The 72,089-nt window shown below is 44.3% G+C and overlaps 1 protein-coding gene and 2 pseudogenes across 1 annotated transcript; all 3 read left to right on the top strand.

The window, feature by feature from the left end:
- The first annotated feature begins 23,980 nt into the window (after nt 1–23,980).
- LOC137834481 (shikimate O-hydroxycinnamoyltransferase-like) lies at nt 23,981–25,372 on the top strand (annotated as a pseudogene).
- Nucleotides 25,373–38,888: 13,516 nt separating this feature from the next.
- Nucleotides 38,889–39,398, top strand: LOC137834303 (uncharacterized). Its single transcript, XM_068642362.1, has one exon. It carries the CDS (start codon nt 38,889–38,891, stop codon nt 39,396–39,398), a length of 510 nt encoding a protein of 169 aa, XP_068498463.1.
- A 3,703-nt stretch (nt 39,399–43,101) lies between these two features.
- Nucleotides 43,102–45,582, top strand: LOC137834302 (shikimate O-hydroxycinnamoyltransferase-like; annotated as a pseudogene).
- The last annotated feature ends 26,507 nt before the right edge of the window (nt 45,583–72,089 follow it).

Raw genomic sequence — 72,089 nt, 5'->3', positions numbered from 1 at the left:
TTCACGACGAGGTACCGGATGCTCTCGGTACGGGAGGCCTCTCCGTCTGTGAACGTAGTCCTCAACTCCAGGTACCCCCGGACTTCTACCTGGTTATCCCCGAACCCATACAAACATCCCGTATAGGGACTCAGCAGATCGGGGGACAACCGTAACTTATTAAAGGTCGATAGAAACATGACGTCTGCCGAGCTTCCTTGATCAACAAGCACTCTGTGGACCTTCCTTCCAGTTGTGACGACTGAGATGACAACGGGGTCGTTGTCGTGGGGTACCACATCTCGGAGGTCTCTTCTTGTGAACACAATATTTGACTCCCAAGGCTCCCCCGAGAGCCTCTCTTCGATTGAATTCACCCCCCTCGCGTATTTCTTCCGCTGGGAGGCGGTGGGTCCTCCGCCGGAAAAACCTCCAGCAATGGTGTGGACCTCGCCAAGCACAGGCATCTCGTGTGCTGGCTCATCTGCCGGCGGCGGCGAGGTGGCGGTCGTTGTGGAATCTGCGACATAATCTTTCAAAAACCCAGTCCTCACCAGCTCATCTAGCTGGTAGCCCAACGACAGGCAATTATCAATTTGGTGCTCGAAAGCCTCGTGGAATTCGCACCAAGAGTCTTTACGGGGCCCTAACACCTTGTCGGTCTTCGCCGGTCGCCTCAGCCTCTCAGCTATGTTGGGCACGACGATCAAATCCTTCAACTCAACCACGAAGTTGTACCTCGCCGGTCTTGCTCTTTCTCTGGCGGGGCGTTCGCCTCCTGCTGGGCCCCGGGGCTGGGGCTTTCTGGCCTCGTAGGGGCGTCTCGCCTCTGGCTTCTTTCTCCCCGTCGTGGTCTCATTGACTCTGACGGGTTGAACTCGCGCCGGTCCCCTCGGGCGTGAGGGCACGACGCTGGTGCGCTTCACACATACCTCCCCTTCCGAAACAATATGCTCTACCGCCCTGCGCCGTAATTCAGCGAAAGTCCTAGGGCGATTGCGGATAATGGATTCTCCGAAGGGGCCGGGGCACACGCCTTTCACAAATGCGTACACGATCATAGGCTCCTCTGTTGTGCCAACCTTCACGACCTGAGCCCCGAAGCGATTGATATACTCCTTCAGGGTCTCCCCCTGATACTGCTTCACATCGAACAGGTCGTAGGAGACCGGCGGTGGGGCCTTGTTGGCTAAGTACTGTTCTCGGAACAATCGCGACAATTGGCGGAAAGATGTGATATGACCTTCTGGGAGGCTAATGAACCAGTCCATAGCCATCCCGGTCAGGGTGCTCATGAAGAGCTTGCACTTGGCAGCATCAGAACCGCCTATTAGGACCATCTGCGTGTGAAATGCAGCCAGGTGCGTCTCTGGGTCCTCCATCCCGGTGAAGATCACCTTGGGTCCCGCGAACGTGTTCGGGATCGCTGCGTCTAGGATCTCCTGTGAGAAAGGAGTGGAAAACTCCCTTGGTGGGGAATGGTTCTCCATCTCGTCATGCCCAATCGTTTCTCAGGCCCTGGCGCAACTCCTCATTCACACGGTGGAGCTCTTCGTTCCGCTCATGCGAGGCGTCAAGGTCTGCCTGCATGCGTTCCTGCTCCATTTTCGAATCCTCCATGTCCTGCTGCAGCCCCCTCATTATTTCCAGGACCTGCTGCATGGATAGGTCTGCTGGGGCTGCGCGTGCTGCTCTTCGTCTGGTGGGGGCCATTGTCACTCCAACCTCCTTCAGCGCTACTGTAACCTAGTAGATTTTCTCGAACTTGTGATGGGACTGATGTTTTATATCGGCCCCACGGTGGGCGCCAAATGTTCTGTCCGGTTGACCGGGACGTCTTCGTGCGCGACCTCAACCGTCAGCTAGGGACTCCTTCCCACTGGTTGCCTGTGGATTCCTACAAAAAAGAGGACAAAAAGGCGCCCTAGCGGCCGTGTGCACTCCGACGCTCAAGTCAGCCAGCAAGAAACACCAAAAACTGTCCACCTACGTGTCTGAGCACCGCGTATGGCACTCTGAAGGTGGTAAAAGAACTGTGTATATATGTGTGTTGTCTCTTTCAGGCAAAAATATTCCCTAGTCACTTGTACGTAACCTTGAAGCGGGAGCAAGCAACTAGAGAGTTCTCTGGTAAATTTGCCGAAAGTTCCAACCCTTTTTCCAACATTCTCTGCGCTATTTAAACTACCCAAGCATTTAAAGCGCCTTAAAGCGCTTTTAATCACAAACGTAACGCACTCATTAAAGCGCTTAATTAGAAAACGTAGCGCATTTAAGACGTTGAAACGCTCGGGAGCCATTATAGTACCTGAATGCTCGAAAGGGAAACTGTATTGAATAACTTTTAATTACCTGGCACCTGACTAAAGGGTGTTTCCATTCTGGCATGGCTATCGTACATGTGGAGAGCCTCACGACGCCATGACCCCATCCGGGGACGCTTCTGCCCATCTGGGGACGTTTCTACGTGTGAGTCCTCCTGCTGGGAGTGCTACTGCGCTAGGGGTGACTTTTTGGGTGCCAACTCATGCCCCCAAGTATATAGTCACTTACTTTGAGAGCGTATCTGCCTTCCTTTTGTACTCTGCACCCGGTTGCCCTGGGCGTGACTTTCCTCTTGAGTCGTATCTGCCCCACGGGCGTCTCTGGGGCGACAGGAGCACTTCACGAGTCAGGCTGCCCTTCACTGGTACTATTACTATGGCCTTGAAGCCACCTTTTCCTTCTCTTTATCGCTGCCCCGTGCTATTGGGACCTGAGGCCTTCCCACGGCGTCGCTCCCTCCATGGTCTTTCCTACCCATGGGTATCGGGGAACCACACCGTGATTGCCTTACTTTAGCACTGTTTGATCTGGCGACGCCCTGGTTGGGCGACGCCTTCACCTAGGCGACGCCTTGCCTTGGCGACGCTTCCTCTTGGCGTCTCTCCACCCAGGCGACGCCTTGCGTTGACTTTGACTCTCCAGCCGTTGACTTTGACCTTGACTTAGTCAACGCCCGGATACGGGACGGTACAGAATTGGATCAATGTTCTTAACATTCAAGAACTCACCAAAACACAAAAACCAAGCCAAACTCACATAGAAACCCATTTTGAACAACAAACCCATGGATAGAAACTCAAGAACACAACATATAGCATTTATACCCATGGAGGACGTGACCAAAACAACAAGAACACCCAATTTGCACCGATTAAAATTGAATATAAGTGCAGCAAATGAAAGAGGACATCATAAGGAAGAGATTGCACCGATTGAAAGTGAAAACAAACAAGTAGAACAAAAATTGGTAATTTGGAATGAAGGGAAAATGGACTTATGTGGATGAAGCTCTTGGAATGTGCACACCACTTGAAGGATGGTTGGCTTCAAGATGAGTGTTGTTGGCACCACTTGAGAGCCCAAGAATTCAATCAAGATAAGACTAGAAGAGAAGAAGACACAAGTCTCTCTCAATAACTCACCAATTTGGTAGAGGTTCAATACTCACGAAATCAATCTTATTATTTCAAAGACCTAAGCCTCCCTTTTATAATAGAAAGGGCTGGTCACAAAGTACAAGGGAAGCTTACAAGAGAAGATTTGAAAGGTTACCTCCTAACTCTTCCTATTCTAGCGCCTAAAGGAGTGGGAAGAGGCACCTTTCTAGATCTTTCCTAAAAACTAGCACCTAAAGGTGCTATACAATGGAGGTGTCTTAGGTTTCCCTCTTTAGCACATCCTAAAGCTATTCTATATTATTTACAAATTTATACAAAAGAAACTACAAAGGGAGATATTAATTGGAACCCACTCTTGAATGCTTGTAGTCTTCTTTATTTTTGAGAAGACTAGAAGGAAGAACTTTAAATGCTTGGGTGGATAGCCTATTCCTTCATTAGTGAAATCCTCTCCTACTTGATCTCCATCATGCTCCCCGAGTTGGAGAGAATTCGTCCACGAATTCGGAATCCCTGCATATAACAAAGTCAGTTTACTATCAAAATTAACATTTGAATAAGAGAAAGACAAACATGACTTAGAATTTGAAAGTAGTGGGAGTTCAGGAAAAGAAGTCCTATAGACAGACCAAGTTGGATATATTTGTTTGGGAATGATGATATTTTTTGGAAAAATGCCTCTTAAATGGTGAAAACCATTAGGAGGTATGAAAAAATCATTCCTAACATTCTTTAGCCAACCTTGGGTAATGAAAAAGATAAAGAAGAAGAATACCTTTGAGGTTCAATTTGAGGCGTAGCACGAGTCAACATGATTGATTTAGTGGATAAAGTGGTGCGACTCGGTTTAGGACTTACTTCTTTTGCTTTCTCATTTTCTCTTTTAGTTTTCATTTTTATTTGGTCCTCATGAACCTCTTTGGGAGAGAGGGGTTTTAAGGTAACTTTGCGCCCTTGGAAGGAAAAAGACATTGTATTGGATAGGCCATTATGTAAAACATGTCTATCATATTGCCAAGGCCTTCCTAAAAGAAAATGAGTTGCTTCCATGGGTGCAACATCACATAAAACCTCATCTTTATACTTTCCTATTGCAAAGTTAATGAGGACTTGTTTGTTAACCATGATTTCACCTTCGGTACTAAGCCATTGTAATTTATAAGGCTTGGTATGAGAGATAGTGGGTAAGTATAACTTCTCTACAACTCTTGTACTAGCCACATTAGTGCAACTACCCCCATCAATAATCAAGGAACATAACTTGTTGGTGATAAGACAGTAGGTGTGAAAAATATTTTCTCTTTGGGTATCATCCAAAGGTTTTGGAATTGTTCCCATCATTCGCCTTATCATCAATAAGTCACCTTCACAAGGACTTTCGCTCTCAATCTCACTTGGGGATCTAGAAGGTGAACAATGCCTAGATGATTCGAAATCATGTTCACTAACTACTACCCCATTATGCAAAAACATATTCCTTTTAGAAGGGCAATTAGAAGCTATGTGACCATATCCCAAACATTTAAAACATTTCTTACTAGACGATTTGATTGGTGATTTATGAGTAGAAGTAGAAAGCTTAGACTCCTTAGTTTTAAAAGATGATTCTTGAGGAGGAGACTTTGAAAAATATTTGTTTTTATTTTTCCAAGAGTTGTTGTAGTAGCCATCATTGGGAGAGTTTTTGAAAGCATTTTTCTTTGCAAGTTGGGATTCAACCTTCATTGCAAGGTGAACCAAAGATCCCAAAGATGAATACTCTTGAAGTTCAACAACATCTTGAATATCCTTTCTTAGACCACTCACAAACCTAGCTATCACAGCTTCCTCACTATCATGCATTTCTACTTTGAGTAAAAGCATTTCTAACTCTTTAAAGTAAGCATCCACACTTAGCGTGCCTTGTTGAAGCCTTTGGAGCTTCAACAATAGGTCTTTCCTAAAGTTGGGTGGCACAAATCTAAGGCGCATACACTGATGGATATCCACTAGGAGAGGATTTTATTAATGAAGGAAGAGGATTTTCACCTACACATTTGAAGTTCTTCCTTCTAGTCTTCTCACAAATTAAAAGAAGTCAAAGAGAAGATCAAGCCTAAAGATAAAGAAGTCTACAAACTCTCAAATAATAGGCTTCATATTAAATATCTCTCTTTATAGTTTCTTTTAAATTGTAAATAATATAGAATAATGTTTAGAAAGGTGCTTAGAGGGAAACATGAGACACCTCTTTTGTAAAAGCATCTTTAGGCTTTAGCTTAGCAAATTCTAGAAGCTTGGGGAGTGAGCTTAGTAAGGGGGTGTGATCTTAGGAGTTTTTTGGGTAGCTTAGGGAATAAGCTATGTAAATGACCAGCCCTTACTCCTATAAAAGGAGGGCTTAGGTCCTTCACAATTCAGATTGGAATTTTATAGTAGAGAGACTATACTCAATTTTGGAGAGAATTTGTGAGTTTTGAGTCTTCCTCTTCTTTGCCTTATCTTGTGAGCTATGGTGAGCTTCAAGTGGTGGCACTCCATCACTTATCTTGGTTCAAGGTTCCAAGTGGCGTGAATGGCTTCTTCCAATTCTCAAAATCCAGCAAGCATCTTCTTCTATAAGTGTTCTTCTTCCCTTTTCTTCAATTTTCCATTCGGTAGTTTTGATTCCTAGAGTTTACTCCTTTTTCTACCGTTTAATTTTGTGTTTCCAGCATTGTGTTCTTAATTCTGTTTTGGTTCAGTAGCTAGCTTTTAAATTCTGTCCAGTTTTAATTCTTGTTCTTCTTTCCTTTTGTTTTGATTCAATTTGACAATACATGGACTTCCATATGAGTCTTGGTTGGTGCTTAGTTTTGGTGAGTTCTTGAATTTAGAACATTGATCCAATTCTAAAGTAAAGTGCCTTTCAAATCCAGCTCAAGTTGTTCCTAAGAATGTCAAGAATCATGTGTTCTTGTAGTTACATTCACATCATGTGGTATCTAGAGTCTAGGCTTGTTTTTGCTTAATTCTTGAGTTGTATTGCACTTCACTTTCAAGAGCTCTTTAATTCAAGTTGTTTACCATTCTGTTTTAGGATTTATTTTGAGTTTTCTTGCTGTTTTCTTTTGTTACACCATGTGTTTGTGAAAAGGACTTTAGCACTCATTGTTCATATGAGTATGGCTGCTCTTTTGGAATGGCATTCTCCTTCCTAGAGCTGACCTTAAGCTTCCTTTCACTTGTGGTTATATCTTGTTATATGTCTTTTAATTTTGTAATCATGTCAAGTTTTGTCTTAGTCATGTTATTCCATAATTGTCATTACTTCTAGTAGTACTTTTATTGCTTTAATTGTTTCTTGCTTTGGTTTACTTTCTGTTTTTTGAGTTTATTGCTTGATCCTTTGTGCATTTTCCTTTTTAGATTTGAGTTCATGCTTGTATTTTCATTCTATACAAGTTCCTTTACACAATTTCCATTATGTCTTTGCTAGTTCATCATACTGTTTTTCATTCCTAAATAGGCTCCTCTGTTTTCTTACAAACGTGCTACTGTTTTCAATTTACTGCAATTAATTGACTCATAGGAAATTTCTGAAAATTTGGATTTACATACTTCAAAGTGTTACAAAAGCATAGAAAAAAGAATCACTCAAAAATTCCAAGTACACAAAAAATGATAAATAAAATACGAAAAGTGTACAATACTGCCGAAAAGAATACGGTAATTGGGCAGCAATTTTGAAAAATTTATTTCTCTCAATTGGCTTACTGTTTTTACCTCATTCCAGTGCCATTTTTGAGTTAAGACATTGAAGTTTCTGTGGTTAATTTTTCACATTCCAGTTCGCTTTCAATCGGTACAGTTAAATCTGTAAACATAGCACAGTTTGCTTTTAAAAAAAAAAAAATTCCAGTAGCTGTTTTCTGTTTTCTTTAATCTACTCTAGCACTTTTCTTTAGGACTCTTTTTGTGTGCCTTCTTTATTCATTGAGTTCCTTATTTTTCTTGATTGTCTTTCATTCATATTCTTTCTAGTTTGTCATACATTACTCTCTGTTTTTGGTTTAGCTTTTATTGTTTACACCTTTTTCTTGCTTGTCTTTTTGTTCTTCTTAAAGTTGTGTGGAGACTTGTTCTTAAGTAAGTTGGTTTGCTGTAACATATTTCACTTGAAGCTACTCCATTTCACAAGCAAGGCTTGGTTGAGGACAAAATATTTTCTTGGAGTGGTTTGAGTGCTTTCTTGGGCATTTTCCAGCAACCTATATCTCACTGTTTTTAATTGTTTAACAAGTTTCTTTCACTGTTTTTGTTTGCTGTTTTTGTGTATTTTCTGCTCATGGCTCATTTCTCTAGTGGAGAGTCCTCCAAACCGTGCTCACCACAAAAGGCAGCCCTTTATGAAGACTTAAAGAATGCCAAGCAATCCAATGCTCACTATCTTGAGGTGATAAGGAAGATGGAAGCACGTCTCCAAAGTTTGGAGTTAAACCGAGAAGAAATGCATCAAAACCGTGAGAGAAGAACTCCTCCTCCTAGTCGGCATTCTTCAAGGCACTCCCATGGTTATTATGAAGATAATCCAAGGCCAAGACATCATCACCATGAAGAGAGGCGCCAACATGTGGCTGGCCCTTGTTCTCCAAATGTAAAACTTCCTAGTTTTAGTGGTGATAGTGATCCCAATGTATACTTAGGATGGGAGGCTAAGGTTGACCAAATTTTTGATGTAAATGGGGTTAGGGATGAGCATAGGGTTAAGTTAGCTTCTTTAGAATTTTTGGACTATGCCATGCAATGGTGGCATCAATACCTCATGGACATTGACCTACACAAGAGGCCGCCCGTGGTCTCTTGGAACGATTTGAAAGCATGTTTACGCGCTAGATTCGTACCCCCACACTTTAGGAAAGACCTAATGTTGAAACTCCAACGGTTTCATCAAGGCACGCTAAGTGTGGATGATTACTTTAAACAACTAGACACGCTTTTAATTCGACTTAATATGGATGAGAGTGAGGAAGCTAAGATAGCTAGGTTTGTGAGTGGCCTTCGAAGGGACATTCAAGACGTGGTAGAGTTACAAGAATATTCTTCTTTGGAAAATGTGGTGCACCTTGCTAGCAAAATTGAAAATCAACTTGCAAGGAAAAATGCTTTCAAAAATTCTTCTAAGGATAACTACTACCACTCTTCTTGGAAAAATAAAAATAACTCTTTTTCAAATATCCCTTCTAAGGACTCTACTTTCAAACCTAGAGAGTCTAAGCCTTCCACTTCCAATTCTAGGCCTAAATCACCACCTAAATCGTCTAGTAAGAAGTGTTTTAAATGCTTAAGCTATGGACATATTGCTTCTAATTGCCCTTCTAAACGAGCTATGTATATGCATGATGGGGTAGATAGTAGTGAGCATGGGTCCGAATCTTCTAGACATTCCTCACCTTCTAGATCCCCAAGTGAGAGTGAAAGTGAAAGCCCACATGAGGGTGACCTATTAGTAATAAGACGCATGCTTGGACAAGTTTTAAAACCTTTTGATGAAACTCAAAGAGAAAATATTTTTCATTCAAGGTGTCTTATTAGTGATAGAGTATGCTCTTTGATTGTGGATGGGGGGAGTTGTGCGAATGTGGCAAGCACAAGAGTGGTAGACAAACTTGGATTGCCTACCATCTCTCATGCCAAGCCCTACAAGTTACAATGGTTGAGTGAGGTGGGTGAGATAGTTGTTAACAAGCAAGTCCTCATTACATTTTCTATTGGTAAATATAAAGATGAGGTCTTGTGTGATGTTGTCCCAATGGAAGCCACACATATTCTTTTAGGTAGGCCATGGCAATTTGATAGAAAAGTTTTTCATGATGGCTTTACCAACAAAATGTCTTTTCACTTCCATGGACACAAAGTCACTCTTAAGTCTCTCTCTCCAAAGGAAGTACATGAGGACCAAGTTAAAATGAGAGAAAAAAGAGAGAAAGAAAATGATATAAAAAATTCCAAGAGAAGCCTTCTCATGTCCACACAACAAGTTAAAAGGGTAATAGTTACTCAAAAGCCTATTTTTTTAGCTATTCCTAGGACTATTGACTGTGAGTCGGCTAAGGATAGTCCCACATGTTTGGACAATTTGGTAAAGGACTGTGAAGATGTGATTCAAGATCCTCCTAAAGGCTTACCACCTTTAAGAGGGATTGAACACCAAATAGACTTAATGCCCAGGGTTTCTTTACCACATCGTTTAGCATATAGGACCAATCCCAAAGAAACTCAAAAAGAAAATGAAAAGGAAATTGAAGTACATGATAAACCGAGTCTTAATACCTTCTCAACTCAATCACTTTTGTTGACTCGTGCTACGCCTACAAGGTCTTCTTCTTCTTTGTCATTTTCATTGCCTAAGGTTCCTACTTCCACACCATATTGGATAAAGAATGTTAAGGATGATTTTTTCATATTTCCTATTTTACCAAATAATATCATTCCTAAACAATCTTTTCCAACATGGTCTGTGTATAGACCATCTTTTTCTGAACTCCCAACATTTCAAAGTGATAAGTCATGTTTGCCCATTTCTTCTTGTCTTCTCTTATATAATAGCAAACTGACTTTGTTTTATGCAGGAGTACTGAATTCGTGGACGAATTCTCTCCAACTCGGGGAGTATGATGGATATCCACTAGGAGAGGATTTTATTAATGAAGGAAGAGGATTTTCACCTACACATTTGAAGTTCTTCCTTCTAGTCTTCTCACAAATTAAAAGAAGTCAAAGAGAAGATCAAGCCTAAAGATAAAGAAGTCTACAAACTCTCAAATAATAGGCTTCATATTAAATATCTCTCTTTATAGTTTCTTTTAAATTGTAAATAATATAGAATAATGTTTAGAAAGGTGCTTAGAGGGAAACATGAGACACCTCTTTTGTAAAAGCATCTTTAGGCTTTAGCTTAGCAAATTCTAGAAGCTTGGGGAGTGAGCTTAGTAAGGGGGTGTGATCTTAGGAGTTTTTTGGGTAGCTTAGGGAATAAGCTATGTAAATGACCAGCCCTTACTCCTATAAAAGGAGGGCTTAGGTCCTTCACAATTCAGATTGGAATTTTATAGTAGAGAGACTATACTCAATTTTGGAGAGAATTTGTGAGTTTTGAGTCTTCCTCTTCTTTGCCTTATCTTGTGAGCTATGGTGAGCTTCAAGTGGTGGCACTCCATCACTTATCTTGGTTCAAGGTTCCAAGTGGCGTGAATGGCTTCTTCCAATTCTCAAAATCCAGCAAGCATCTTCTTCTATAAGTGTTCTTCTTCCCTTTTCTTCAATTTTCCATTCGGTAGTTTTGATTCCTAGAGTTTACTCCTTTTTCTACCGTTTAATTTTGTGTTTCCAGCATTGTGTTCTTAATTCTGTTTTGGTTCAGTAGCTAGCTTTTAAATTCTGTCCAGTTTTAATTCTTGTTCTTCTTTCCTTTTGTTTTGATTCAATTTGACAATACATGGACTTCCATATGAGTCTTGGTTGGTGCTTAGTTTTGGTGAGTTCTTGAATTTAGAACATTGATCCAATTCTAAAGTAAAGTGCCTTTCAAATCCAGCTCAAGTTGTTCCTAAGAATGTCAAGAATCATGTGTTCTTGTAGTTACATTCACATCATACACTCTTTCAAATCGTTCCAAGAGACCACGGGAGGTCTCTTGCTATATATAATGTCCATTACAATGCTATGCCACCATTTCATGGCATAATCTAAGAATTCTAAAGAAGCTATTTTCACCTTTTGGTCATCATTGACCTCATAGGCTTGAAAAATTTGTTCACACTTAGCCTCCCAACCTAAATACACATTAGGATCACTATCACCATTAAAGCTAGGGACTTTTACAAAAGGAAATTGAGGCTTGGCTTCATGGTGATGTCTTTGTTCAGGGTGATGGCTATCTCCATGAGAATGATGGTGATGTCTCCTTCTTCTATGTTCTTCTCCATGGCCGTGAGCATTGGAAGAACCTTTGGAAGAATGTCTAGGAGAATGGTGGCTCCATGGATGGAATGGGAGGACTTTTCTTGCTTCAATTCAACTTTTTGTAATCTTTCTTCCAACTTTTTCATAGCTTCATCTTTTAGAGCAAGGGTGCGTTTTGCCTCTTTTAATTCATTAAGAACATAAGCTCTATGAGTAGAATGTGGTTTGGAAGATTCAGCACTTGAATATGTATCCATTTGAAAAAGAAAACAGCAAACACAAAAACAAACAATTTCAAGAAAAACAAGGTTAGAAAATGGAACAAATATAGTGCTGGAATGAAAATTAAAAGACACTCAAATCACTCCAAGAAAGTATACTTCCCTCAACTAATCTACTCAAGAGGTCTTGGTAACTCTCAAATGAAATATGTCAAAGCAAACCACTCTTTCTCAAAGCCAAAACACCACAAAACTTTAAAGAACAATAAAAGACAAGCAAAAAAAGGTGTAAACAAGAAAGACTATAGCAAAAGGAATACAAGATATATAACAAACTCAAAGAATAATGAAGAAAAGACAATCAAGAAAAATAAGGTACTCAATGAAAAGAAGGCACACAAAGGAAACCTAGAGAAAAGCACTAGAGTAGATGAAGAAAACAAAAACAGAACTACTGGAATTGTAAAAACTGGAATCTGTGCGTAACTTCAAAAATTTATCTGGAACGTTATAATGCAAACTGGAATCTTAAATTTAAACCACTGAAACTTCAAGATGTTATCTTACTTTGGGCACTGGAAACACAAAAAAAACAGTATACCAATTAATTGTGATAAATTTCCGAAAATCACTTCCGCATCACCGTTTTTCCAGAGTCAGAATTTTACACTCTGTTCGTATTTCATTTACCATTTTTTTTGTATTTGGAATTTTGATACACTTGTAACACTTCAATCTACATAAATCCAGAGTTTCAGAATTTTTCTCCAACAATTGTAATTCGCATAAACGAAAACAGTCAACACAGTTTCATGAAAAATGGAGGAAACCTAATCTGGAATGAAAAAACAGAATTGAGAAACTTCAAAAGACACAATAGAATTGATGTTTCAAGAACTTGTATAGATCTAAAATACAAGTAAGAACTCAAATCTAAAAAGAAAAGGCACCAAAGGATCAATAAAACAAACACATAAAACTGTACTCAATTAAAAATCAAGAAACAAAAATTATCAACAAAAGGACTGCATAGAATTGATAACATTTTTGGAGAAACATGAATTTGACAAAACTAATAGAGATTCAAAAATGAAAATTACACAAACACAATGTATTAAGAACAAGAAAACAGCAAGAAATACCCAAAAATAAACCTAAAACAGAATGGTAAAGACAAGAATGTAAAGTTCTTGAATTAAAAGGGCCAAAACAACTCAAACACACACAAGAACAAACCTAAGACTCATGATACCTCATGATATGATTCCAATAACATGATGGAGATATGATATGAACATGTTATGGATTCAACAAGAGTTGGAATATGATTAGGCACTTTTAAGAATTGGATCAATGTTCTTAACATTCAAGAACTCACCAAAACAAAAAAACCAAGCCAAACTTACATAGAAACCCATTTTGAACAACAAACCCATGGATAGAAACTCAAGAACACAACATATAGCATTTATACCCATGGAGGACGTGACCAAAACAGCAAGAACACCTAATTTGCACCGATTAAAATTGAATATAAGTGCAGCAAATGAAAGAGGACATCATAAGGAAGAGATTGCACCGATTGAAAGTGAAAACAAACAAGTAGAACAAAAATAGGTAATTTGGAATGAATGGAAAATGGACTTATGAGTTGTTGCCGCCACTTGAAAGGTTACCTCCTAACTCTTCCTATTCTAGCACCTAAAGGAGTGGGAAGAGGCACCTTTCTAGATCTTTCCCAAAAACTAGCGCCTAAAGGTGCGATACAATGGAGGTGTCTTAGGTTTCCCTCTTTAGCACATCCTAAAGCTATTTTATATTATTTACAAATTTATACAAAAGAAACTACAAAGAGAGATATTAATTGCAGCCCACTCTTGAATGCTTGTAGTCTTCTTTATTTTTGAGAAGACTAGAAGGAAGAACTTTAAATGCTTGGGTGGATGGCCTTTTCCTTCATTAGTGAAATCCTCTCCTACTTGATCTCCATCACCTCCCCCTCGAGTGAGAACGCCAAGGTTGAGCAACATAGTTTACAGTTAAATCCTCCCCTGATTCTGAACAAGGGTGAGCTCAGTTCAGGTTAGTGTGCAAACCCCCGCTACCTAATGAAGAGTATACAGTAGAGTGGGGCAGGGAAGCGTGCTACCTAAGGTTCAAATGTTAGTCGATAACGTTGAAGCTTCAATGCGAGGTACACCAGTTAACAATCGAAGATGAAGAACGCGAGGTAAAGCAAGTTATGCACAACGTTCAAATAGAACAAGATCAAGAAAGTTAAAACGGTTGAAGATTTAAGGGAGGTAAACAACTCAGATAGTTAAAAAGAACAAGACACTTATAAATGTAAATGAGGATTGTTTGTTTGGAAACCAAGTACAAGCTAAGATGGTGGAGCCCTTGGCATGATATTCCTATCCACGACGTCGTTCGACGTCGCGAAGGGTGAAGCGTCCATCTCAGGATGCGCACAAGCAACCTGAGCAAGGGCGTCCCCAAATCCCGCGGCGTACGCGTCGGCAACGTCCTCAATCAGTTCAGCCTCAACTTTCTTGAAGTTTTTAGCCCGTTGAGTGAGCTCAGCCTCTGCACGACCAAGCTGCACTTCCTGATTGGTGGCTCTTTCTTCAAGCCTCGCCATCTTGGCCTTGGTTGCCTCAGCTTCCTCTTCCAGCTCGATTGCCCTGGTTCGCAAGGGAAAGATTTTGGCCTCCAGCTGGACAGCCTCCTGACTCTTGTCATGAAGCCGTTTGGAGAGGTCATTTTCAGTTTGGCGGAGGCTGGAAAACTCCTGTTTTAGGGCAGTCTCGCGGGTGCTGAACGCACGAGCCAGCAGGGCCATTTCCTCTCTCTTCTTTTCCTCTGCCAGGGTCAGTTCCTCCTTAGCTTTGGTCTCTACCAATGCCACCTACTCCTTGACCCTCACCTCAGTCCTGCTTAAGAGGGCGTTGGATTGAGCAAGGAGAGCACCAAAGTTGAGGCCCAACCTTTCCCTCGCAGTGGCCTCGTCCGGGTCCTCTGCCACCCGTGTTTGGAAGCCTTTGAGAGCATGTTGGAGGACAACGGGCAGTTCAGGGGCAGATGGGGTTGCAGGGGCGTTCTCACTGCCACCTTCAAGCGCAAGGAGGCCAGGGGGCGAGGAAGTGCTTGGCGGGTGGTCTCGGAGAGATGAAGGGCGGCCCACAGTGGAAGAGTGGGAGGTCGCCGCCACCATAGCCCTACCCTCTTTGAAGACGGGCCCCTCCGCAGAGTCCTCATCAGACTCAATCTCCACCACCCCCTTGTCTTTCTCAAGGGGAGTTGGAGCAGGTGATGCTTGGACGACAACAAGAGGGACCGCGACGATGGGAGCGGAAGGGGCGGGGGAAGGCGTGGCGGCGACAGAGATGGGGGCGGGAGGAGCAGAGGCACCCGCGGCCCCAGATGCCCCTTGGCGTCAGCAAGCCTCGCCCGCTTTTCCTCGTTCTGCACCATATCTGTGCCAAGGTTAGAATTCAAAAGGTCAGCAAAGTAATACATAATAAAAGGGTAAGCATATAAGCATGAAGGGGCAAAATATGCAAGTATAGTAGTATGCTAATAGGCATGCTAAGAATGCAAAAATGAAGCTTAAGATGTGCAAGCTAACCAAAGACACGCAAGTTGGGGTGAGAAAGGTGTAGAGAGAAGTACCGATATAGTCCTTGAGATCAGCAGGGCTGAACTCGTGCTTGATTAGTTGGGCAGTGTTGAACACCACCCCTAGGCTTGCGAGGACTTGGCAGAGCTCTCGATCATGAGGAGTAAGCTCCTCAAGAGTCCTCAGCTTCTTGAACTCTAGCTTCTTCACCCAATAGAGTGGGAAGTCAGCCAGCAGGGTGCGATCGTAGTCAGTACAACACACTCTGAAGAACATCCTTTGAAGCCCTTATACGATTGTTAAAACAGGGTGAGGAGAACTCTCCCTACCACCCCGTTAAAGCTCACCCAAAGCTTTTTCCCTGGACTCTTGGCCTTGAAGAAATAGAGGAAGACGTCCACCGAGGGGGTGTACCCGAAGTGGTTGCAGAGGATACCAAACACCCTCACAAAGGCCCAGCTGTTGGGATGTAGCTATGCAGGGGCCACGTTGATCTCCGTCAGTAGAGCCCGCTCGCACCCCGTGAGTGGAAAACGAAGTTTAATCCATTTGAAGATGGTGGCGTAGAGAAAGATGAAGGGTTCCCCGTCGTTTGCGCGTTCATCAGCGCACACGGGTTCACCCACAGTGCAAGGTTGGACAGACACGTATGCATCACACTCCCACCCAAAAACACGAAGCATATGAGCGGCCTCATCCTCCCTATGTTTCATCACATCCTTACTGGAGGTGAGAGCGGAGGTCTCAACGAGGAGGTCCTCAGAGGCCTAGGGGTAGAGGGCTTTGTAATCTACTTGGGGAGGAGAGTTGGACGTTGTTTTTGTTCGAGCCATCTCAAAGAAAGCTAAAAAGCAAGAAAAAGAAAGGAGAAAACAAAGGTTTAGCAGAGGGTTATTGCGTAACCCAGCAAAAACCCGATAAAACCCCACACTCGAAAGAAACCCAGAAAAACAGAGGAACGGAGAAAAAGCAGAGAAAGCTTAAATGCATGAAATTTAAACAATCCCAGGAAGTTATCAAGCATTGGTAGAAGGAAATGCGAGAGCGCTCGAGGAAGAAGATGAAGCGATCAAAGATGTTTCTGAGAATAATGGAATAGTGATTGGAAGCGCGCATTTTCGAAAACTTAACGTAAACTAAGAAGCGCAAGCGACATTAAGTCCTGGCCGTTGATCAAGACACGTGTGCGCAGATTAGAATGGGCACAGAGAAGCGTCACTTCGGAGCACTGTTCACGTCCTATCACACAGAGCCACGTAGGTCGCCAGGGCGAGGACTTAGTGATGGAGATCAAGCTCAAGAGGACATGGAGGCCAATCAACAAGATCAAGAAGAGGTAGAGGCACAAATGGAGGACGCCCATGGAGGTCAAAGCCCACCTCAAAGGATTACAAGAAGCATGTTCAAAGCTTTAGGAGCTAGGGGACATTTATTTTCTCTTTTTGTAATTTCTTTAGTTGAAGGTGCTTAGAGGGAAACATTAGAAACCTCTTTTGTTATAGCATCTTTTAGGCTTTAGTTAGGAGCTTTAGGAGGGGGGATGTATTAGTAGATAGGTGTAGGAGTAGAATAGGAGGTGCCAAAGTGAAGGAAGAGGTCACACCTTCCTCATGCATGGTTTAGGCGCCGGTTTTGAAATAGGTTTAGGGGGGAATTTTGAATTCTCTTAGCTTTGTTTTTCAGCACCTTAGGCTATAAATAGAGGTGCTCTCTTTGTATTTTTCAGATTTGAATTGATCTAAAGAAACTATACTCAAAATTGGAGTGAGCATTGGAGAGCTTTTGAGCCTTCTTCTCTAGTCTTATCTTGAAGGATCATGGTTTCCTCAAGTGGCGGCTTGCACACTCATCTAGGAGCATCCATACTTCTAGTGGTGTGATCATCCAACCTTTCTTCCATCTTCATGAGCATTCTCTTCTCCTTCCTTTCTTCTCTTGTTAATGTCCTTGTCTTAGCTTGCTTTCTAGTTGTTTTGGTTCGGCAATTTCAGCTTGTTATTGTGTAGCTATGATTCATTTGTGTTCTTGGCTGTTCTTCATCTTTTCTTCTTCAATTCCAGCATTTTGATTCGGTACCTTGCTGTTTTGTGTTGTTAATTAGTGTTTTTGCCTTTCCTCCATTTCTTTTGGTTCAATTTGACAATATGTGGAACATCCAAATGAGTTTGGGATTTGGTACTAGTTTTTGGTGAGTTCTTATCTTAGAACATTGATCCAACTCTAAGAAAAGTGCCTCAATAATGTCCAGCTCAAGGTGATTCCTAAGAATGTCAAGAATCATTCTCTATATGGCTAGTGGAATCACATCATGTGGTATCATGAGTCTTAGGTTCTTCTTGTTTAATTGTTGAGTTGTGTGCACTTTAATTTCAAGAGCTCTTTAATTTTTCTTGCAATTTAAGTTTCTGTTTTAGGTATTAATTGAGTTTTCTTGCTGTTTTTCTTTTGTTACACCAAATGCTTGTGAAAAGGTTTATGGCACTCATTATTCATATGAGTATGGTGGCTCTTTTGGAATGACATTCTCCTTCCTAGAGTTTACCTTAAGCTTCCTTTCACTTGTTGTTATTTTTGTTATATGTCTTTTAATTTTGTAATCATGTCAAGTTTTGTCTTAGTCATGTTATTCCATAATTGTCATTACTTCTAGTAGTACTTTTATTGTTTTTTATTGTTTCTTGCTTTAGTGTCATATAATTTTCTGATTTGATATTGATCCTTTGTGCATTTTCTTTTTAGAATTGAGTTCATACTTGTATTCTAGACCTATACAAGTTCCAATACATCATTTTCCATTATGTCTTTGCTAGTTCATAATTCTGTTTTTTTATTCCTATTAGGATTCCTCTGTTTCTGAAAAAAAGTGCTTACTGTTTTTCCTTATTGCAATTGATTTACTCACTGGAAAATTCTGAAATTCTGGATTTGTGATATTCAAAGTGTTAGAAAAGAATAGAAAAAAGAATCATTCAAAAATTCAAAGTACACAAAAAATGATAAATAAAATGAAAAAAGTGTACAATTCTGCCGAAAAGAATACGGTAATCTGGCAGCGATTTTAAAACATTTATCTCAATTAATTGGCTTACTATTTTTAATTGATTCCAGTGCCATTATTGAGTTAACATCTTGAAGTTTCTGTGGTTTAAATTTCATAATCCAGTTCGCTCTACATCATTCCAGTTAAATCAGTGAATATCAAGCACAGTTTGCATTTAAAAAGAAAATAATAATAATTTTCCAGTAGCTAAATTTTTGTTTTCTTCATCTACTCTAGTGCTTTTCCTTAAGTATTCTTTTGTGTGCCTACTTTCTCATTGAGTTCTTTATTTTCTTGATTGTCTTTCATTCTTACTCTTTGAGTTTGTCTTACATATAGTTTTCCTTTTGCAATTACCTTTCCTTGCTTATACCTTTTCTTGTTTGTCTTTATTGTTTCATTGGTTTTGTGGTGGTTGCTTTTGAGATTGGTGTGCTTGCTTTGACATCTTTCATTTGAGGATTCCAAGGCCTCAAGATCAGATTGGTGCAAGGACATTATTTCTTTGAGAGTGACCTATTTTTTCTGCCTCATTTCACTTCGGCATTTTGGCTTAAAACACTCACTGTTTTTGCTAATTTTTGTTTCTTAACTTGTTTGCTGGTTTTGTGTGTTTGCTGTTTTTTATTTCCAAAATGGCTGGATTTTCAAGTGATGCATCATACAAGCAGAATTCTCCTTCCAAAGCTTCAATCCTTGGTGAATTACATGAAGCTCAAAGAACCATTAGACGGTTGGAGGAGAAATTGCAAAAGATGGAGGTGCAACAAGCTAAACCATCTCCTTCAATTCATGATGAGCATCATAGACCTTCAACAAGAGTTTCTTCCAATGATTTTGGCCGTGAAGATGAGCATAGGAGAAGGAGAACTCCACCCCAAGTCCATGGACAAAGACATCATCACCAAGGGGAAAGAACTCACTACGGCAATGTCTTCTATCATGATGCAAAGTCTAGGCTTCCTTCGGTCAAGCTACCTTGTTTTAATGGCTCTAGTGATCCTAATGTATATTTAGATTGGGAGGCTAAGTGTGAACAAATATTTGAGATCCATGAGATCCAAGATGAGCATAAGCTTAAGCTAGCCACCCTAGAGTTTAGTGATTATGCCATGAAATGGTGGCATGGAATTGTAAAGGACATTATCTATCACAAGGGTCCTCCCGTGGACTCTTGGAACTCTTTAAAGGATCATATGCGCGCTAGGTTTGTGCCCCCACATTTTAGGAAAGACCTCATGTTGAGACTCCAACGGTTTCAACAAGGCACGCTAAATGTGGATGAATATTATAAGGAGCTTGAGACGCTTGTGCTTAAAATTGAATTAGAAGAAAGTGAGGAAGCTATGATTGCTAGGTTTGTGAGTGGTCTTAGGAAGGATATTCAAGACATTGTTGAGTTACAAGAGTATTCATCATTGGGCTCTTTAGTTCATCTTGCAATGAAGGTGGAAGCCCAACTTGCTAAGAAAAACTCTTTCAAAAATGCTTCCAATGATGGATACTACTCCAAGTCTTGGAGAAACAAAACTTCTTTTTCAAAACATCCTTCCAAAGATTCTTCTTTCAAACCCAAGGAAACTAAGCCATCTACTTCTAGACCTAAGTCTCCCACTAGAACATCCAATACTAAATGCTTTAAATGTATGGGTTATGGTCATATAGCTGCAAATTGTCCTTCCAAACGAAGTATGTACATGCATGAGGGCATTATAGTTAGTGAGCATGATTCGGATTCTCCTAAGCATTCATTGCATTCTCATGCATCTAGTGAGGAAGAGAGCGAATGTCCACTTGAAGGGGACTTGTTAGTTGTGAGAAGACTTCTTGGACAAGTTTCACAACCTTTTGATGAAAGTCAAAGGGAAAATATTTTCCATACAAGATGTCTTATTCAAAACAACATTTGTTCCTTGATAGTGGATGGGGGTAGTTGTGCAAATGTGGCTAGTACAAGAGTAGTAGATAAGCTTGGATTGCCTACTATCTCTCATACAAAGCCCTACAAATTACAATGGCTTAGTGAAGTAGGAGAAATAATTGTTAATAAACAAGTCCTCATCCATTTCTCCATTGGAAAATACAAAGATGAGGTATTATGTGATGTTGTGCCCATGGAAGCCACTCATGTTCTTTTGGGAAGGCCTTGGCAATTTGATAGAAAAGTTTTACATGATGGCTTTACCAACAAACTATCTTTTGAATTCCATGGTCACAAGGTTACTTTAAAATCTCTCTCTCCAAGAGAAGTCCATGAGGAAAAGTTATCATGAAGAAAAAGAGGGAGAGTGAAAAAGATAAAAAAGATAAGAGTTCTAAGCCTACACTCCTTGTGTCTAGGCGTGACATTGAAAGGGAAATAGTGGCTCATCATCCTCTTTTCTTAGCCATCCCTAGAACTCTTAAAGTAGAATCACTTGTTGATAGTCCTTATTGCTTGGAAAATTTGGTAGAAGAGTTCCAAGATGTGTTTCAAGATCCTCCAAATGGACTTCCACCTTTGAGAGGGATTGAACACCAAATTGATTTGATACCGGGCTCTTCTTTACCAAACCGTCCAGCATATAGGACCAATCCAAGTGAAACCAAGGAAATTCGCCAACAAGTTGAGGCTTTGATTGAAAAAGGGTGGGTGCAAGATAGCATGAGTCCTTGTGCTATGCCTATCATCTTAGTGCCAAAAAAGGATGGCACATGGCGAATGTGTTCGGATTGTAGGGCCATCAATAACATAACAATTAAGTATAGGCATTCCATACCTAGACTAGATGATTTGTTGGATGAATTACATGGTTCAAAAATCTTTTCCAAGATTGATCTTAAAAGCGGCTACAATCAAATCCGTATCAAACCGGGTGATGAATGGAAGACGGCTTTTAAGACCAACTTTGGTTTATATGAGTGGTTAGTCATGCCTTTTGGCCTAACTAATGCACCAAGTACTTTCATGCGCCTCATGCATCATGTTCTTAGACCTTTCAAGTTTGTTGTTGTTTACTTTGATGACATTCTCATTTATAGCTTATCTTTGAATGACCATAGGTTGCATGTTAGGCAAGTTTTAGAAACCCTTAGGAAGGAACATTTGTATGCTAACCTTGCTAAATGTATGTTTGCTCTTGATCATATAGAATTCCTAGGGTTTGTTGTGAGTTGTAAAGGGGTCCATGTGGACAAAACAAAGGTGGTGGCCATTCAAAATTGGCCTACACTGAAATCTTTGAATGAGGTCCGAAGTTTTCATGGACTTGCTTCTTTCTATAGAAGATTTGTCCCAAACTTTGGTACCATTGCCGCACCACTCAATGACATAGTGAAAAAGGATGTGGTCTTTCATTGGGGAGAAGCACAACAAAATGCTTTTGACACTTTGAAAGAAAAATTGACTAATGCTCCCATCTTGGCCCTTCCTAATTTCACTAAGACATTTGAGATTGAGTGTGATGCTTCAAGCATAGGTATTGGGGCTGTTCTCCTTCAAGAGGGCCACCCCATAGCCTATTTTAGTGAGAAATTGAAGCGAAGTCATCTCAATTATTCCACCTATGATAAGGAATTATATGCACTTGTTAGGGCTTTGTTTACTTGGCAACACTATCTTTTTCCCAAAGAGTTTGTGATACATAGTGATCATGAATCTCTTAAATATTTGAAAAGCCAAAACAAACTTAACAAGAGGCATGCTAAGTGGGTGGAATTCATTGAGCAATTTCCTTATGTGATCAAACACAAGCAAGGCAAAGTAAATATTGTGGCGGATGCTCTTTCTAGAAGATACACTTTGCTAAATCTTTTAACCTCTCAATATCTTGGTTTTGATCACATTAAGGAACTTTATCATGATGACCTTGATTTTTCTCTCATCTATCAAGAGTGTCTTAAGGGAGGACACAAAGACTTTTTTATTCAAGATGGCTTTCTTTTTAAAGGAAAATGTCTTTGTGTTCCTCAATGCTCTATTAGATTATCTCTTGTTAGAGAAGCTCATGAAGGGGGTTTAATGGGACATTTTGGGGTTGCTAAAACTTTGGACGTGTTGTATGAACATTTCTTTTGGCCTCATATGCATAAACATGTTCATAGTTTGTGTGATAAATGCATAACTTGCCGCAAAGCTAAGTCTAAAATGCACCCCCATGGTCTATATACTCCTCTTCCTATCCCTTCAATGCCTTGGGTAGATATATCTATGGATTTCATCTTAGGCTTACCCAAGACATCAAAGGGAAAGGACTCCATTTTTGTGGTAGTGGATCGTTTTTCAAAGATGGCTCACTTTATTCCTTGCCACAAAGTGGATGATGCATGCCACATTGCAAACCTCTTCTTCCAAGAAGTGGTTCGCTTACATGGGATTCCTAGGTCTATAGTGTCCGATAGAGATCCTAAATTCTTGAGTCACTTTTGGAAGACCTTGTGGGGCAAGCTTGGGACTAAGCTTTTATTTTCTACCACTTGCCACCCACAAACTGATGGTCAAACCGAGGTGGTGAATAGAACTTTGGGACAACTATTGAGATGTTTTATTTCGGGGAATCCTAGAGTGTGGGAGAATTTACTACCCCATGTTGACTTTGCATATAATCGTGTAGTAAATTCTACCACCTCACATTCTCCTTTTAAGGTGGTCTATGGGTTTAATCCCCTAACACCTCTTGATCTTCTTCCTATTCCCCTTCTTGGAGATGTCTTGTGCAAAGATGGGGATGAAAAGGCTTCTTTTGTGAAAACTTTGCATAAAGACATCAAAAAGAGAATTGAGAAGAAGGTTGGCAAGTATGCTGAACTTGCCAATAAAAGGAGAAAAGCATTGTTGTTTCATGAGGGCGATTGGGTTTGGCTTCACTTGAACAAGTTACAGCTCGAGACTGGGGGGCTTGTGTACCGACCAGTCCTCGGGTGTCATTGACCACTGGTAATGATGGGACCGCATAAGTTGGGTCCCACGAGCGTCGTGGGCCTGTGTCTCGCTAGGCACGTGAGCCAAGTTACCGAAGAGTGGTCAGAGGCCGATCACCAGGATGTGCTGATGTGTCCTCGGCAGGGCGGTGAAGGCGATGAGAGATCGGACTTTGGTGACTCAAACAGTAGAGCTGGACCACGAGAGGTGGATCCCATACCACACACCAGTTATCAGTTAGGGAGAAGCCTAGATCACGAGGGGTCCATGTGTGTGGTGTGGATGACGCATTTAAGCGTAACACGAGTAAAGAGCCACTAGAGGAGAGACGACCTGTGAGGGTCACGTTCCAGGGGTGAGCTGCATGCATGACACGTGAACATCTAGGGTACTCCCAGGACAGATGGCCCTAGAGATTAGGTGCACAAGTTGGTACCCAGGTGGTCATCCCTTCAGAGCTTGCACTATAGTAAGGGAGTCTTACGCGCTAGATTGCCCTAAGAGTGGGTGATAGCGGCGCTGAGGCACACCATCAGTAAACCTAATTATGGTTAGCGGAATCAGTGGAAACCTTAGAGTATATAAAGGGTAGTATAAAACCTAATAATGTACGCAATTCATTCGTAACAGTTTTTACATAGAACACACAAATACACATGGAGCTTTTTACAGCTTACATTGGTGTTTCCTAGCCCTACACTGACTGGAGCGTTAGAGTTAAAACGACCTCTAGGGCGCCCTTTGTCTTTGCATTTTCAGGTGTTTGATCGAAAGAAGGCATGAACGAAGGCAGAGGCAATTGGGTGTGTGATCTTCGTAGGCGCACGAAGATAATCGAGCCAACCGACACGAACAATGACGATTAGTGTGAAGGAGTCGATAATGCTGCAACCCGTGGAAGGTGTTGTGGAACTCAAACCTAGATTTGCTGGCGGAGAATTACCACATTCCCACCATCTATTCTACAACCCAAACAAGACATCCAATTTCTTCTATCCCAACATTCTGAAAGAAGCCCTAAGTAAGAACCTCGTCCTCTTCTACGCAATGGCCGACCGCCTCCGCCACGAAGACGACCACCGCGTGGGGATTTATTGTGACGGTCAGGGTGTACTTTTCATTGAGGCTCATGCCATCGTTGCCATGGACCACTTCACTCACAACCTTAACCATAACAACCTTATTCCCGCGGTGGATTATTCTGCCGGGATTGAAACATATCCGTTAGTGGTGTTACAGGTGCGTTCCTTTTCTTTCTCTTTGTAAGGATAAAATGAAACTAACTATTTGCTGCACTGCATGCATTCAGGTAACATATTTCAGATGTGGAGGGGTCTCAATAGGCGTTGATTATGAGCACCATGTAGAAGATGGAGAATCAGGTGTTCACTTCATCAACTCATGGTCCAATGTGGCTCATGGCATCCCCATTTATGTTCCCCCATTTATTGATAGGAACTTACTTCGTGCCAGGGATCCACCTCAACCAGCTTTCCTCACCACGAATACCAACTCTCACCACCCATCATCACCACCACCACCACCACCACCACCACAACTGTGGTTGCCTCTATTTTAAAATTGAGTCGTGACCAACTCAACATCCTCAAGGACAAGTCGAAAGAAGATGGCAACACAATAAACTATAGCACTTATGAAATGTTGGCAGCTCATATATGGAGAAGTGCGTGCAAAGCAAGAGGCCTTCCTGAAGACCAAGAAACCAGACTATATATTCCAATTAATGGAAGGTCAAGGTTGAAACCTCCCCTCCCTCCTGGTTACCTTGGCAATGTTATCTTCTCCACCATTCCCACAGGATTCGCAGGAGATCTCGTGTCAAAACCTACATGGTATGTTGAAATCAAATCCACAACACAATAATGAGAATGGACAACGGATATTTGAGATCAGCTCTTGACTATCTGCAACTACAGCCTGATCTAAATGCTCTTGTTCCTGGACGACATACTTATGCGTGTCCAGATGTGGGTATCAATAGCTGGGCTAAGTTTCCAATCTATGATGCTGACTTTGGTTGGGGCAGACTGATCTTCATGAGACTTGGCTGGATTATATACGAGGGGCTAGCAATCATACTTCCAAGCTCAACAAATGATGGCAGCTTGTATTTGAGAATAGCTCTACCACCTCATCATATGAAGCTGTTTCAAGAATCCCTTTATGGCATTTGAGGGGTTGGATATTAACTTCACACCCTTTTCCCACCATCATCGCTTGCCATCTTTTCCCATTCTAGAAATTAGTTCTAGCACTATCATTGATCACATAACGTCTTTCTAGTGTTTCAATTCAATAATTATGTAATGCTTATGAGTCACCATCTCATACAACATTCATCATGATGATAAGTGTTCTTCGAGATTCTTTTCTTTATTTACTAATAAAGGGAATTTAATAAAGGAAAAGTGATGATAATTAACTCTATATCTCGTGATTTACAAACAAATCTCAATAAGACGATATGATGAAATAACGTAAAAGATATTTTACTAGAGTTTAATTTTTTTTAAAAATTTCTGTCACCTTTTATGTAGAAACCATTATATAAGACATTGTGTTCTTGCTGGCTGACTTGCTCGCCAGTTGACTCTGATGACAAGCTCTAACTCCGTCTGTCTCTGCTGGAATATGCTATTCCCTTTGTTGCGTTGGAATGCGGCTCCGTTGAAACAGAGGGGGCCCTATTGCACTCCGACGATCAAGTCAGTACAGGCTTATAAGAAGCAAGAAGTATTAAGTTTCAGTCTTAGAAACAACATACCTTAACCTGGGATATCACGTCCCTTTTATAGTTTACCTCTTGTAACAACTTTCTATCACGAGAATATAATCTCAACTGAAAGCATACTCAACAAGAAAATGTTCCGCTCAAAGGCACACCCTCTCAGTGTCGCAACAGAACGAAATCTTCATCTCATGGAGTGCAAAAAATCATAACAGAATAACCACCAAGGCATCAACTTATGTACCAGCATCAAAGGTCCAATCTGTTTACGTAGCCACCCTCAACGTGGTGGTACGTAGTTCAAGTTGTAAGCAGAGATTAATGACGATTATTGTGAAGCATATTGAGTTTTGGGCCTTTCTAATTTTGTTCCTTAGGCTGAAGCCCAACCTATTGTATTTTGTATTTCATATATATTGTACATAATAAAAACGTAATGAAATAAGACAACTATTTTTCCTTTTCCAGAAGCAATTTCATCTCCCCTTTTTTCCTTCCTTCATCTCTCTCATTCCAAGCGGTGGCTATCACCTCCTATCTTCCTTTGCACATCATGCAGAAATTCAAGATTGTATCAGAGCGGGTTTAAACACGCTCTGCTCCGCTGCCATTACTATTCTTCCTTTCCTCTGTTTTCTTGATCCTCGCCGTTTCTACAACTCATGGCTGAAGAAAAACCTTCACAGCAAAATGATCAACAAAACCCAACCAGTGCGTATTGATCCTGCCTGTTGACCAGAACGCTGGAAACTGCCTCGTCAAAGGATCGACGTGTGCACCGCTTCAAACCTCCGTCCTTCCTCGAGATCCACCTCAAGAACCTGCAAAAGAACAGAGCGGCGCCGCTGCGGCCGATCGCACTCCAACGCCCAAGTCAGTGACCGAACCACCAAATACTAAGAGCAAGAACACTCAAGAAATCTCAAGGAACCGTGCAATGTTCTCTCTCACAGTAAGCTCTAGAACTCGCAAGCGTAAAGAGTGTAATCTGAACGTGCGTACCTCAGAAAGTTCGTTGAGAACTCTTATATACCTGGTTACTTTCTCTCTCCTGGCAGTTACAGACTTGGACACGTGGCTCGCATCCAGTCGTACACGTGCCATCATCTGGAGCCTCCTTGACTTGGGCGCTGCTTCTGACTCTCTTTTTGGCTAAGTTATTTATGCATGGTACTGCCCAGTGCATAGCTAACTTGGGAGTGCGATCTCTACTGGAACTGGCGAGTTAGGGTGCCTTCGTACACCTTCCCTGTGGTCTCGCCGGCCGCCTTCATAATCTGCTTCACCTTCATCTCCGGCGATGTGCTTGCTTTGGCGATCTCAAATCGCTTGGTCGCCTGAGTTTACATCTGGCGACTTCACCTTCTACTGGGCAATCGCCTGGTATGCTGAAGATCGGAACACGCCAACTTAACAACTGGCGACTTCACGAGCCCCCGACTTCCTCCCCTTCTGTCAACCTGGCGCCTTGTCAACACGCCTACACTGTAGCTGGGTGCCACGTCATCACTTCCGACTACCAGGACGGTACACAAGCCCCCAGTCTTAAGCGAAGACTTGTCCAGCGAAAAGACTGAAAAGTTCACGTCAACACCGACCTATGTGGCACTGACGCAGAATTCCAAGCGGTTGTACTTTCTGCTTCTCTGACGCTCCACCAAACCCCTCATCCATTGCTCGACACGTGGCTTCATCAACGGTTACCTTCAGTTACCGTTTGCGCTTCCCAAACCCATTTCGAAAAACCCTTAAACCCATTTTTCACTCCACTGTTCCATCACTTTTCTTCGTATTCGCAAACGCTCTGACTTCCTTCTGCAAAAAAGCTCTCTACGTTCTTCAACTCTCTGAATCACCAACATTCTTCATCGCCTTTCTGATCATAAAAAGGTACTTCCTTTCCTTCTTCTGCTGGTTTTTCCTGCATTTTAACCGATTCGCATCATCCTGTAACTGTCTGGTGCATACGTTGTGGGTTGCTTTTTCCATTTCTCCTTCTACGTAACTTAGGGCTTCGTCAATCGTCGCAACGAACCTACGTTCGTTCGTTTTTCACCTTTCTTCCATGATCGAGTCAGCCTCTGTGACCCCTGACCATTTTTCCTTTTCTTCTTCCTTTGCAGCTGCAACAATGGCTCGCACAAAGATCACCCCGAATCCTCCTCCTTCATCACGAAACCCCTCTTCACAAGCACACGACCCACCACGAGTTCGTGGCGCTTCATCTTCCCAGGCTGAGAGGCCTGCGTCTTCCCGCCCTAACCTGGCCCAAGCGACTCCACCTATCACCGGAGGAGCCCCCGTCCCCCCACCAGACTTCAAGAAACTATATCCCTGGGCCAACTCGACCTTGTTGGGGGAAACATCTTCCGTGAACACTGCTGGGGCAGTTTTGCGATTGACTAAGGGGGATGTACCTCACCAATCATTCCACAAGGAGCACAACGAGAGGATGACAGTGCTACCTTGCCCCCCTGGTCTGCCAGTCTGCGCCGACGACAAGGCAAACAACGGCGGGGCCTTCTGTTTCGTCTACACAACCCTATTCAAGAAGGTGAAACTCAGGTTTCCCTTTACACGTTTCGAGAGGGAGCTCCTCACCGAGCTCCACATTGCCGTCGCCCAGCTCCACCCCAACAGTTGGGCGTTTGTGCGAGCATTCCAAGTGATGTGCGATCATCTGGGGTTGCCCGCATCCGTAGATGTATTTTTGTTTCTCTTTGAAGCCAAGCACCCAGGAGACCGCCTGTGGGTTAGCTTAAATGGGATTGCTGGGAGATCAATCCTCTCCATCTTCCAGCAGTCCTATAAAGATTGGAAGGGAAAGTTTGTCCAAGTGCGCCCCAACGACAAGGACACTTCCCTACTCGACGGCTTCCCCTTGTACTGGGTAAACAAGGGGAGCAAAGAGTCCAAGAGCTGCTTCAGGAGACCCAGAAGTCCTGATAGCATGGGTGCATTGGACAGGGATCTCTGCTTCTTTTGGAAGAGTGTGGCGGATGCCAACATCACCTTCCTCACCACCACCCTGATCTGCTTCGAATTCTTCGAGGACCAACTCGAAATTCGAATAGGTTAGAACATTCAAGCTTCTTCTTTTAATACTTGCTTCCGTTAACTGTTTCTGGGCGTCTTGTGCGTTGTGCGCAAGACTTTGGTTTTATTTTTCTGCACCCTTCGTCTGTTTTGCTGTTGTATACTGCCTCATGCATTTATCTTCTCTCTGAACTAATCCATGCATTTTTGCTTTATGCAGATAACATGTTGGGCCAGGGCAAGCTTGCTGAGTTAAGGACGCTCGCCCGACTCCACGGGTTGGCAACGGGTTCTCAAACAGTACCGAATTCGGTGGTGGAGATCGCCGCCACACAGGGCCGATCGCCACCCAAGGACCCAGCTCCTTCCGATGTCCAACCCGCCACTCAACGAAAGAAACTTGTCCTCAAAAGGCCCAAGAGGAAAACTCCCCAGGTAGTCCACGAGGAGGAGGAGGAAGACGACGAGGCCACTGAAGATGGCCTTGTCACGAAGAGGAAGAGGGTGGCACCTTCTTCACCACCTGCACCACCCCCTCTTCCCACCTCAACGCCGCCATCCATGCCTGCTCCACCTCCAACAATGCCATCTCCACCAGCTCCTGCTTCCCCAGTCCAAGCCATTCCATTGGCAACTGCACCACCCGCGGTTGAGGCCGCCGAAGACAATTTCTTGGAGGACCCCCCAAGCGCCTCCACGCCATATGTATCAGCTGGAGGGGGACCTCCTTCTAACGCCTCAGCCGCAGATGTTGCTCCAATCGGGGACGAGGTTGCCCACACCTCTCTGATTCTGATCACCGAGTCCCCGACGTCGCCACCACGAGCAGAAGCACCTACTGAAGAACCAACTAAAGAAGGTGGCGACGAAAACCAACAACAGGCCCAACCAGCGCCTCTCCAAGCAGCAAACCTCCCTCTTGAGGTTACGAGAATGTGGGAGCCTTTGTCTGCTAAGCTGAAGACGATAGCAGAAGACATCCCCGCCATCATAACTAGAGCTGTGCAGAGCTCCACCAGGAAGCTGCAGGACGACCTCTTCAACCTTAAAACTGAGAACAGCACCATGAAGGTTGAGGTGGAGAAGTTGTCCTTCAATCTGACGCTCGCGGAGATTGAACACTCCCGAGTAGAAGATGCGATGAGCACCGAGCTCCGATTGGCGCGCAAGGAGGCCACTGAACTCCGCCATAAGGTACAGCAACTGGCTCAAGAAAAGATCGAACTGGAGAGCAAGATTGTGCCTTATCGCGTTAAGGTGGCTGACCTGGAAGCTTCGATAAAAACTGACGCCGCCAAGGTAAAAAAACTGGAGCAGAGGTCTGCTGATCGGGAGATCTTCCTTGGTAAGGTGGAGAAGGCGAGAGACGACGTCATTGCTGAGCTTGCCGAGGCCAACAAAGAGAAAGGGAAGATCACTGCTGAACTGGGCCAAGTGCAAGCGGAATCCAAGAAGGTTGCTGAAGACCTTCTCCAGGCTCAAGAGATCAACGAGAAACTCAAGAAGCAAGTCGAAGAGCTGAAGCAGCAGAATAAGGGGCTGAAAGAACAAACTAAAGGACTCCAGAAGCAGATTGAAGATCTTAACATGAGTTCTGCCCAAATTCTGGCTGCTGGATTCACTGCTGCACGGGAACAGTTTGCATGCTTGTTCCCCAATCTGGATCTCAGCATGGTGTCTTTAAACAACGAGGTGGTGGATGGGAAGGTGGTTCCCGTCGAAGACTAATCAATTTCCCCTCATCCATCACCTTTATGCTTTTTTTCTTTGTATGCAGTTGTAATGAACTTTCTTCTTTTTCTTTGCATGTGCTTTGAACTGATATTTACTTTTAATGAAATTGCCCTTGTATTTCTTCCTGTAATTTCTTTGCCTGCTTCAACTTTCCTTGCACAATTTTACTTCAGAAAAAATAACTTAGCAATTTTGTAGGCCCGATCTTGCACTTAACTGTTTCGAACTATTTCAACTTTAAACAATAATAATCACTTTCACAGCTCGTAATCTTAAGGCAATTAACCTTAACGTAAATCACTCTTCGAGCAACGAACTTCAACTCAACTACTGGCTTAAAACATTTCTTCACCCGATCTGCTCCATCAGCACGGGTCTTTAACTTTCTCGCCGCTGCTTGAACTTTTCCTGGTCGCCGAAGACTCTTGGCGATATCAGCTTCTTTCTGGCTTCATGCCTTGGCCATTGTTCTTTTATCTGGGGGTAGAGGCGCCTTTCGGATCCTTCTCTACCTTCCTGAACTTCAGAATAAAAGACTGGGTGGCTAGGCGTTCTCTTTGAACCTACCTTAGCCACCTTCCAAACTTCGTCTACCCTTAACACCATACCTGAACTCATTCGAGACGAGAAGGATTTTATCTTGCCTGAACTCGCTCATAGGCGAGAAGGTCTTTTACTTGCCTAAACTCGCTCATAGGCGAGAAGGTCTTTTACTTGCCTCTACATTGCCCCGGGGGTTACATCTTCTCGCCCCCAGAAACACTGAGGACTTTTCACTGGTGCCTCTACATTGCCCCAGCGGTTACATCTCCTCGCCCCCAGAAACACTGAGGACTTTTCGCTGGTGCCTCTACATTGCCCCAGGGGTTACATCTCCTCGCCCCCAGAAACACTGAGGACTTTTCGCTGGTGCCTCTACATTGTCCCAGGGGTTACATCTCCTCGCCCCCAGAAACACTGAGGACTTTTCGCTGGTACCTCTACATTGCCCCAGGGGTTACATCTCCTCGCCCCCAGAAACACTGAGGACTTTTCGCTCTTCCTCGCCTGCACTCGCTCGACGGCGAGGAGGTCTTTAACTCGCCTCAGAACGCGCGAGGGCGTTGAGGTCTTTTAGCTGGTGCCTCCGATCGCCGCAAGACGATGAGGACTTTAACTTTAACTTGTGCCTCCAATCGCCGAAAGACGATGAGGACTTAAAACTTTTAACTGGTGCCTCCGATCGCCGAAAGACGATGAGGACTTAAAACCTTTTAGAAAGCATGCAACATATCTTTAACTTGCCTTAAGCCACATACAAGTGACAAGGTCTTTCCTCAAAACTTTCTGAAAACAACAGGCACGCAATCTAAAACAACTTGTACTTTGAAAACTTCTCTTTATTGGGTGGCCTCATTAAAAACCCTCCTTAGGGAAAAAAGAGTGCCCCCTTCAAACTGTTTTAACAGAGACATTGTAATATAACTTCGCGTTTGTCTTTACTTACAAGGCTTCTTAACTGTAATACAACTTCAGGTGCGTGGCGTTCCAAGTGCGAGGAATCGCCCCTCCCTCCAATGTCTCTAAGCGGTAGGCGCCGTTCCCGAGCGCCTCGGTTATTCTGAACGGCCCTATCCACTTGGGCGACAGTTTATTCTCCATCTCGTACTGGTGGGCTTTCCTCATCACCAGGTCGCCTTCTCTAAACTGTCTTGGCATCACCTTCGAGTTGTATCTTCGTTCAACCCTTCTCTTCACTGCTTCGGCCTTCAACCTCGCCTCTTCCCTGACTTCATCCAGTAGATCCAGGTTCAACCTTCTCTCTTCATTCGAGTCTTCCTTTACAAAGTTCTGGAATCTCGGCGAGCTCTCCTGGATTTCTACTGGAATCATCACATCACACCCATAGACCAAGCTGAACGGGGTCTCATGGGTTCCTGACTGCTCAGTGGTGTGGTACGCCCAGACTATACGGGGTACCTCCTCAGCCCAGCTTCCTTTGGCTTTCTCTAATCTTCTCTTCAAACCTCTCAGCAACACCCGATTAGCTGACTCCACCTGGCCATTCGTCTGAGGGTGCTCGACGGATGCAAACACTTGTTGAATTCCCACCCCTTCGCACAGCTTCTTCAACAAGTGGCTTGCAAACTGAGTCCCATTGTCTGACACCAGGCGCTTGGGCACTCCAAACCAGCACACAATATTCTTCCACACGAAACCTTCAATCTTGTGTGCGGTGATCTGGGCCACTGGCTCTGCTTCGATCCACTTGGTGAAATACTCAATCGCCACCACCAAGTACTTCATCTGCCTGATCGCCAGCGGGAAAGGTCCCAGGATGTCGATTCCCCAAGTATGAAACGGCCAAGGGCTGTAGATCGACTTCAACTCTTCGGGAGGCGCCTTGTGCCAATCGGCGTGCTGTTGGCATTGTTTGCAACATTGGGCATACTTCTTGCAGTCTTCTCTCATCGATGGCCAATAATACCCTGCACGGAGAGTCCTTGCGGCCAGAGCTCGACCCCCTACGTGGCTTCCGCATATACCTTCGTGGAGCTCTGCCATGATTCTCGTGCACTTCTCGCCATGTACGCATTCCAGAAGTGGGTGAGTGAACCCAAACCTGTACAGATTGCCATCAATCAATGTGTACTTGCTAGAATTCTTCTTTACCTTCCTAGCCTCTATCGGATCCAGTGGGAGGAGGCCATCTGCCAGGCATCGCTTGTACTGTGTTATCCAGGTGTCTGGCTCATGGATCGCGTAGACCTGTGTCATGTTCACCTTCTCTCCTCGACATGCTCTAATTCTCGGCGATCTCAACGTTTCCTGCGTCAAGGACTTATGACTTCTCGCTGCTTTCTCCGTCGACTTGCTTACCTGAAGAACCAGATGATCTGCCACAAATGCTCTCGGCGTCTTCAGAGTTTCTTGAATCACCGTCCTCTGCCTACCCCCCTTGCCTGAGCTGGCGAGCTTAGCTAGCAAGTCAGCTCGGGCATTCTGCTCTCCGGGCACATGCACTACTTCAAAGGAGGCAAAGGAACTCTTCAATTCCTGCACATACTCCAAGTAAGCCGCCATTTGTGGATCTTTAGCCTGGAACTCACCTGTTACTTGCCCTGTGACTAACAGCGAGTCACTCTTAGCCATTAACACCCTGGCTCCCATCTCCTTGGCCAGCAAAATCCCGGCGATCAGCGCCTCATATTCTGCTTGATTGTTGCTGGCTTTGAAAGCAAATCTCAAAGATTGTTCAATCAGCACGCCGTTGGGTCCTTCCAAAATGACTCCAGCACCGCTACCCTGCTGGTTTGAGGATCCATCCACCGAGAGTACCCAACGGAAGTCGTCCCCTTCAACTCGCGTCGCCTCAGATGAGAGCTCGACCACGAAATCCGCGAAGATTTGCCCCTTGATCGGGCCTCGAGGCTCATACTTAATATCAAACTCTGACAATTCTACTGCCCACTTCACCATCCTTCCTGCAACGTCAGGCTTCTTCAAGACCTTCTGGATGGGCAGGTCAGTCATCACCAGGATGGTGAAGCTATGGAAATAGTGGCGCAACCTCCTTGCCGAAAATACCACAGCCAGCGCAGCCTTTTCCAGGGCCTGATATCTCGTCTCGGGGCCCTGCAACACCTTACTCACAAAAGAAATAGGCTTCTGAGCCTGATCTTGATCCTGGGCGAGCACCGCACTCACCGCCCTCTCAGTTACAGCAAAATACAACCTGAGAGGGGTTCCCACCAGCGGTTTGCACAAAACCGGCGGGCTCGCCAGATACTCCTTCAGCTTGACGAAGGCTTCCTCGTACTCCTTCGTCCAAACAAACTTATTATTGCGCCTCAGGCACTGAAAATAGGGATGGCCCTTTTCTCCGCTAGCTGACACAAAGCGAGACAGGGCTGCCATCCGACCTGTTAGCTGTTGAACCTCATTCACCGTAGCTGGGCTCCTCATCGCCAGGATGGCGGCACACTTATCAGGGTTGGCCTCTATGCCTCTTTCAGTCAGGAGGAAACCCAAAAACTTTCCAGCCTCCACGCCGAAAATGCATTTCTCTGGATTAAGCTTTAATCTGAACTTGGCGATCGTCGTGAACAATTCCTCCAAGTCTGCAACGTGCTTGCTCTTTTCCGGCAAGGTCACGACCATGTCATCGACGTACGCTTGCACGTTCCTTCCCAGCATCGGTGCAAGTACTCGATTCGTCAGCCTCTGGTACGTGGCCCCCGCGTTCTTCAGCCCAAACGGCATCACCTTATAGCAATAGCACGATCTCTCCGTCATGAAGGCTGTCTTCTCTTCATCCATGGGATGCATCTTGATCTGATTATACCCCGAGAAGGCATCCAGGAAGCTTAGCAACTTACACCCTGCAGCGCTATCTACCAGGGCGTCTATGCTCGGTAAAGGATACGAATCCTTTGGGCAAGCTTTGTTCAGGTCAGTGAAATCGACGCACATGCGCCATTTCCCGTTACTCTTCTTCACCAGCACGACATTTGCCAACCATTCAGGGTACTGAACTTCCCTGATGTGGCCTGCAGCGAGGAGTTTCTGTGTTTCGTCCCTGATCGCCCGCCTCCTCTCTTCGTTGAACTTTCTTCTTCTTTGTCGCACTGGTCTCACCAAGTTGTCCATCGCCAGATGATGGCACAAGAAGTCGGGGTCGATCCCGGGCATGTCCGAAGCGAACCATGCGAACGCGTCCAGATGCCGCTCAATCACCTTGGCGATCTGGTCCTGGAGCTCAACCTCCAGGGATCTTCCCAGCTTGAAGATCTTTCCCCCGATTTCTCTCTCGAGCCACTGCTCGACAGGTTTTGATCTGGTTTCCCTGGCAATCACCGCCCTGGCGATTCCCAGCTCTCTCGCTTCCTCAGGGCGATTCCTTGCCTCTTCCTCCTCCAGACCCGCGTTCCCCTCCCCCAACTCAGCGTCCACCATCTCCACGTCCCTTCCGGCGATCTCTTCTGCTACTGTCGATCTGGGTTTCACACCTGGAGGCGGGGTGGTTGTTACGTAACTCACCGATCTCTTGTTTTTCAGGCTATTCTCATAGCACTTCTTTGCTTCCTTCTGATCGGATTTGATGGTGATGACCACCCCTCCATGGACGGCAACTTCACCTTCATGTGCCGGGTCGATGGTATGGCACCTATCCTGTTGAGCGTGGGTCTTCCCAACAGGATGTTGTACGCTGAAGGAGCGTTTACAACCAGATATTTAATTTTCTCCGTTCTTGAACCCGCCACGTCTGTAAACGTTGTCCTCAATTCTATGTACCCCCTGACCTCCACCTGGTCACCTTCGAAACCATACAAACACCCTCCATAGGGCCTCAGCTGGTCAAGGGGCAGTTCCAACTGCGTGAAAGTCGGCCAGAACATCACGTATGCCGAGCTTCCTTGGTCCACCAGCACCCTTTGGACCTTTCTTCCTGCTGTTATCAACGAAATTACTATGGGATCGTTGTCATGAGGCACAACATCCCGGAGATCTTGCTTGGTGAATGTAATATCCACTTCTGGCGAGTGGTCTTCAAACATATCCACCGTCATCACAGACCTTGCGTACTTCTTCCTCTGTGATGCGGTGCATCCACCTCCTGAGAAACCCCCGGCGATGGTGTGGATTTCTCCGTGCGTAGGCATCTCGTGCTGCTGAGCCTCAGCACCTGCTGGTTGGGAGCTCGACGCGCCCCCCGTCCTCCTATCCAACAAATAGTCGTTTAGGAACCCGCTCTTAACCAGATCGTCGAGCTGGTATCCTAATGCTAAGCACGAGTCCACTGTATGGCCAAAGCCCTGGTGAAACTCACACCAGGCGTCTGGCTTTGGTCCCAGCACTTTGTCGCCCACCTTTTCTGGCGCCTTCAACCTATCGGATATGTTGGGAATGGCGATCAGATCCGCCAATCCCATGACAAACTTGTGCTTAGGCGGGCGATTGTATTCCCGGCGTGCTGGTTGCTGGCGTCCTTGGCCCCTACCCTTGTTCTTCCTTGGATCATAAGGATGGCGAGTCCTCTGATCCCTCCTGGCCGCCGCTGTCTCCAGCACCCTCTGTGGCTGGATCCTGGTCTGGGCGCGTGGCCTAGCGGGAGCCACGCTTCCTCTCTTCTCGGCGACCTCGCTCTCGTCGGCGATGTGGGCCACCGCAAGTCGCCTAACCTCAGCAAACGTGGCGGGGTGCGCCCTGATCAACGCCTCGCAGAATGGTCCCGGCAACACGCCCTTCTTGAATGCATAGACCAGCATTTCTTCATCTTTGGCCGGCGATCTGACCATCTGCGCCCCAAAGCGATTCAGGTAGTCTCTGAGGGACTCTCCCTGATATTGCCTTATATCAAACAAATCATAAGACACCCTGGGCGGTGCCTTATTCACAATGTACTGCTCGACGAAAATCTTCGAGAACTGTTGGAAACTGGTTATGTGACCGTTAGGCAGGCTCACAAACCATTCCAGCGCCGTTCCCTGGAGCGTGCTCACGAACATCTTGCAATACACGGCGTCTGATCCCCCTGACAGCATCATCTGCGTATGGAACGTGGTGAGATGAGCCTCAGGATCCTCCACGCCGGTGAAAACAACCTTAACCGGAACCACGCTTGTAGGAATAGGCGTGTCTGTAATCGCCTGAACAAAAGGCATAGGAAAAACACGAGGTGGCGACGACGGCGCAACCTCTTCAGCAGTAGAACGCCCTTGTTGCTCCTGAAGAGCTTGACGCAGCTCCTCAGTTACCTTGCTAAGCTCCTCATTCCTGGCGCGAGAGGCGACTAGGTCCTCATGCATTCTCGCCTGTTCCATACGCGAGGCTTCCACAGTGGCCTGCAACGAACGCATCATCTCTGCCATCTGCGCCATGGTCATGGCGGCAGCGCCTTCAGCAGCGACGGGCGCAACCGGACTTGAACGATTGCTTCTCATTTTTCTCATGAAACTTGGCGAATCACGGAATGCAGCGAACAACACTTACTTCAGCTACGATCGATTCAGCGATCAATCGGAAAAAACTGCGCAAAACTCTTCAAGAAACTCAAGAGCACCGCGAACCTCCAAAGAAACCTGCAACTCCACCAGAAACCACCGCTGTTCGCGCGGATAACCAAACGAGCGAAAGAACTCAGCTCCACTGAACAAATCACACGTAAACAGCAGGAAAACCTCACTTCACCGATCAAAAACCCAAACGAGCGGTATGAAACGCGAATTCACTGGACAAATCTCAAGCAAACAGCGAACGATGGTTGCACCAGCACACAACCACACAGAAAACTTCGAAAACCTCCAAGAACTCACGCTGTGGATGGGAGCAAGTTTTACACGGCCCCACGGTGGGCGCCTGATGATCCTGCCTGTTGACCAGAACGCTGGAAACTGCCTCGTCAAAGGATCGACGTGTGCACCGCTTCAAACCTCCGTCCTTCCTCGAGATCTACCTCAAGAACCTGCAAAAGAACAGAGCGGCGCCGCTGCGGCCGATCGCACTCCAACGCCCAAGTCAGTGACCGAACCACCAAATACTAAGAGCAAGAACACTCAAGAAATCTCAAGGAACCGTGCAATGTTCTCTCTCACAGTAAGCTCTAGAACTCGCAAGCGTAAAGAGTGTAATCTGAACGTGCGTACCTCAAAAAGTTCGTTGAGAACTCTTATATACCTGGTTACTTTCTCTCTCCTGGCAGTTACAGACTTCGACACGTGGCTCGCATCCAGTCGTACACGTGCCATCATCTGGAGCCTCCTTGACTTGGGCGCTGCTTCTGACTCTCTTTTTGGCTAAGTTATTTATGCATGGTACTGCCCAGTGCATAGCTAACTTGGGAGTGCGATCTCTACTGGAACTGGCGAGTTAGGGTGCCTTCGTACACCTTCCCTGTGGTCTCGCCGGCCACCTTCATAATCTGCTTCACCTTCATCTCCGGCGATGTGCTTGCTCTGGCGATCTCAAATCGCTTGGTCGCCTGAGTTTACATCTGGCGACTTCACCTTCTACTGGGCGATCGCCTGGTATGCTGAAGATCGGAACACGCCAACTTAACAACTGGCGACTTCACGAGCCCCCGACTTCCTCCCTTTCTGTCAACCTGGAGCCTTGTCAACACGCCTACACTGTAGCTGGGTGCCATGTCATCACTTCCGACTACCAGGACGGTACACGTATTATCTACACTTTGGGGAAAATCCAGGTATTGTCTTTGTAACTTCGCTGTTAGATGGTTCAAATTACCACTCATGGAGTAGGGCGATGAAACGCGCTCTACTTTCAAAAAATAAATTCAAGTTTGTCAACGGGGATATTCCTGAGCCATCACGCGGTGAGAGCCAAGACGAAGCATGGGAGAGATGCAACGTTATGGTTATCTCATGGATCACACGCAACATCTCAACACAAATTGAACAAAGCATCATTTACATTGATAATGCGAAGGAACTGTGGGAAGATCTCAAAGAAAGGTTCTCAAAAAGCAACCATTTGCGTTTATCTGATCTTTTGCAAGAAATAAATTCTATTAAGCAGGGAGAAAGAAGCATAATAGAGTATTATACTGACTCCCAAATCTTGTGGGAAGAATCAGATTCTTTAAGGCCATTACCGAGCTGCTCTTGTAAAACGAAATGTAGCTACAATATGATGAAAATCATGGCAGGATACATGGATTCAGAGTGCATTATGAGTTTCTTGAAGGGTTTGGGAGAAGCTTACAATGCTGTCAAAACACAAATCTTGCTAACAGAACCTCTGCCAGGGTATTAACAAAGTTTTCTCTTTTGTTCTGCAACAAGAAAGGCACTTGAGTGAAAGTATAGGAATGGATACAAAGATTCTAGCAAACAGTATCGATCAACAACATCAAAAAATCAGTAAAACCAGTAACTATGGACAAGGCAGGCGCAACTACGGAAAAGGAAGAGGAAAAGTGATGTGATTCCAATAGGCACATAGAGAAAGGTTCTTGACCTTCTTAGGAATCAACTTGAGTTGGACAATAGTTAGGCACTTTTTCTTAGAATTGGATCATTGTTCTAAGTCAAGAACTCTCCAAAAACTAGCACCAATTCCAAACTCATATGGAAGTTCCAATTATAGTCAAATTGAACCGAACAAAATGGAACAAAAGATAAGCAAACTGAATTAGAAGTGCTGGAAATTAAAATGCACCGAACCAAAACAGAAAAGAATAAGAACAGCTGCTGGAAAATGAAAAATAACCAAACCAAAACTCAAGAACACAAGCTAAACATGAACAATTGAAAGAGTAGGAAGAAAGGAGAAGAGAAAAGCTTATGGAGATGGAAGAGAAGGTGAGTGATCACGCCACTAGAAGGATGGTTTCTCCTAGATGAGTGTGCTGCCGCCACTTGAGGACACTATGGATCCTTCAAGATAAGACTAGAGAAGAAGGCTCAAAAGCTGTCCAATGCTCACTCAAAAATTGAGTATAGTTTCTTTACTCTCATTCAATTCTGAAAAATACAAAGAGAGCACCTCTATTTATAGCCTAAGGTGCTGAAATATAAGCTACACAAATTCAAAAACTCCCTCCCAAAAAGCTTCTAGAATTTGCGCCTAAAACAAAGCATGAGGAAGGTGTGACCTCTTCCTTCACTTTGGCACCTCCTTTTCTACTCCTACACCTATCTACTAACACACCCCCCCTAAGACTCCTAACTAAAGACTAAAAGATGCTTTAACAATAGAGGTTTCTAATGTTTCCCTCTAAGCACCTTTCTAAACAATATTTATTTAATACTTGGCCTTGCCCTTCATGGGATGGACTTTGGGCTTTTGTGGGCTTTGGCCTTCTTGGGCTTGGGCTTGGGCTTTATCTTTTGCAAAGATTAACAAGAAAAACTTTAAATGTGAAGGCGAATGATCTTGTTCTTCATTATAAAAAGCCACCTTTAGTTGATTCTCATCAAAAAGGATATGGAAAACAATGTTCCTTTTGTCACAAAATGAATCACACCGCAGACGAGTGCTACTCGAAGCACGAATACCCACCATGGATGAAGCATAGAGTCAACTACAATGCAGACACTACTGAAGAAGATAGAGATCATGAGAACGAGAGAGGAAAACACATATTCAATGACGCTGTCAATGAGAAAATTTTTAAAGCTATCAATCCAGAGCAACTCCAACATCTTTTGGACATGATACAGAATTCAAAAGGAACAAAAAAGGTTGTTAACAACACCATAGGAGACTTCCCAGTAGTTGACAACAACACAGGTAGAAAAGGTATGAATTGCTGGATTCTTGATACTGGAGCCACACACCATGTGGCCTGCTCTATCTCTGTTTACACAAATTACTACAAAATAAAACCAGTAATGGTTAAGCTTCCCAACAATCAAAGGGTCACTGCTTTTTTTGCTGGAAGTGTTTTCCTAACCAAAGATATTATTCTGCATGACGTTTTGTACATACCTGAACTCATGCTAAATATTATAATTGTGCAAAGACTAACAAAATCCTTGAAGTGTCAATTTGTTTTCACACATGATGTTTGTCAGATACAGGAAAAGCTTACCTTGAAGACGATTGGTCAAGCTGAAATCAAGGATGGGCTTTATCACATGTATGCAGATAGGAAGGATAGTCTTGTTAACTCTGTACATAATGAAGCTGTTTTTAAAACTATTGAAAAACTTGATATTTGGCATTGTAGGATGGGCCATGCTTCGAATAAGGTCTTAGAACACTTAGCCAAAATACACAATGATATACATTTCAATCACGAAAATATTTGTTCTCCTTGTCATCTTGCAAAGCAACACAAATACCTTTTCAGCTTAGTAAAAGTTTTAGTAAATCTGTTTTTGATCTTATTGACATTGACATATGGGGTCCTCTTGGTGTTCCTTCTATTCAAGGTCACATGTACTTCTTAACCATTATGGATGATTTTAGTAGACATACTTGGGTTTATCTTATGAAAAATAAGAGTGAAACTAGAAATCTTTTACAACATTTTGTTATTCACATTAAGAACCAATTTGATAAGAGTATTAAAATCATTAGAACGGATAATGGCAAAGAATTATGCTGGAATGATTTTTATGATAAAAATGGTATCATACATCAAAGTTCTTGCAATGAAACTCCACAACAAAATTCTATTGTGGAAAGAAAACACCAACACATTCTTAACGTTACTCGGTGCATAATGTTTCAATCAAATCTACCTAATGCATACTGGTATTTTTCTATTTTGCACTCCGTTTATTTGATAAACCGTTTCTCATCACTTGTAATTCAAAATAGAAGTCCCTACGAACTCTTGTACAAATGCATGCCTGTTTTAGCTGATATTAAAGTTCTTGGTTGCTTGTGTTTTGCCTCCACTTTGGAACAAAATAGGCACAAATTTGATCCTAGAGCACATAAGTGCATTTTCCTCGGTTACAAACAAGGAGTGAAAGGTTATATTGTCATGGACATACACTCTAGAGAGATTTATGTATCTAGAAATGTTGTTTTCTATGAAACTAGGTTTTGTGATATGAAAAATAGGAATAGTCAACCCAGTCAGCCCATTACTCGAGAAGAAGACGATTTTATGATGTATCTGAATGATGGTCTTGAACAACCCGAAGAGAGCCATTTCGAACGTGAAGAACAGAGACAAAACGAGAACAATGTTATTCATGATGATCTGAGGCGTTCCACACGGATTAGGAGACCACATACTTATATGGAAGATTATCATCATCAAATGATGGTTGCACCGTGCAATAAGAATCTGAACTCAAAGGTACATTATCCTTTTGATTTTGTCATTTCATACAATAAACTATCTGATAAACAACTAAAATACACTTTGTCCCTTTCATCACAAATCGAGCCCCGAAATTTTGAAGAAGCAAACGGACACCCTGAGTGGTTGAAGGCTATGGAATCTGAAATAAAAGCGCTCGAATTCAACAGAACCTGGGAAATCACAGATCTTTCTCCAAACAAAACTCCCATTGGATGTAAATGGGTATACAAAATAAAAAGAAGAGTTGATGGGAAGATTGAGAGGTACAAGGCACGTCTTGTGGCGAAGGGATATACACAACGAGAAGGAATAGACTACATGGAGACTTATTCACCAGTCGCGAGACTCACCACTCTGCGATGCATCCTTGCAGTTGCTTCCATTATGGACTGGCACCTTGAACAGCTAGTCGTTGATAACGCTTTTCTGCATGGGGATTTACAAGAGGAAGTCTACATGGACATTCCTCCTGGGATCACCACTGAAAAAGAAAACTAGGTTTGCCGCTTGACTAAATCCTTATATGGTTTGAAGCAAGCAAGCAAGCAATGGTATGATAAACTTACTACCTTTCATTACTCAATTAATTTCACTCATTCAAAAGCTAATAGCTCTTTGTTCATTAGAAAACACGAGAACACTTTTACAACACTTCTCATATATGTCGATGATATACTAATTGTTGGGAATAACATGAAAGATATACAAGCTGTTAAGAGTTCTTTGAATGCAGCTTTTTCCATCAAAGACCTTGGGCAATTAATTTATTTTTTTTAGGTTTGGAGATTGCTATAACAAAGAAATTAACGTCTGCCAGAGGAAATATGCACTTGAAATACTAGTTGATGCAGGGATGACTGGTGCGAAACCAGTTTTTACACCTATGGTCAAGAAAAATGAAAAGTTGTTTGAACATGCATGATGTCTTTGTATATCGAAGGATCATTGGGCGCTTGCTTTACTTGGTGAACACAAGACCTGACATTAGTTTTTTTGTTCAATGCCATAGTTAATTTGTTCAACCACCCACAAAACAGCACCATCAAGCTGCACAGAGAGTTCTCCGGTATATCAAATCGATGGATGACGTGATGTTTGATGGTGCCTGACCGAGTGATGTGATGTGCATTTATGAGGGGTTTATGTGCGCCATACGACGTGGACCGTTGGATCTCTTTGATCCAATGGTTGAGGGAGTTGTGACGTTTCGACTCTCGAGACTCTCTCAGGCTATAAGTAGGAGCTCTCAACAGTGACCTCTCACGTTTTATTTCTGAACTTTGCTCCGAATCCCGAACGCCTTTCATCCTCTTGTGCTGTTGTTGTCATCCTTCCAAGGTTAGTGATGTCTTCCCTTTCTCATCCTACTTCTTCTTTAGCTGCACAATCTCCTCTTCCCGAGCCCCCTTTGTCTTCGTCTTCCTCGTCCTCCTCATCTGCCTCGTCCTCCACCCAAGTTTTGTCGGTCAGGGCAATTCAAACCATTGCCCCTTTTGAGGAGGAAGTCAGGGGTGATGACCTGGGCAGTGCGTCTGACCAGTCGAGCACCTTTGAGCGACCGCGTCCTTATGAGGGCTCTAGCTGGGTTGATCATAAGGTGTTTGGGATCACGTCCGTCTCTCTGATTGACGCCTTTGTCTCCAACTTTTTGAAGAGGATTCCCGTTCAGTGACTCTAATTGGGCATCTTGCATCTTGACGCGCCGATCAACCACTGCTTTCTGTATATTCCTTGGAGAATCTCTAATATCATGGAAAACCAAGAAACAGAACACCGTATCAAGGTCTTCCTCTGAGGCAGAATATCGTGCGTTAGCTGCAACTTGTTGTGAAGTTCAGTGGGTTACTTTCTTGCTGGAGGATCTGGACATTACCACTCATAGCACAACAAATCTGTTTTGTGATAGTCAGTCTGCTAGACATATCGCTCAAAATCACAGCTTCCATGAAAGGACAAAACACCTTGATATAGATTGTCATGTGGTAAGAGAAAGGCTTCAACAAGGTCTCTTCAATCTGTTACCCATAAGTACTGAAAATCAACCTGCTGATCTTCTTACTAAACAACTTGACAATGATGTTTTCCATAGACTCCTTCACAAGCTAGGCGTGCTGAATATCCACGCTCCAGCTTGAGGGGGGGTATTGAGTTTTGGGCCTTTCTAATTCTATTCCTTAGGCTGAAGCCCAACCTATTGTATTTTGTATTTCATATATATTGTACATAACAAAAACGTAATGAAATAAGACAACTATTTTTCCATTTCCAGAAGAAATTTCATCTCCCCTTTTTTCCTTCCTTCATCTCTCTCATTCCAAGTGGTGGCTATCACCTCCTATCTTCCTTTGCACATCATGCAGAAATCAAGAAAGGACTCGATAATGGTGCAATCAGCAGAAGGGGTTGTGGATGTCAAACATAGATTTGTTGGCGAGGAATTATCACAGTCCCAATGTCTATTTCTACAACCCAAACGGGGCTTCCAATTTCTTCCATTCCAACATTCTAAAGGAAGCCCTAAATAAGACCCTCGTCCTTTTCTACCCAATGGCCAGCCGCCTATGCCGCGGTGATGACCACTGCGTGGAGATTTAATGTGACAGTCAGGGTGTACTTTTCGTTGAGGCTCATGCCATCGTTGCCATGGACCACTTCACTCACAACCTTCACCATCGCATCCTTATTCCCGTGGTGGATTATTCTGCCGAAATTGAAACATATCCGTTAGTGGTGTTACAGGTGCGTTCCTTTCCTTTCTCTTTCTAAGAATAAAGTGAAACTAACTATTTGCTGCACTGCACTGCATGCATTCAGGTAACATATTTCAAATGTGGTGGAGTCTCATTAGGCGTTGGTATAGAGCACCATGTAGCAGATGAAGAATCAGGTCTTCACTTCATCAATTCGTGGTCCAATGTGGCTCGTGGCATCCTCATTTTTGTTCCCCCATTTATTGACAAGAAGCTACTTCGTGCCAGGGACCCACCTCAACCAGCTTTTCCTCACCACGAATACCAGCTCTCACCACCAATCACCACCAACACAACTGTGGTTGCCTCTTTTTTAAAATTGAGTCGTGACCAACTCAACATCCTCAAGGGCAAGTTGAAAGAAGATAGCAACACAATAAACTATAGCACTTATGAGATGTTGGCCGCTGATATATTACTATGAAATATATGAAATAATACAAAGATGAATAAAAGAGAATGGAGATGAACAATAGAATAAAAGAAAAACAAAAGATATGAGAATAAATATCTCTTCTATTATTCCATTGAAATCAAAACAAATAGTCTGATTATATACAAGCAGTACATTCAAGGTCTAGCTAAGGAAAAGGCACGAATTTGTAACACCACTAACGAATATGTTTCAATCCCAGCAGAATAATCCACTGCGGGTATTGGGGCCTGGAGAACGATTGCTAGACACACCCTGTCGGTCGGTCACTTCAACGTTCAATCCTTTTTTCTTACTACTTTCCCTTCCTTCTTCGTCTCCTCTCGCGGTCGCTCGGGAACATATGCTCGGATGGTACCTGCAGAAGGCACTGTAGATTGTCAGAGCACTATAGATAATGACGTACCTAATTCTTGGAATCTACGCTATTTATATTACTTTAATGGGCCTACGCTGGTGGGCCGAATTAGGGGATTGGTTCGTGTACCGACCAGGTCATCAGGGGTGATGACGTGGACAAGAGAAAGGTAGGTGGTCAAGAAGTCAACGTAGTCGCCGTATGTAGAAGCGGCGTTCTGCAGTATAAATAATTGGTTATCGCCGAGATATGTCACCGCCAAGATGGACCATCGCCCATCGCCCAAGAGAAGCATCGCGCAGAAGTAAGACGTCACCGAGTGTAGACATCGCCCCAAAGTAAGACATCGCCCTAAAGTTGGGTGGCGGCACTGTGGGACCCTCCGCACAGAATAAATGATCGAGTCAAAGGGGCACGTGGCAATGCCCACGTGCTCATTAAAGATATCCTAAAGATAGCGGCGCAAGGACCTTCTCCAAGGAACCCTAGATAATAGCAAGCAACGCAGAGGTAAACCCTAGTTTTCACCTATATAAAGGGCGCGAAGAGCCCTAGTAAGGTACGCTTTCACAGTTACACGGGTTTTCACCTAGTTCTCAGATAGACGCTTTCATAGTTATACAGAGCACTAAACCCTAGTTGTTCTTGACGGCACACCCAGCTATGAGCACAAGGCAATTAGGGCAACACAGTTCCAGTCATTGAGATAATCATACAGTCTTTAGTCACTTTGGTGTTTCTCGCTAGCTGACTTGATCGTCGGAGTGCAAACGGCCGCGAGGGCGTCCCTTTGTTCTTCTTTTTCAGGTACTCATAGACGGAGCAGAACGAAGGTGCCCTAGCTCATTAGAACAAGCCACGCATAAAGACGACCCAGGTCAACCGGCCGGAACATTTGGCGCCCACCGTGGGGCTCGATATAAAACATCAGTCCCACCACACAAGTTTTTCAGTTCCAGTTACAGTTTCCAACCTAGTTCCAACCCTCAAATCGCAGATAGTCGAGGGGGGCTTCCAGAAACCACGAACATGAGACCCGCACGCACTAGGAGCGAAGAGATGACCATACAACAAATCGTGGAGAAGCCCTCCAATCAGTGAATGAAGAAGCCAAGGCTGACCAGTTAAGGCCATTCCTTGAGCGTGGAATGTGGCAAACCTTAAGTTGTATTTCAGCTAAGATATTCATGCTTAATTCTTTCTCTTTGAACAATGTGTGATAAATCTGTTCTTGGAAGATGATGCATTTAACTTTGTTGATTTATCTGAATTGGCACATGATAAGTTGACCTAGCTCGGTATAAGTACGAGCATAGGCGCTCTGTGGAATTGATCTGTTCGTTGATTTGTTTAAGCACAACACAGGTAAAGTCAACCTAGCTCGGTGTCAGTGCAACCACTCGAGTATAGCCGCCCCGTGAGTAAATGGTTACCTAGTGCCAAGTAAGACAGGGGCATGAGCGCCATGCAGGAGAGCCCGTCAGCTCGACCCAAGGGTTCGGGGAAGGTCATCGGTGATTGGGCACAAGAGGTGAGTCGTGAGCTCAACTCAGATGTTGGTCAGCCCAGAAAAGGTAACAAAGATAAAAAAGATATTTTATCTGTTGCGATATTATTCCAAAGATAAAAGATAATCTAGAGATAAAAGATAAAGAAATATTTTATTTGTTGTGATATTATATTTGTTGTGATATTACTATAGATAAAAGATAAAGAAATATTTTATTTGTTGTGATATTATATTTGTTATGATATTATTATGAGGATAAAAGATAATGGAATATTTTGTTTGTTATGATATTATATTTGTTATGGTATTATTATGAAGATAAAAGATAATGGAATATTTTATTTGTTGTGATATTATATTTGTTATGGTATTATTATGAAGATAAAAGATAATGGAATATTTTATCTGTTGTGATATTATTCCAAAGGTAAAAGATAATCTAGAGATAAAAGATAAAGAAATATATTATTTTAGAGATAAAAAATGAAGAGATATTTTGTTTGTTGTGATATTATTTTGGAGATAAAAGATAAAGAAATATTTTATTTGTAGAGATATTTTGTTTGTTGTGATATTATTTTGGAGATAAAAGATAAAGAAATATTTAATTTGTAGAGATATTTTGTTTGTTGTGATATTATTTTGCAAATAAAAGATAAAGAAATATTTTATCTGTTGAGATATTATTTTAGAGATAAAAGATAAAGAAATATATTATTTTGGAGATAAAAGATAAAGAAATATTTTATTTGTAGAGATATTTTGTTTGTTGTGATATTATTTTGGAGATAAAAGATAAAGAAACATTTTATCTGTTGAGATATTATTTTAGAGATAAAAGATAAAGAAACATTTTATTTGTAGAGATATTTTGTCTGTTCTGATATTATTATGAAAATATTGTGATATTATTCTGGGGATAAAAGATAAAGAGAAATTTTATTTGTTGTAATATATTTGTTGCTATATTAAATTTTATCTGTTATAATATTTGTTGAGTTATTAAATTTTATTTGTTGTGATATTATATCTGTTGCATAAAAGATAAAGAAATATTTTATTTGTGGTGATATTATTCTATAGATAGAAGATGGAAAAGATATTTTACCTGCTATCATGTTATTCTGAAGATGAAAGATATAATTATTATTGTTTGAATAGGCTATCATATTATCATGGAAATAACGGATATTTAAGAATCTGTTATCATGTTACTCTGAAGATGACGTGAACGATTAATTATCATTTAAATTTGTTGTGATATTGTTATCATGATCATGATCTCTCACAGTAGAGAAGTTATTCTTGTTGCTGGTCATAGAGCATAGTAGTGAAAAAGTACATGTCTAGGAAAGTTCTGGCGAGGAAAGACTTGGTATTTAAGCATGTCCGTTGGTGACCCACCTCTCTTTCCTGGGAACTTACCTGGTGTACTAGTTCACGATCTACAACATGCAAGAAAGATCAACTTTGACAAATTTTGCAGAACTCGTGTGTCGAGAATGACAAATTATTATGTCCTACCGTAGCTCGACGGTAAAGGGCAGTACAACATCAAACTTTTACACCATGCAGGGTCATAGAAGTGTTGGACGACGAAGCCTGTCGGTGAAAAGTCAAGCCATCAGGACAACTCCTCTAACAGGTACATTACGACTCATGTGCACTGACCCTTGGCTCAGAGACAACCTGGACATGGGCACCCTTGATCGCAACTCGCCACCGTTGTGGTTCGAGCCTTTGAACAGGTCCGTAGCGACTCTCAAGTCGCCGCTCGCCACCGTTTTGGTTTGCCCCTTTGTCTTTGCAGGTGAGAGGTTTCTTGATCAAGGAAATACGATTCTCAGACGGAGATAGAAGGGCTAAAGTCTACCGTTGGAGTTAACCAACGAGAAGAGGCCTCAGCCAGTCGAGGAGTGGCTTGAGAAGAAGATCAACGACAAGACGTTTAAGTTGGGGAAAACTTTAGACGGCGAGACACAAAACCAGATCGCCAAGGTAATAATTAGAAGTAGTTTAAGTTAAAGCAGTTTTTCAAGGGGCACTCTTTAAGAAGCAGTGTCAGTTAAAACAGTTTTGTCAAAGTTTCCAAGTTATTTAAGTTCGCATGCTTATCATTTTAAGTTTTCAGAAAAAAGACCTTATCGCTTTTATGAGATTTAAGGCAACAGTTTAAAGATTATGGCATGCATTCAGTACAAGGTTTTAAAGCATAATGTTTTAACTCCTCATCGCCATATGGCAATCGGAGGCACAAGTGTGAAGTTTTTTAGTCCTCCTCGCCGTGAGCGAGCGTAGGCGAGAAAAGTTGAGAAAGACCTTCCTCGACGTAAGCGAGTGTAGGCGAGAAGAGTTTAAAAAGACCTTCCTCGCCGTGAGCGCGTGTAGGCGAGAAGAAATTAAGATACATTTGCCTTAGTTTTTCCCTTCCATGTAAAATCAAAGATCAAAGAAGAGAACCAAGATGGCGTCGCCAGAACAAGGCACTGCCAAGACAAGGCGTCACCGAGATAGCGATGCCAAGAACAGGTATCTCTAGAACAAAGTATCGCCAGAAGTAGGCGTTGCAGCCAGATAATCAATCAGATAACATGTATGTTCATCATAAGTTAATATCCAATTTATCAAAGTTTCCCAGTTATTGAGTTTGCATGTTTGTCATTTTAAGTTTTCGAAGAGAAGACTTTGTCGTCCTTGGGTAATTTGGGGCAGATTCAGATCACATGCATTCAGTCCAAAGTTTTAAAGTATAAAGTTTTTAAGTCCTCATCGCCACCTGGCGATCGCAGGCACGAGCATAAAGTTTTTAAGTCCTCATCGCCACCTAGCGATCGCAGGCATGAGCATAAAGTTTTTAAGTCCTCATCGCCACCTGGCAATCGGAGGTGAAAGTTAAGTTTTAAGTCCTACTCGCCTAGAACGAGTGTAGGCGAGAATAGAATAAAAAGTCCTACTCGCCTAGAGCGAGTATAGGCGAGAACAGATAAAAAGTCCTACTCGCCTAGAGCGAGTATAGGCGAGAACAGATCAGAAGTCCTACTCGCCAAGAACGAGTTTAGGCGAGAACAGATTAAGAAGTCCTACTCGCCAAGAACGAGTATAGGCGAGAGTTCTGAGCAAGATGACAGGTATGTCTAGTATGAGTTAAAATCCGGTTGCCTAGTCCTTGAGCAGGGGTTAAGGGATTCCTTCGGGACGCCCCCTCCTCAAGTATGAATAGCTAGCCCCGGTACCAGATAACAGTTAAAACCCGGGCGCCTAGTCCTTGAGCAGGGGTTAAGGGATTCCTTCGGGACGCCCCCTCCTCAAGTATGAATAGCTAGCCCCGGTACCAGATAACAGTTAAAACCCGGGCGCCTAGTCCTTGAGCAGGGGTTAAGGGATTCCTTCGGGACGCCCCCTCCTCAAGTATGAATAGCTAGCCCCGGTACCAGATAACAGTTAAAACCCGGGCGCCTAGTCCTTGAGCAGGGGTTAAGGGATTCCTTCGGGACGCCCCCTCCTCAAGTATGAATAGCTAGCCCCGGTACGAGATGAGATTAAAAGTCCTCAGTGCATCCAGGCAGACCCCTGGGCAAGTTGAGGCACCAGATAAAGTCCTTCTCGCCGTCGAGCGAGTTCAGGCAAGATAAAGTCCTTCTCGCCGTCGAGCGAGTTCAGGCAAGATAAAGTCCTTTTCGCCGTCGAGCGAGTTCAGGCCAGATAAAGTCCTTCTCGCCGTCGAGCGAGTTCAGGCCAGATAAAGTCCTTCTCACCTCAGAGTGAGTTCAGGCAAGAACAGAGTACAAGACTTCTTTGCTTAAGCAAATTGAGGCAAGTTCGAAAGTCCTCAGTGCAGAACCAGGCCAACAAAGTTTTAGGCGATGACCTAGAAATACACATGTCACTTGGCAGATCAGGCAAGCGAGATGTCAGATACTAAAAATGACTCCCGCCTACTGCTCAGTAAGTAATTTCGTGTCAAATGTTATTGCTATAGACTAACCGTTTGTTCAAGATAAGTTGATTTCCAGGAAATTAAGCATCAGTTTTTGCTAAGTTAATTGGGTTGAGTAAAAACCAACCAAGTTACCAGGTGATCGCACAACAGATAAGTTATCAGGGTGGAAGAAGTCACAGGGTGGCTGAGGTAGGTTCGTAAAAGACACCTCACTACTCAGATCAAGTTGTTTCAGATTAAAGGCTCAGGGAAGGCAGAGGGGGGTCCGTTAAAGGCAGCTCTCCTCCCAGAATGAGCAGAATTGATAGCTCAAGGTATGAGGCCGCTCCCCAGAGGACGTCTTAGCAGATAAAAAGGAAAATAGCATCCAAAGAAGCCCACGGCTTTGTGATTGAAGCTCGAAAGAAGAAGTACACGGCGAGAACTAAGTTAGCAGAGTTTGAGGCGATGACATAGAAGTGCGCATGTCACTTGGCAAATCAGGCGAGCTAGATTTCAGATACTAAGACTGACCCACGCCTACTGCCCAGTAAGTGATTTTGCGTTAAATGTTATTGTTATAAACTAATAGTTTGTCTAGTTAAGTTGATTTTCACAGAGCTAAGCACCAACTGGCGCTATGTCGATTTCTTTAAAGCAAGAGTTAGTCAGTTATATCAGATGATTACACAGTAGATAAAAGCAAAACCATGCGCACATTTATATGTATTGAAGAAGAAAATGAAACGGTGAACTTCTTAGTCTTTTTGCTGAAAACAAGTTATCAGCTCAAGACTGGGGGGCTTGTGTACCGACCAGGTCATCAGGGGTGATGACGTGGACAAGAGAAAGGTAGGTGGTCAAGAAGTCAACGTAGTCGCCGTATGTAGAAGCGGCGTTCTGCAGTATAAATAATCGGTTATCGCCGAGATATGTCACCGCCAAGATGGATCATCGCCCATCGCCCAAGAGAAGCATCGCGCAGAAGTAAGACGTCGCCGAGTGTAGACATCGCCCCAAAGTAAGACATCGCCCTAAAGTTGGGTGGCGGCACTGTGGGACCCTCCGCACAGAATAAATGATCGAGTCAAAGGGGCACGTGGCAATGCCCACGTGCTCATTAAAGATATCCAGGGAAGGCTGCATGCATGACGCGTGATTAGTTAGGGCACCCACGGAGTATGAGGGCGCGAGAGATACAGCGCTTAAGTTAAAGCCCAAGTGGCCGCAAGGTTATACATTGCACTCCAGATAAGGGAAGTCCATGGGCCGGATACGCTAAGATCCTAAAGATAGCGGCGCAAGGACCTTCTCCAAGGAACCCTAGATAATAGCAAGCAACGCAGAGGTAAACCCTAGTTTTCACCTATATAAAGGGCGCGAAGAGCCCTAGTAAGGTACGCTCTCACAGTTACACGGGTTTTCACCCAGTTCTCAGATAGACGCTTTCACAGTTACACGGGTTTTCACCCAGTTCTCAGATAGACGCTTTCATAGTTATACAGAGCATTAAACCTTAGTTGTTCTTGACGGCACACCCAGCTGTGAGCACAAGGCAATTAGGGCAACACAGTTCCAGTCATTGAGATAATCATACAGTCTTTAGTCGCTTTGGTGTTTCTCGCTAGCTGACTTGATCGTTGGAGTGCAAACGGCCGCGAGGGCGTCCCTTTGTTCTTCTTTTTCAGGTACTCACAGACGGAGCAGAACGAAGGTGCCCTAGCTCGTTAGAACAAGCCACGCATAAAGACGACCCAGGTCAACCGGCCGGAACAGTTCGTGTTTAGGGTTGCGTTAAGTAACCTCTAATTGTGGGTTAGCCTTGTTGACTTGGTCAACCCATGACTCGTAGCCATGGATCGGTCGGTCACGTCGTACCTTGCGACCTTTGTTATCATGAGTGGGCGATCGGATGGTCTGTAACACTGTCTGAGTCATGGTGACCGTCCGACCATACTAGTATACCTGCCCCCCCAGGCTCGAGGGTTGCTCGACCCAAAGAGTCTGAAAGTTTTAGGTAATGGTCGGCTCCTAGGGTTCGTGGTGACGGTTGGGCTTTCGATGGATGACGTGATGTTTGATGGTGCCTGAGCGAGGGATGTGATGTGCATTTATGAGGGGCTTTTGGGCGCCATACGACGTGGACCGTTGGATCTCTTTGATCCAATGGTTGAGGGAGTTGTGATGTTTCGACTCTCGAGACTCTCTCAGGCTATAAGTAGGAGCTCTCAATAGTGACCTCTCACGTTTTATTTCTGAACTTTGCTCCGAATCCCGAACGCCTTTCATCCTCTTGTGCTGTTGTTGTCATCCTTCCAAGGTTAGTGATGTCTTCCCTTTCTCATCCTACTTCTTCTTCAGCTGCTCATTCTCCTCTTCCCGAGCCCCCTTTGTCTTCGTCTTCCTCGTCCTCCTCATCTGCCTCCTCCTCCACCCAAGTTATGTCGGTCAGAGCAATTCAAACCATTGCCCCTTTTGAGGAGGAAGTCAGGGGTGATGACCCGGGCAGTGCGTCTGACCAGTCGAGCACCTCTGAGCGACCGCGTCCTTATGAGGGCCCTAGCTGGGTTGATCATAAGGTGTTTGGGATCACGTTCGTCTCTCTGATTGACGCCTTTGTCTCCAACTTTTTGAAGAGGATTCCCGTTCTGAAGGCCTCTTCCAGGGAATCTCTCTTGAGCTTCGGTCCTTGTTCGCTGACCGACCGTGTGTACAGGGAACGATCATTCACCGAACCCCCTTTCTTTTTTTATGTACACTTGTCTATTTTTTGATTTACACGTGTCGCTTCCTTTTGACACGTTCAGGGTGGGCGTCCTTGAGGCGCTCAACGTTGCTTCGAGTTAGTTGCATCAGAACACATGGGCGTCCATGCAGGCCTTAAGCCTGATATGCAACATTTTTTGTTTGCGTCCTTCCTCTTGTTTTTTGCATTTCTTTACCTCCCACCCGTCCGACCCTGTCAGCTGCCATTCGTTGGTTAGTTGGTCGGGCAACGTTTTGTTTAAGGCCTTCACGGCCTTGTACAAAAATTTCAAAGAGAGATTCTTCAAAGTGTACGTGGAGCCTGCGAGTATGCCACATTTTTTTAGTGAAGCCGGTCAACCTAGGTTTCTTTTGTCTTGGAGTAGGAAATTTAGAAAAATCAAAGATTGGCCTCGTCTGGTCAACCCGATTGCCAGTGAGTGAGAGATTTTTTCACTCTTTGACAATCTTCTAAGAAAACTTCCCGCACAGCAACTGATGCCCTTGTACACTGAGTCTAACCGTGAGACGGCTTTTGAGGGCATGTTAATATCTTACACTTTTGGTAGTTCGTCAAAATTTTAACTAACGCTTTGTGTTTTTGGTTGCAGCGATCATGAATTGAGAAGTTCCCAGGCGGTCGGCATGCTGAAGGCCTTTAAGGATCGCGTCAACAAGAGGAAGGGTCGTTCTGGTCCTGAGGTGGCGCAAACGAAAGCCCGAGCGGGGCCTTCCCAGAAAAATCAAAAGAAGAGGTCGCGTGAGGGTGGGAACACCACGCGGACATATCGTCCTCCCGACGAGATGCCCGTGCCTCCCCCATGCCATACCACCATCAATCTCGACTCCCCGCCGACTGATGAGTTCAACCGACCCATCCCTACGACCGTCGCGGTGCCGGTTGAGACCGCCTTGCAGTCAACCCTCTCAGTGTTGGGGGGTGACTTGCATTTTTCAAGGGGAGTTTTCCCTCAACATCGAAGAAGTGATTCGGGCGGTGCCCGAGGACGATCTGCTCCAAGGTGGGGTAGAAATGATCTGCCGGGGCCTAGTGTTGACCCCCCTTGGAGCTGATATCCTCGGTCGACGCGTGGAGGAGGTCTCGCGCATGGAGCATGAGATGTCCGAGGCATCGGGCAACCTGAGGCAGGCTATGGATGCTAACACAACCTATGAAAAAAAGTTGTGTGATCAGGCATTCGACTTCACCTACACTAGGCCATTTTAGGCAGATCTGGACGACTAAACTATGATGACTCTTCTTCTTCATTGATGTCAGTCGAGACAAAGCGTCAGCGTGTTTGTTGTCTGGACGACGTATGTGTTTGATTGTGACCCTGTCGAACCTCGCAATGGAATTACCGACTGTGTGGTAGTACCTTTGGAGGAGTGGTTCCTTCACTTCAAACTCCCCTTTACTTGTCTGACGACTAGTTGGGAGTCGCTTTTGCAAATCACGGTGCGGGCTCCCAGACTAGCCAGAATGACTTCGTATTCGGCCTGGTTGTTTATTGCTCTGAAGGAAAACTGCAGCATTTGTTCGACTAGGAGGTCGCCCTAGTGAGGGTTGAGATGGGAGTGATTTGGATTTTATTGTTTAGTCTTTTGTGGTCTTCGATTTTGGGATTGATTTTAATTTTTTTATGCGTCTTCTGAGTTACTGGTGATAGATTTTAATGTGAATGTTAATGTACTCAATTAGTCATGTTGAGAATAGGAGCTTCGATGTTTCAAATCCAAGATGAAGCTTGAAGCCTTGCTGCTTTTGGTTTGGGTATAGTTTAGTGTGTTTAGAATTTATGTAAGATCAGTCTTGATTCTCAAACAAAGCTTATTTCAATCTATTTTAAAGATTAAAGTGTTTTTCCATGCAAAGGGAAAAACAACCGATTAAAGTTTCGAGACAATCGGTTGTTTGTCACTTAGCTGGGAAAGAGGTTTTGAAACTGTTTTTGAATCAGTTGTGTAACTGCTGAAACCATTCAACTAGTTAAATTGTAGTTTCAATCGATTAAATGTGAGTTTTCATAACAGTATTTTGAAAACATGTTTTAACTGATTTAGTTGTTCAAATCTACCTTTAACGGTAACTTTTCAAAGGTTATAAATATAGCCTTCTTTTGATTGTTTTACACGAGAGAAATACACAAGTTTTAACATTGAGATTTGAGATTGATTTGAGAGATTACCAACTGTTTGTGAAAAGGTGTTTTACCAAGTGTAGCAAGATTTCTTTTGAGCTTTGTTGTGGTTCAAGAACTGATCATAGGGTTTTTGGTCTTTTGTAATCTAGGTGTTTTCTACCCTTTCTTAGTTTATTGTAATTGTTCAAATTACATTCTGTAAACGTTGTTGTAAAATCCTGTAAAATCAGTGTGATTCTGGCTTGAGGTGTGTGCTGGTGCAAAGAGGGTGAGTAGGCTTTGTGGGATTCAAAGTCACCTCTTTGTGATGTGTGTTGTTGTAATCTGTGATTGATTACATAGTGGAATACTTAGTGGTTTGACTGAGGACTGGATGTAGCTCTGGGATTGAGTGTAAATCTCTCTATCTCTTATCTTCATAATTGTTTGATATGCTGTCATAAACAACAAGTTATTTCGTATTTTCAACTGGCTGATATACCTGCCTTACAAACTACTTTTGTATCTGTAAGACAAATAACCAGTTATATCGTGTTTTTAACCGATTAAAATACTGAAACGATTTTCTGAATCTTTGTTGAATTGTCTTTCTGAATTACATTCCTGAATTGATTGTTAAAGTTTCATTCTTAATCATATATTTGCGAAAAAGGTTTTATAAACAATTCACCCCCCTCTCGTTCTAGCCATCGATCCTAACAAGTCACACTGACATGGGCAAGTGGTGGCCCATTCGTTTTTATGTGGTGACCTATGAAGCTCGTTGTGCACTATCATGTTGTGTTACAAGTGAATGTTTGCATGTGGTTTTTGGGTGTTGTGAGGGTTCAAAAGGGAGTCTAGTGAACTCATTGGAGGTTAGACAATTGATTATTCTAAGGTTAACTTGAAATCTGGTCTGTCTCGGGAAGTGGTGACCTCTTCCTTTTTATGTGGTGACCTATGAAGAAATTTGTGCACTGTCATGTTCTCTTGCAATTAAATGTTTGCATGTGGTTTTTTGATGTTGTGAGGGTTGAGATAGGAGTCTTATGAGCTCATTCGAGGTTATACAATGGAGTATTGTAAGGGTAGCTTCAAATGTAGTTTGTCTCGATAAGTGGTGAACGCTTCCTTTTTATGTGGTGACCTATGATGAACTTTGTGCATTGTCATGTTCTTTTACAATTTAATGTTTGCATGTAGTGTTTTGGTGTTGTGAGGGTTGAGATGGGGTCCAATGAGCTCATTGGAAGTTAGAGAATTGAAAATTGTATGCGTAGCTTCAAATGTGGTATGTTTAGCTATGTGGTGATCCCTTTCGTTTTATGTGGTGACCTATGAAGAACTTTATGCATTGTCATGTAACCTTCGAACTTAATGTTTGCATGTGGTTTTTGAAATTTATGAGGGTTGAGATGGGCAAGGAGGATGGTTTAGGGTTTTATTTGGTTATTTTTTTGGATCTGAGTTGTTGTGTTGTCTTATGTGTTAATTTGTTATGTTGTTTGTGAGTTGTTTTCTTATGTGCTTTGTGTGAGCTTTCTCGGTTTTTTTTTTCTCTATGACTTATTGTTCCGTCCGGTTGACTGGGACGTCTTCGTGCGCGACCTCAACCGTCAGCTAGGGACTCCTTCCCACTGGTTACCTGTGGATTCCTGCAAAAAGAGGACAAAGGGGCGCCCTAGCGGCCGTTTGCACTCCGACGCTCAAGTCAGCCAGCAAGAAACACCAAAACTGTGCACCTCCGTCTCCGAGCACCGCGTATGGCACTCTGAAGGTGGTAAAAAGAACTGTGTGTTGTGTGTATGTTTTCTCCCTCAGGCAAAGATCTTTCCCCAGTCCCTTGTACGTAACCTCAAGGCACGAGCAAGCAACTAGAGAGTTCTGGTAAATTTGCCAATAGTTCGAACCCCGTTCCCAACATTCTCCGCGCTATTTAAACTACCCAAGCATTTAAAGTGCCTTAAAGCGCTTTTAATCACAAACGTAACGTGCTCATTAAAGCGTTTAATTAGAAAACGTAGCGCATTTAAGACGTTGAAACGCTTGGGAGCCATCATAGTACCTGAACGCTCGAAACGGAAACTGTATTGAATGACTTTAATTACCTGGCACCTGACTAAAGGGTGTTTCTATTCTGACCTGGCTGTCGTACACGTGGAGGCCCTCACGACGCCATGACCCCATCTGGGGCGTTTCTGCCCATCTGGGGACGTCTCTACGTGTGAGTCCTCCTGCCTGGGAGTGCTACTGCGCTAGGGGTGACTTCTTGGGTGCCAACTCATGCCCCCAATCATCTAGTCACTCACTTTGAGAGCGTATCTGCCTTCCTCCTGTACCCTGCACCCGGCTACCCTGGGCGTGACCTTCCTCTTGAGTCGTATCTGTCCCAAAGGCATCTCTGGGGCGGCAAGGGTACTTCTCGAGTCAGGCTGCCCTACACTGGTGTTGTTGCTATGGCCTTGAAGCCACCTTTCTCTCCTCTTTATTACTGTTCCCTGGTTGTCCAGGGTTTGGGGCCTTCCCACGGCGTCGCCCCCTCCATGGTCTTTCCTACCCATGGGTATCGGGGAGTAGCGCCGTGGTCACCTTGCCCTTGTGCCATTCCATCTTGGCGACACCCAGTTGGGCGACGCCCTATCTCGGCGATGCCCTGCTAGGCGACGCCTTACCTGGGCGACGCTTTACGTTGACTTTGACCTTCACGTTGACTTTGACCTTGACTTTGTCAACGCCCGGGTACGGGACGGTACACAAGCCCCCGAGTCTTAAGCTGATGACTTGTCTTCAGCGAAAAGACTAAGGCTTCGCCCACGCCATCCACGTGGCACCCAGTGACGCGTCATTCTTGATGACGTTGCAACCTTGGAACCATTGACGTGACGCTCGCCAAATCCTTGGGGTGCTCTTAATGGTTGATTGGACATTCTCTGAAACGGGGAAAGCAATGCTTTTTGGGGTCACGCTTGATCGCGTGCCACGTGGCTCATCACGCGGTCACCCTTGAGAACCTCTTGCGCTCCCCTTGAGCGCCTAATCCTGCAACATGTGGCACCATCGCACGGTAACTATTCGTTGTCCCTCGCGCTCCTCGTAACGTTTAAGTTACCCAAACCCCGCGCTTGGAACCACTGTTACATCCACTTTCTCTGCCTTTCCTCACTGTTCATCTTCCTCGAATCCATTCTCTCGTGACCCCTGCTCTTTCGTGCTTCTGCTCTCCACGCCCTTCAACCCCCAAAGGTACGGTTTTTCCTCTCCTTGATGATTCCCTTACTGCATGAACTGCCTGGGACTGTCCATGTTACTGCATTCCTTTGGATATCGTTTGTATGCTTCTCCGTTCCTCTTTTCTCTCGTGTGGGTAGGGTTCTCCTAGGATTCCTCCATTTTTTCCCCTTTTCTTCGCCCAACCCTTTTTCTCTGAACCCTTTCTTTCTCTTTTGATCTTCAGCTCTGGCATCCATGGCGAAAACTAAGACCGCCGTGCCTCCCCCGCTCCCTAAGTCTTATTATAAAGGTGAGTATGACTGGGCCCCTGACAATCTCCTCAACGAATGCTCCACCCTAAACTCCGTTGAGGACGTGGAGACCCACAGGGGGGACCCTGCGCTTTACAATTTCAACGCCTTCCATAAAAATCACGACTCCCACGTCCTGGTATGCCGGGTGAGGCCTGGGATATCCGTTTGTGTGGACTCAAGAGACACTGGAGGGATACCCGTTTATCAAATGGTACTCAAGAGAGTGGGCCTGCATCTGCCTCTTACTTCCTTCGAGAAGGAACTGCTTACAGAGATAAACATCGCCCCAGCCCAGCTCCACCCCAACAGCTGGGCTTTCGTAAGGGGGTTTCAGATTCTCTGCAGATATCTGGGTGTCCCCTCTTCCGTGGACGTTTTTCTTCATTTTTTCGAGGTAAAGAAGCAGGGGAAAAGCCTATGGATGAGCTTTTCTGGCATCGCCGGGCGCATCATCCTTAAGCTCTTCCAAAATTCGTTTAAAGGATGGAAAGGGAAGTTCTTCAAAGTACGTGCGACCAAGCGCGATCCTACCGTTCTAGAGGGTTTTCCCCTATACTGGACGGATAAGCCCATAACCATTAAGGCCCTGGCTTTGGATGAGCTCGCCCCAGCCGATCGGGACGTGTGCAAAGCCTTGGCGGGGCTGGGGGTAGTCTTCGATACCGCCAAACTCATCGCAAACGAATTCAACGCCCATGGGCTCTCTACCTACTTTGGTATCTGCCCTTGACTATTTACACTGCCTTAGCTGTTGTGGTTATACGGATTCACTTGCTTGCTTGAACCCTTGTGGTTATCTGCGCGTGTCTGGTTATAAAACTCCCCTTCTGCTTTATCTGAATTAATATTTTGCTCTACTATTCTTCGCTGTTGCAGGTTCAGTGATGACTTCTTGAGGCGGCTTGCTCTTGCCAAATTTTTGAAGAAGGCAAAATCTGCCAAAGAGGGCGGGGACGCCGTCGCCTCTGACATGCCCACCGTCGCTTCCCAGCCGACTCCTCCACCATCTGCTTCTCCTCCTCCTATTGCCGCGGTTCCATTAGCCATGGCGTCAACCCCTGCCCCAGCACGCCCCAACAAAGGAAAAAAGGTGCTGATAGTAGGGTCTCACGGTGCTGGGGCAGGGGTTGACGCCATGGCTAATGGAACCGCGGCAATAGGAGGAGGAGAAGCAGATGGTGGAGGAGTCGGCTGGGAAGCGACGGTGGGCACGTCAGAGGCGACGGCGTCCCTGCCCTCTTTGGCAGATTTTGCCTTCTTCAAAAATTTGGCAAGAGCAAGCCGCCTCGAAGAAGTCATCACTGAACCTGCAGCAGCGAAGAATAGTAGAGCAAAAGATTAATTCAGATAAAGCAGAAGGGGAGTTTTATAACCAGACACGCGCAGATAACCACAAGGGTTCAAGCAAGCAAGTGAATCCGTATAACCACAACAGCTAAGGCAGTGTAAATAGTCAAGGGCAGATACCAAAGTAGGTAGAGAGCCCATGGGCGTTGAATTCGTTTGCGATGAGTTTGGCGGTATCGAAGACTACCCCCAGCCCCGCCAAGGCTTTGCACACGTCCCGATCGGCTGGGGCGAGCTCATCCAAAGCCAGGGCCTTCATGGTTATGGGCTTATCCGTCCAGTATAGGGGAAAGCCCTCTAGAACGGTAGGATCGCGCTTGGTCGCACGTACTTTGAAGAACTTCCCTTTCCATCCTTTAAACGAATTTTGGAAGAGTGTAAGGATGATGCGCCCGGCGATGCCAGAAAAGCTCATCCATAGGCTTTTCCACTGCTTCTTTACCTCGAAAAAATGAAGAAAAACGTCCACGGAAGAGGGGACACCCAGATATCCGCAGAGAATCTGAAACCCCCTTACGAAAGTCCAGCTGTTGGGGTGGAGCTGGGCTGGGGCGATGTTTATCTCTGTAAGCAGTTCCTTCTCGAAGGAAGTAAGAGGCAGACGCAGGCCCACTCTTTTGAGTACCATTTGATAAAGGAAGAAGAAGGGGCTCCCTCCAGTGTCTCTTGAGTCCACACAAACGGGTATCCCAGGCCTCACCCGGCATACCAGGACGTGGGAGTCGTGATTTTTATGGAAGGCGTTGAAATTGTAAAGCGCAGGGTCCCCCCTGTGGGTCTCCACGTCCTCAACGGAGTTTAGGGTGGAGCATTCGTTGAGGAGATTGTCGGGGGCCCAGTCATACTCACCTTTATAATAAGACTTAGGGAGCGGGGGAGGCGCGGCGGTCTTAGTTTTCGCCATGGATGCCAGAGCTGAAGATCAAAAGAGAAAGAAAGGGTTCAGAGAAAAAGGGTTGGGCGAAGAAAAGGGGAAAAAATGGAGGAATCCTAGGAGAACCCTACCCACACGAGAGAAAAGAGGAACGAGAGGAACGGAGAAGCATACAAACGATATCCAAAGGAATGCAGTAACATGGACAGTCCCAGGCAGTTCATGCAGTAAGGGAATCATCAAGGAGAGGAAAAACCGTACCTTTGGGGGTTGAAGGGCGTGGAGAGCAGAAGCACGAAAGAGCAGGGGTCGCGAGAGAATGGATTCGAGGAAGATGAACAGTGAGGAAAGGCACAAAAAGTGGATGTAACAGTGGTTCCAAGCGCGGGGTTTGGGTAACTTAAACGTTACGAGGAGCGCGAGGGACAACGAATAGTTACCGTGCGATGGTGCCACGTGTTGCAGGATTAGGCGCTCAAGGGGAGCGCAAGAGGTTCTCAAGGGTGACCGCGTGATGAGCCACGTGGCACGCGATCAAGCGTGACCCCAAAAAGCGTTGCTTTCCCCGTTTCAGAGAATGTCCAATCAACCATTAAGAGCACCCCAAGGATTTGGCGAGCGTCACGTCAATGGTTCCAAGGTTGCAACGTCAGCAAGAATGACGCGTCACTGGGTGCCACGTGGATGGCGTGGGCGAAGCCTTAGTCTTTTTGCTGAAGACAAGTCAGCTTAAGACTGGGGGGCTTGTGTACCGTCCCGTACCCGGGCGTTGACAAAGTCAAGGTCAAAGTCAACGTGAAGGTCAAAGTCAACGTAAAGCGTCGCCCAGGTAAGGCGTCGCCTAGCAGGGCATCACCGAGATAGGGCATCGCCCAACTGGGTGTCGCCAAGATGGAATGGCAGAAGGGCAAGGTGACCACGGCGCTACTCCCCGATACCCATGGGTAGGAAAGACCATGGAGGGGGCGACGCCGTGGGAAGGCCCCAAACCCTGGACAACCAGGGAACAGTAATAAAGAGGAGAGAAAGGTGGCTTCAAGGCCATAGCAACAACACCAATGTAGGGCAGCCTGACTCGAGAAGTACCCCTGCCACCCCAGAGATGCCTTTGGGACAGATACGACTCAAGAGGAAGGTCACGCCCAGGGTAGCCGGGTGCAGGGTACAAGAGGAAGGCAGATACGCTCTCAAAGTGAGTGACTAGATGATTGGGGGCATGAGTTGGCACCCAAGAAGTCACCCCTAGCGCAGTAGCACTCCCAGGCAGGAGGACTCACACGTAGAGACGTCCCCAGATGGGCAGAAACGCCCCCAGATGGGGTCATGGCGTCGTGAGGGCCTCCACGTGTACGACAGCCAGGTTAGAATAGAAACACCCTTTAGTCAGGTGCCAGGTAATTAAAGTCATTCAATACAGTTTCCGTTTCGAGCGTTCAGGTATTATGATGGCTCCCAAGCGTTTCAACGTCTTAAATGCGCTACATTTTCTAATTAAACGCTTTAATGAGCACGTTACGTTTGTGATTAAAAGCGCTTTAAGGCGCTTTAAATGCTTGGGTAGTTTAAATAGCGCGGAGAATGTTGGGAACGGGGTTCGAACTATTGGCAAATTTACCAGAACTCTCTAGTTGCTTGCTCGTGCCTTGAGGTTACGTACAAGGGACTGGGGAAAGATCTTTGCCTGAGGGAGAAAACATACACACAACACACAGTTCTTTTTACCACCTTCAGAGTGCCATACGCGGTGCTCGGAGACGGAGGTGCACAATTTTGGTGTTTCTTGCTGGCTGACTTGAGCGTCGGAGTGCAAACGGCCGCTAGGGCGCCCCTTTGTCCTCTTTTTGCAGGAATCCACAGGTAACCAGTGGGAAGGAGTCCCTAGCTGACGGTTGAGGTCGCGCACGAAGACGTTCCAGTCAACCGGACGGAACACTAGGTCAATATTGATGTCTCACTCAAGGGGAAAAGAGTTCTTCTCCAACCCTCCTTTCCCATACTTAAGATTATTAACACCCCTGACTTTTCAGTTTCATCTTGCCTGAACTCACTCGAGGGTGAGAAAGACTTTTCTTGATGCCTCAACTTGCCCAGGGGTTACATCTCCTCCTCCTCTGGATGCACTGAGGGCTTTCAACTTGCCTCAATTTGCTCACGCAAAGAGGTCTTGTGATCTGCTCTTGCCTGTGCTCGCTCAGGGCGAGGAGGACTTTAATCTTTTCTCGCCTACACTCGCTCAAGGCGAGGAGGTCTTAGATCTTTTCTCGCCCACGCTCGCTCAAGGCGAGGAGGTCTTTTAAATCTCTTTCTCGCCTACACTCGCTCAAGGCGAGGAGGTCTTTTAAATCTCTTTCTTGCCTACACTCACTCAAGGCGAGAAGGTCTTTTAAATCTTTTTCTCGCCTACACTCGCTCAAGGCGAGGAGGTCTTTTAAATCTTTTTCTCGCCTACACTCGCTCAAGGCGAGGAGGTCTTTTAAATCTCTTTCTCGCCTACACTCGCTCAAGGCGAGGAGGTCTTTTAAATCTCTTTCTCGCCTACACTCGCTCAAGGCGAGGAGGTCTTTTAAATCTCTTTCTCGCCTACACTCGCTCAAGGCGAGGAGGTCTTTTAAATCTCTTTCTCGCCTACACTCGCTCAAGGCGAGGAGGTCTTTTAAATCTCTTTCTCGCCTACACTCGCTCAAGGCGAGGAGGTCTTTTAAACCTTTTTCTTGCCTGGTGGCGGTCAGAAAATTTAATACTTGTGCCTCCGATCGCTGGGTGGCGGTGAGGACTTAAAACTTAAACTTGCACTTCCGATCGCCGGGTGGCGATGAGGGTTTAAAACTTCATGTTTCGAAAATTTTGTACTGGATGCATGCGATTTGGATTTACCATTGTTTAAAACTACACAAGGGCAATAAAATCTCTCCCCACAAGCTTGAAAAACAAACAACATGCACACTTAATAACTGGGAAACTTCGATAAACTTCGAAACCTTCTTTATTGGGTGGCCTCATTAAAAACCCTCCTTAGGGAAAAAAGAGTGCCCCCTTGAAAAATTGTTTAAACTGATACATCTTAAATTGTTCAAGTTAATTGCTACTTGCAATGCCTTAACTGTAGTAAAACTTGAGATGGGTGGCGTTCCAAGTGCGAGGAATCGCCCCTCCTTCCAGCAAGCGGTAGGCGCCGTTGCCGAGTGCTTCGGTTATTCTGAACGGTCCTGTCCACTTGGGTGACAATTTGTTCTCCATCTCGTACTGGTGAGCCTTCCTCATCACCAGGTCGCCATCTCTGAACTGCCTCGGCTTTATCTTGGAGTTGTACTTACGCTCAACTCTTCTCTTTACTGCTTCGGCCTTCACCCGTGCTTCCTCCCTGACCTCATCCATCAAATCCAAATTCATTCTCCTTTCTTCGTTCGAGTCTTCCGCCACGAAGTTCTGGAATCTCGGCGAGCTTTCCTGGATTTCGAATGGAATCATCGCATCGCATCCATACACTAAGCTAAACGGGGTTTCATGGGTTCCCGATTGCTCAGTGGTATGATATGCCCACACTATGCGGGGAACTTCCTCGGCCCAAGACCAAGACCCCTTGGCCTTTTCCAACCTCCTCTTCAAGCCTCTCAGCAGAACCCGATTAGCGGACTCCATTTGCCCATTCGTTTGCGAGTGTTCCACGAAAGCAAACACCTGTTGTGTCCCGATGTCCTCGCACAGCTTCTTCAACAGGTGGCTTGCGAACTAAGTCCCATTGTCTCATACTAGACGCTTGGGTACGCCAAAACGACACACAATATTCTTCCACACGAAACTCTTGATTTGTGCACGGTGATCTGGGCTACTGGTTCTACCTCGATCCATTTCGTGAAGTACTCGATTGCCACAACCAGATACTTCATTTGCCAGATCGCCAACGGGAAGGGTCCCAGAATGTCGATTCCCCACGTGTGGAACGGCCAGGGGCTGTAGATTGACTTCAACTCTTCTGGGGGCGCCTTGTGCCAATCGGCGTGCTGCTGGCATTGCTTGCAACGCTGGGCATATCTCTTGCAATCTTCCCTCGTTGTGGGCCAGTAATAACCTGCGCGGACAGTCCTCGTCGCCAGAGCTCGACCTCCAATGTGGCTCCCACAAATCCCTTCATGGAGCTCGGCCATAATTCTCGTGCATTTCTCTCCGTGTACGCATACAAGAAGAGGGTGTGTAAATCCAAACCTGTACAACTCGCCGTCGATGAGGGTAAACTTGCTGGAGCTCTTCTTTATCTTTCTGGCCTCTGTTGAATCCATTGGGAGCACGCCATCTGCCAAGTAGCGCTGGTATTGCGTTATCCACGTATCTGGTTCGTGGATAGCGCAAACTTGCATCGTTTTTACCTCTTCCGCTGGGCGCGCTCTGACCCTCGGCGTCCTCAAGGTCTCCTGTGTTAGAGATCTATGGCTCCTAGCCGTCCTTTCCATCGATCTGCAAACGTGAAGGACCTGGTGATTTGCGACAAAAGCCCGAGGGGTCTTCAAAGTTTCTTGAATAACGGTCATCTGTCTGCCCCCCCTGCCCGAACTGGCGAGCTTGGCTAGCAAGTCAGCTCGGGCATTCTGCTCTCTTGGCACGTGCACCACTTCGAACAAAACAAAGGATCTCCTTAACTCTTGCACGTACTCCAGGTAGGCTGCCATCTGCGGATCTTTGGCTTGGAACTCACCAGTTACCTGCCCAGTGACCAACAACAAATCACTTTTGGCCATCAGCACCTTTGCCCCCATCTCCTTTGCCAACAGAATACCAGCGATCAAAGCCTCATACTCTGCTTCATTGTTGCTTGCTTTAAAAGCGAACCTCAGCGATTGCTCTATCAACACCCCGTTGGGTCCCTCCAAAATAACCCCAGCCCCGCTACCAAGCTGGTTAGACGACCCATCCACCGAGAGCACCCAACGAAAGTCATCCTTGGCGTTTTGCGCTGTTCCGGAAGATAGCTCGACCACAAAATCGGCGAAGATTTGCCCCTAGATCGGTCCCCGGGGCTCATACTTGATGTCGAATTTCGACAGTTCCACCATCTTAGAAAAGATGGCTTTAAACTAGAGGGGGGGTGAATTGTTTAAAGGGGTTTTCGCAATCTTTTCAAAGCTAGAATGAACTTATTTCATAAATCAAATGATTAAGCAATTCATTGATTCAGCTTCATTGATTCAGCTTCAATGACTTCATTTTTCTTCAACAGCTTGATTAGATGGCTCAATTCTTCTTTTTCTCTTTATTTTTCCTGCATTAACAAATTCAAGTTGCAAGATTTGGTCCCCTTACAAATTTGGGTCCATTTGGCTTTTCTTTGCTGTTAGAAACATCACATCCCTTAGGAATCCATCTCATAAAACCTTTAGGAACATAATATTTTCTAATTTTGCAGAATCTAACAGAGTGGCCTTTCTTCATGCAATAAAAGCATGTAACAACCGGTTGTTTCATCTTAACAATTGGGTGTTTTTCTGATTTTCTAAAAAAACTTTTTGAAAACTTATCTTGCTTGTTCTGTGGATTGAAGCCTAAACCAGCCTTTCCAAAAACACAGCTTTGAGATGGTAGGACATTCTCAAAGTTTGACTTTCCTTTTGAAAGCTTGTCCACAGTTTCAACAAGATAGTGAACCTTTTTCTCAAGATTTTCACAATTTGTGCAATTGAGAGTATCACACTTGCAAGAGGCATTTTTGAAATCTTTTTCCAGTTTTTCAAAATCATTTTTTTGCTTTTCTCAGTTCCTCTTCAAGTGATTTAACTTTCTATTCAAGCCCATTGTTAAGATCTTTCAATCGGTTGTTTGAAAGAACCAATCTATTAGCTTCATCATGTGTTTCTTGAAAAGCTTCAAGCAATTCACTATAGTTTTGTTCATTTAAGGAAGCACATGAACTTACCTCACTTGAACTGCATGAATCATCATCATCCTCAGCAACTAAGCAAATGTTGGCTTTTTCATCTTCACTTGATGAAGAACTTGACGATGATACTTCATTTTCATCCCAAGCTATGTAGGCCCTTTTTGTTTTGCCTTTCTTCTCCTTGTAGCTTGTCTTTTTCTCTTTGCTCTTGTTGGGACAATCAGCCTTTATCTGACCTTGCTCACCACAACCAAAACAAGTATAGTTATTTGAATTAAATTCATTGGGTTTCTTGTTTCCATACCTATCCTTGTTGTTGTCTTTGTTGCGGTTTCTTTTGAGGAATTTGCTGAATTTTCTTGACAGCAAACTTAGATTTTCCTCATCACTATCATCACTTGAATCTTGCTTTCCCTTATGTTTGGATGCTTTCAAGGCTATGCTCCTTGTGTGCTTATCTTCATTCTCTTGAACATTGAGTCTATTCATCTCTAGCTCATGTTCCCTAAGCTTTCCAAACAAAGAAGCAACACTTAAAGATGTTAGATCTTTAGATTCGGAAATAGCAGTTACCTTTGGTTGCCAAGCTCTATCAAGACATTTCAAGATCTTGATGTTTAGCTCTTCTTTGTCAAACGTCTTGTCTAGGCTCATAAGGTGATTTATGATGTGTGTAAACCTTTTCTACACTTCAGCTATGGTTTCACCTTTAAGCATTCTAAACATCTCATACTCTTGGATGAGAGCATGCTTTCTAGCTCTTTTCACCTCATTTGTTCCTTCATGAGTGACTTCCAAAGTATCCTACATTTCCTTTGATGACTTGCATTGTAAGACCCTGAAAAACTCATCAGAATTTAAAGCAGAGGTTATAATATTTTTGGCAATGCAATCGAATTTGGCCTTTTTACTTTCTGCATCAGTCCATTGAGACCATGGCTTCTCAATGATAGAACCATCTTTTTCAAACTTTGGGATAAAAGGACCATTTTCAATTGCATCCCAAATTCCTTTGTCAAGAGATTCCATAAATATTTTCATTCTAACTTTCCAAAACTGGTAATTCAAACCGCAAAACAAGGGTGGTCTGTTTATTGAGGCACCTTCCCCAAAAGGTAGTCTATCAGCCATTTTGAAAGATTTTAGGATCAACTTGAATAACTTTCAAGAACCAAGCTCTTGATGCCAATTGTTAGAAAAGATGGCTTTAAACTAGAGGGGGGGGTGAATTGTTTAAAGGGGTTTTCGCAATCTTTTCAAAGCTAGAATGAACTTATTTCAGAAATCAAATGATTAAGCAATTCAGTTAGCCAAAACAGCAAGCAAAACTGAAACACTAGAAAAAACAATCGGTTGTTTATACCAGCAAACAACAAACAAACTATAATTAAAGAGTTAGGGATAGAAAGATTGTACACAGCTGTTTATACTGGTTCACTGCAAACCAGAGCTACATCCAGTCTTCTCAGAAACCCTGAGGAAATCCACTAAGCAACCACACCTTGATCACTTACAACAACAACCAAGAGAATGACCTTGAAAACCTCAAGAAACACACTCTACTTGGCCAACACTAAGATTGCTGATCTTGAACACCTCAAGAACACACAGCCAATCTCAGCAACACATACAAACAGAATTGTTCAGCAGTTTACACAAATTACACTTGTTATAGATGAATATCTGAAATCAATACAAGAGAATCCTATTCAGCACCTTGATCAATCTCTCATCTCTTTTGCAATCTCAGAATTCTTTGAAAATCTCTTAGATGATTCACTTTGTTTCAAGATTCTTAATCCTTAAAAACAGTTTTTCTGAATATATTCAAAGATATGGTTTGTTATCAAATCTTAACAAACTCTTAATTGCATTTAAAACTGACTGGTCAAAGCATTTAAAGATTGGAGCGTATTCAGTTAAAGCATTTAAAGCTCAGTCAAAGAAAACAGTTTTTCTGTTATGGTTTTAAAACAAACAATCGATTGTTTCTTCGAATCAATCGGTTGTTTTGTTACTTAACAAAAGCCACCATTCAAAAACAGTTTTCAAACTTTCTCAAAACACCTAAGTGTAAACAATCGGTTGTTTCGACAAAACAATCGGTTGTTTCAACCTAGTTTGAAAAACATTTTGCTTTGATAAAATTGAGATGCTAATTGCTTTGAGATTTAATCTAAGTGTTGATTACAACATAGAACTACCCCACAACAAGACTAAAACAGCACAGCAGCATCAAGCACAGCAGAGGCTTCATCATCCTTCAAAGGGTTTGGATTCTTCAAAACATTGAACACCACTTGGTTCAACACACCGCCCACTTCACCATCCTCCCAACTACATCCGGTTTCTTCAAAACCTTCTGGATGGGTAAGTCAGTCATTACCAACACCGTAAAACTCTGGAAGTAGTGGCGCAGCCTCCTCGCCGAAAATACAACCGCCAGCACCGCCTTTTCTAAGGCCTGGTACCTCACTTCCGGGCCTTGCAGCACCTTGCTAACAAAATAGATGGGTTTATGGACCTGATCTTGATCCTGGACGAGCACCGCGCTTATTGCCCTCTCAGTTATGGCAAAATACAGCCTGAGTGGCGTTGCTGCTTGAGGTTTGCATAGAACTGGCGGGCTCGCCAAGTATTCTTTGAGCTTTATGAAGCTTCTTCACACTCCTTCGTCCAGACAAACCTGTTATTCCTCTTCAAGCACTGGAAGTATGGGTGGCCCTTCTCTCCACTGGCTGATACGAATCGGGACAGGGCAGCCATCCGTCCCGTGAGCTGCTGCTCTTCCTTCACTGTGGCAGGGCTCCTCATCGCCAAAATGGCGGCACATTTGTCGGGGTTGGCCTCGATTCCCCTCTCCGACAAGAGAAATCCCAGAAATTTGCCTGCCTCTACGCCGAAAATACACTTCTCAGGATTCAGTTTCAGCTTGTACCTGGCTATTGTAACTGATCCTGCCTGTTGACCAGAACGCTGGAAACTGCCTCGTCAAAGGATCGACGTGTGCACCACTTCAAACCTCCGTTCCTCTACGAGATCCACCTCAAGAACCTGCACGAGAAACAGAGCGGCGCCGCTGCGGCCGATCGCACTCCAACGCCTAAGTCAGTGACCGAATCACCAAATACTAAGAGAACAAGAACCGTGCAAATCCTCTCTCACAGTAAGTTCTATAACTCGCAAGCGTAAAGAATGTATTCTGAACATGCGTACCTCAGAAAGTTCGTTGAGAACTCTTATATACCTGGTTACTTTCTCTCTCCTGGCAGTTACAGACTTGGACACGTGGCTCGCATCCAACTGTACACGTGCCATCATCTGGAGCCTCCTTGACTTGGGCGCTGCTTCTACTCTCGTTTTGCTAAGTTACCTATGCATGGTACTGCCCAGTACATAGCCAACTTGGGAGTGCGATCTCTACTGGAACTGGCGAGTTAGGGTGCCTTCGTACACCTTCCCTGTGGTCTCGCCGGCCGCCTTCATAATCTGCACCACCTTCATTTCTGGCGATGTGCTCCCTCTGGCGATCTCCAATCTCAAGGTCGCCTGAGTTTACATCTGGCGACTTCATCTTTAACCCGGTGATCGCCGATTCTGGTATGCTGGAGATCGGAATATGCCAACTTAATAACTGGCGACTTCACGAGCCCCCCGACTTCCTTCCTTTCTGCCAACTTGGCGCCTTGTCAACACACCTATGCTGTAGCTTGATGCCACGTCATCACTTCCGACTACCAGGGCGGTACACAAGCCCCCCAGTCTTAAGCGAAGACTTGTCCAGCGAAAAGACTGAAAGAGTCACGTCAACACCGGTCTACGTGGCACTGACGCAGAATTCCAAGCGGTTGTACTTTCTGCTGCTCTGATGCTCCACCAAACCCCTCGTCCATCGCTCGACACGTGGCTTCATCAACGGTTACCTTCAGTTATCGTTTGCGCTTCCCAAACCCATTTTCGAAAAAACTCTTAAACCCATTTTCACTCTACTGTTCCATCACTCTTCTTCGTGTTCTCAAACGCTCTCACCTTCTCCTGCAAAAACTCTCTCTCAGCGCTCTTCAACATCCTGAACCATCATCAACCTTCATCGTCTTCCTGATCATCGAAAGGTACCTACTTTCCTTCTTCTGCTGGTTTTCCTTGCATTTTAACCGATTCGCATCATCATCCTGTAACTGCCTGGTGCGTACGCTGTGGGTTGCTTTTTCCATTTCTCCTTCTAC

The sequence above is a fragment of the Phaseolus vulgaris genome, chromosome 5 (assembly GCF_000499845.2).
Source record: "Phaseolus vulgaris cultivar G19833 chromosome 5, P. vulgaris v2.0, whole genome shotgun sequence".
Taxonomy (NCBI): Eukaryota; Viridiplantae; Streptophyta; class Magnoliopsida; order Fabales; family Fabaceae; genus Phaseolus; species Phaseolus vulgaris.
Note: the sequence above shows the minus strand (reverse complement) of the source record. Positions and strands in the feature narration are given on the sequence as shown.

Coding starts and splice junctions, on each gene's coding strand:
- LOC137834303 (XM_068642362.1), top strand. CDS start 38,889: ATGAAACGCGCTCTACTTTCAAAAAATAAATTCAAGTTTGTCAACGGG.